This window comes from Triticum urartu, chromosome 5A, assembly GCF_056163025.1.
Source record: "Triticum urartu cultivar PI428250 chromosome 5A, HENAU_Tu73, whole genome shotgun sequence".
Lineage (NCBI taxonomy): Eukaryota > Viridiplantae > Streptophyta > Magnoliopsida > Poales > Poaceae > Triticum > Triticum urartu.
The window spans coordinates 217,783,036-217,854,103 of record NC_141877.1 but is presented as its reverse complement, the minus strand read 5'-3'; the positions used below and the strand labels follow the sequence as shown (position 1 = coordinate 217,854,103).

At 45.5% G+C, this 71,068-nt stretch overlaps 5 protein-coding genes and 1 non-coding gene across 6 annotated transcripts in view; 1 reads left to right on the top strand and 5 right to left on the bottom strand.

Moving 5' to 3' along the window:
- LOC147970841 (uncharacterized) overlaps positions 1 to 2,193 on the bottom strand; it is a 4,374-nt gene extending 2,181 nt beyond the window's left edge. Inside the window, exons 1-2 of the mRNA XM_087523669.1 lie at positions 1,026 to 2,193; positions 693 to 747 (exon numbers count right to left, since the gene is read on the bottom strand). Coding sequence (XP_087379795.1) covers positions 693 to 747; positions 1,026 to 2,193 — 1,223 coding nt within the window. The remainder of the gene's footprint in view (positions 1 to 692; positions 748 to 1,025) is intronic.
- Positions 2,194 to 17,327: 15,134 nt separating this feature from the next.
- TRNAR-UCU (transfer RNA arginine (anticodon UCU)) lies at positions 17,328 to 17,402 on the bottom strand. Its single transcript has one exon. It is a non-coding gene; the product is annotated as a tRNA-Arg (tRNA).
- A 967-nt stretch (positions 17,403 to 18,369) lies between these two features.
- Positions 18,370 to 20,355, bottom strand: LOC125524574 (nifU-like protein 2, chloroplastic). The gene is made up of 4 exons (XM_048689611.2): positions 20,197 to 20,355; positions 20,034 to 20,121; positions 19,616 to 19,926; positions 18,370 to 18,784 (listed from the first exon to the last, which is right to left on the bottom strand). The coding sequence occupies exons 1-4, from the start codon at positions 20,269 to 20,271 to the stop codon at positions 18,593 to 18,595; spliced, it is 666 nt and encodes a 221-aa protein (XP_048545568.1). The 5' UTR covers positions 20,272 to 20,355; the 3' UTR covers positions 18,370 to 18,592.
- A 3,644-nt stretch (positions 20,356 to 23,999) lies between these two features.
- Positions 24,000 to 25,339, top strand: LOC147970840 (uncharacterized). Its single transcript, XM_087523667.1, has 3 exons — positions 24,000 to 24,083; positions 24,190 to 24,336; positions 24,785 to 25,339. Exons 1-3 carry the CDS (start codon positions 24,000 to 24,002, stop codon positions 25,337 to 25,339), a joined length of 786 nt encoding a protein of 261 aa, XP_087379793.1.
- Positions 25,340 to 39,234: 13,895 nt separating this feature from the next.
- On the bottom strand, positions 39,235 to 48,567 carry LOC147970839 (uncharacterized). The gene is made up of 2 exons (XM_087523666.1): positions 48,349 to 48,567; positions 39,235 to 39,495 (listed from the first exon to the last, which is right to left on the bottom strand). Exons 1-2 carry the CDS (start codon positions 48,565 to 48,567, stop codon positions 39,235 to 39,237), a joined length of 480 nt encoding a protein of 159 aa, XP_087379792.1.
- A 5,784-nt stretch (positions 48,568 to 54,351) lies between these two features.
- LOC125524559 (transmembrane 9 superfamily member 1) lies at positions 54,352 to 61,540 on the bottom strand. The gene is made up of 12 exons (XM_048689597.1): positions 61,295 to 61,540; positions 59,433 to 59,625; positions 59,213 to 59,317; positions 59,078 to 59,095; positions 58,901 to 58,989; positions 58,625 to 58,777; positions 58,325 to 58,459; positions 58,034 to 58,200; positions 55,960 to 56,054; positions 55,416 to 55,789; positions 54,938 to 55,211; positions 54,352 to 54,850 (listed from the first exon to the last, which is right to left on the bottom strand). Exons 1-12 carry the CDS (start codon positions 61,409 to 61,411, stop codon positions 54,783 to 54,785), a joined length of 1,788 nt encoding a protein of 595 aa, XP_048545554.1. The 5' UTR covers positions 61,412 to 61,540; the 3' UTR covers positions 54,352 to 54,782.
- Positions 61,541 to 71,068: the final 9,528 nt, after the last annotated feature.

Here is a 71,068-nt window from a genome sequence, read left to right as displayed (position 1 = left end):
ATTGATAAGATAGGTGGAGGTGGAGACGGCCTCAGCCCAAAAATGAGGCGGGAGAGAGGTAGCAATCATCAATGCACGAGCCATCTCAAGAAGATGTCGATGCTTTCGCTCAGCCGCACCATTCTGAGCATGAGCACTAGGACAAGAGAATTGAGAGAGAGTTCCTTGCTCAGCAAGAACACCACGCAACATCTTAGAGATATACTCGCCAGCGGAGTCAGCACGAAAAACATGAATGGGTGAAGAGAACTGAGTATGAACCATGGCAGCAAAACTCTTATAAATAGACAACACCTCACTACGAGAAGTCATGAAATAAAGCCATGTGTAACGAGAGAAATCATCTATGAAAATAATATAGTATTTATGACCACCTTTCGAAGCGAAAGGAGACGGACCCCATACATCAGAATGGACTAAATCGAAAGGACGCTTAGACACTGACTCACTATGTGAATATGGTAACTGAATCTGCTTGCCAAGACGACAACCCTGACACTCTAAAGAGACATCTCCTGAGACAGACCCCAGAAGACCTTGATGAACTAAAGACAACAACCGAGAACCACACAGATGACCAAGTCGATGATGCCACTGCTTGAAGGAACCAGTAACGGAAGCGACTGAAGTGGAGGAACTGGCGATAGTGGTGGCAGCGGAAGGAACATGAAGCCAGTCCAACTCCCAAAGACCCTGAGAAACACGGCGGCGAGGGCCAGCCCCAACCAGAGTGTGCGTGTGATGGTCCTGGACAGAACAATAGTCAATGTCAAGGATGACGTGACAACCAGAATCGGTAAGTTGACCAGCAGAAAACAAATTCATGGTAAGTCGAGGAACATGAGCAACATCAGGAACTGAATAAGAAGGAGTGGTAAGATTGCCTCTACTAGCAACAGAAAGTGGAGTACCATCAGCAGTGAAGACATGAACAGGAGAATCTAGCGATCGAAGAGAGGACAAAGTGGAAGAATGAGAAGACATATGAAAAGAAGCTCCAGAGTCCAGAACCCATGGGGATGTACCTGACTGTGTAGAGGGCGGTTGCTCAGTGCGGGAAGCATCAGTCACAGAACCAGCAGTACCCGTCGAGGAAGAACCTGAAGCCGCGAGCAGACGCTTAAGTCTCAGAATATCCTGCTTAGTTAAAGCAATGGCTGAAGCTGTCGAGGTAGATGACGAAGTCCCTGAAGAGGATGATCGCGCCTTGCGCAGGTGTTTCCTCTTCGTGTAGCACTGGGACTCAATATGAACATCATTGTTGCAGTAATCGCAATGTGGACGGGGGCGACCTGAGCCTCCAGAAGGAGTGGGAAAGAGTGGCGGAGCACTCGAGCGAGAAGGGGTCGGTGCAGCAGGTGGTGTGGAAGAAGACCGAGTAGCGAGCACAGAGGGAACCTCCAGCAAACCAGCACCACGTAAGCGAGTCTCCTCAGTACGAATCTCAGAAAGCGCCTCCATGAGAGAAATACGTCCATGAGCAAACAACTGAGCACGCCGGGGCTCAAAGTCCTTACGGAGCCGAGACAGGAACTCGTAGACACGATGAAACTCCAAATCGGCCTGGACAGCCTGGCAACAGGGGCAAGTACGACAACCAGCACTATGGAGAGAATCAAGCTGGCGCCAGATAGCAGAACTCTGTGCATAGAAGTCATCAACAGTAGAGTCACCCTGCTGAAGAGCATGCTCCTGACGGACCACAGAAAGGTATAAGGCATCACCAGAGGGCTGATAGCGCTGACGAAGACGGGTCCACATCTCAAAGATAGTAGGAAGACCCAGAAACTCAAAAGCAAACTGAGGCAGAACACTAGCAGTGAGAACAGCTGCAGCACGAGCATCATCATCAAGCCACTTGGTGTAAACAGACAGAGAACCATGATACGTATGAAGAGCCTCCTCATAAGACAAAAGCCTCTCATCATAAGCACGAGCAGCAGCCTCATCAGCAAGCTTAGCCGCATCCTTGGCGGCCTGATTAGCATCCGTAGGAAGAACCGGTGGAGTCGGCGGAGTAGGGGCCACCGGAGGAACTGGACGTGGCGGATAGCAGACCTCGCCAGAAAGAACACCCCAGAGACGGATGCCACGCATGTGAATGCGCATGAAGCCAGTGAACTCGGTGTAGTTAGTACCATCAAAGATCACCGGACAGCGAGGGACAGCAACATAGCCCGATGTAGCAGACATTTTTTTTGAGATCCGACGAGAGCACCAGCGACAGCAGAATCTGGAATACCAGACCACCAGTAGCGGAATCAGGTGCGAGCGGGGAGTAGCGACTTCAGGGCAGGAACGGGCGACTTGATCGGGCGGGGGCTGGTGGAACGGGCGACTGGATCAGGGCGGGCGGGCGGGCGCTGGCTTCGAGTGGGAGCAGCGTCGATTCGAGCGGGAGCAGCTTCGAGCGGGAGCAGCGTCGATCCGATCGGGAGATCGGGGCTTCTAGAGCAGGAGCAGCTTCGAGCGGGAGTAAGACGAGCTGGACTCGATTGATCAGATCGAGAGACTCCGGGAGATCGAGGCTGGCGCCTTCGATCGGGGAGGAGAGACGGATCAATAGCACGAGTTGCAGCGTGCAAAAAATTGACCTAGCTCTAATACCATGTTAGGAATAAGCAACTTGTATTCCCATGAGGCCATAGGCCAATATATATACATGTACAGGTGTGGAACATATGCAGGAAACCCCTTATATAACGGTACATGACTTATATTATAAGTCTAACACGCGTGATTTCTGGAAGGGGATTCGTGAGGGAATCGCTGATTTGGATTTTCGGGAGGCATACAAGCAGCCTCGAGCATATGCCCCATGCCAGATGAAGAGGAGGATGGTGGAGGGAAGGACTAGCGCTGGTGGTGGTCGTATGGCAGGGGCGATTGGTGGAGGGAGGAAAAGAGTAGGGCGACCGTTGCCTTCTCTCGCACCCGCTTTCTCGCCCGCGCCACCATGCCGTCAGGAGGACTCCGACAGTGACGATTACAGTGAAGCAGCAGTGGAAGACGAACACAACAGAGACGCACAAGCAGAAGACCAACAGGCCAGTGACAAGTCTTCTCTATGCCTTACAAGTTCCACCTGCACTGGCTTTTAGTGCAGGTGACATCGCTAGCTTCTACCATACCTTGGATCGTTGAAAGTTTTAGTGCTCTCAACATGTTCGATGAAATAACAATGATGTAGTGCTTTTCAGGTCAGTCGCCAAAAGGGGACATCGACAAGCACGTACGTCGCCAGACGCGTCTCTCTCCACCTGCAGGATGATTTCCGTGGCACGGCCCTCCTCAGGTCTGAGCACTACTAAGCAATAAGCATAACCTTTGCACAATCCTCTTTATGTCAGTTTTGTAAACACCTTGGGCGAACTGTATATCTATCACCGAGGATCTTAGGACTCCCATTAGTTAGAACTTAGAAATGATGCTCTAATACTACACTTGACACATAAATAAGGAGCTGGCATATTAAAATGGTTACTCTTTGGAACTTTGGTCAGTATTTAGCAGTGTTCAATATCGAAGAGATTACTATTTAGCTTTAGAGTATGAGGGCATGTGTTGTTCATTATCTCTTTTTACCCCCTGTCGGCGGTACTGAGTGGCTTAGAACTGATGCAAGACGAACATCAGTCGACTTAGACTTTGATCGCAAGTCACTTGAGTGGTGTCATTAAAACAACCTTGAGCAAGATTGGAGCTGATGGGTATTTGAGATTGTTGCTTTTTTATGGGACTGAAGCCAAATGAATCTCTCGCCTTGTCAAGCAAAAGATTAGTGATCTCATGCAAGATCTCAAGCAAAAGATTAGTGATCTCAAGCAAAAACAAACAACTGCGAGCACTCAGATTCTTCATTTACGAAATTTTTAGCCAATTCGACCATGTCAAATGCAGTTTTGTGTGGAAGGGAGCTGGTATATTTGTAATTGATGTGTATGATGGCACGTCTTCTGAATGCAAGCTTTGTCTCGATAGGAGATCCTCCAGCTTCAGTGTGAGTTGAGTTATAGCATTGCTTAATAATTGCTTGAATTTGACCTTCCATTTGATTTTTAAAACTTAAGCCTCCTCATGTAGGTGTTGAAGTCTGACGGATTGGAGAATCAGATGGTAGTCGCTGGGGAGGTGAGGAACTCCCATGCTTGCAGTGATGCACTTGGTGGGCATTCCTTGAATTTTTCCTGTAGAATCACACGGTACATGTATTTAATTATAGCAAAGTCACCATGTCTTTATCATGCCAGTATGCCAATGTGCCCAGAAATTAGATAACAAAGGGAAGTTAGCAAGTCACCAGCTTTGAAAGCATACCAAATATTTCAGTTTTTAGGCCACTGCTCAATTTTGAAGAGCTACTACTTTGAACTAGATATGTGAGCTTTTTGTAAACTATAGGATATCATAGTCTGCTAAGTGGAAGAAAAACTCTTTGATGTTGAGCATATCATGTAGTATTTAAATCATTATTTTTTTACACATGTGATGCAAAAATTATTCTTTTCAAAAAATGGTGAATCTATAGGATTGATATGAACTCAGAATACAAATTTTGGGACTATTAACATTGAAAGAGAATGAATGTGAAGACAATATGTGTGCTGGTGTCCTGGGATTCATTAGTTGTATCAAGAAAGCCAAAGTAAAACAGGTACTCAGGTTTTTTTAATTCTACATTTTCCAGATATAGCAAAGGTTGTACCACAGAAAGTATCGTGTGTGGCTGACACAAACTCCAAATGTGGCACCTCTTGTCAAAAGTTCACTGTATGAACGAGGATCATATATTTGCTTTGATCTCAACCTTTGGATGCAGTTAGAAGGTTTCATCATAACAAAAATTGTTAGTTTTTGTAAATTAACCTCACCATTTTGATGATTGTAGGACATCATTCTTCTCCAATATGAAACTATAGAGAAGGGACCTGACGTACATTTGTGTAACACAGTTCAGTAAACACGTCTGGAAACTTAATTTCTTTTTCGAGATTGATTTACTTGGTGGTGCTATTGCCCATTTCCTCTTATCAAGACATGTGTGATGTTCCAAAAAAGGAGCTTATGTGTTGTCGGGCAGCCTTGATGGTAGTTTTATACATGTAGCTGAGGAAAGTATGCTTGAAGCGCGTCCTGTTAAAAAATGGGATGGGGACCTGTGCTGGTTTTGAGTCATACTTATTGGGATAGGCCCTTGCGATTTTTTCTCTCCATTGGCATGGCCTTGGTCGGGTTGTGATAAGGAGAATGAGATAGCGATGATGTGGTGCTTCACTGCTAGCTGAATTTTGCCATTACTGGTGCTAGCTGAACTTCGTGGTAGCTAAATTTTGCTATCGCTGCTGCTAGCTGAGTTTTGCATAGACATAATGCTCATCTAGACATGTTTTTCCAGTAGAAGTGAGAAATATATGCAGGTTTTTATGCCAAAAGCTTTTAACTTTTTTCCTCATAGTGTAAGTGATAGAGGCGAAGGTGTCTCGATCTTTCGATGAGATGATAACTATCGATTTGGTGGAGATGACTTTGACGATCCGACTACAAACGTGCACGACGTTGCGCCTTAGCAATCGCTAAACCAATCTCCCGAGGTTACTGACGGTGTTGGAAGCATGATCAGCCTGACCACGAAGGTCTATTCCTGCACGCAATCGAAGAACAAGCAAGAATATGATAATGCAATCTGAATATTGTGAATATATATGAAGTATTGATAATGGTGGGGATCCGTAAGCGGTCTTGGTCTGGTCGTTGGACACAAACGAAGTACACGAAGTTGCAATGGCTAACTTTTAACTAAACAAATCCCAAGGAAAAAGCTACTAGATGGATGTACTTATATAGGAGCAAGGGGTGGCGGCCAAGGAGGTGGGAGGACGTCCCAAGGCATCCTAAAACTAACCCTAGGTCGTACAAGGCTCATGGGCCCAAGTGGAGGTGATGCAACACATTTGGGCTTGTAGTTTGACTCGGATTCTGCTGCAACGTCAGATTGTTTCATCCATAACTCAACGCTCCGGACGAATTTGAAGGTGAATCCAATTGGGTTGGAAAGCGCACGAAATCTAGTTTCCAACAAAAAAAGAATCACCCAATTCGGAGTCCGTATGAAAAAGTTGTTGCCGTTTTGGGTCAGGTATGTCTGTGCAGTCCGAATCTGAATCCAGAACATGAGAGACTTGGACTCTATCTTCTCTTGGCCCAAAAGTGACTTTTTGAACAGAACCTAAACTTCTCCTTTTCCCTTATCTTCATATGTGGATTGTACAAATGTCCCATACACCTGCAATTAGACAAAACACAAAAGTGTGTGAAGTATTTTTGTTCTAGATAACATAAATAGATTATTGAATAGTTTGCATTAGAAATCACCTGACAAATATGCATGTATGCAATATTTTTGGTCGTATCCAAGGTAGTCATGTCCTCATCATCCTCCCCTTTTTAAAAACAAAGCCGTCCTCGGTGTTGCTTAATCTGAAATGTGGCTAACAAAAGAGACAAGGTGTACATGTTGTATATGTATATGTCATCCATTTTAACTTCCCTTGATTTTTGCACATATGACACATGTATACATGAGTAACTTTCATAGTTCATAAAATGTAAAGCCAAAAAATTATCACAAGAAGTAGAAGGCATGAAAATATTGCAACTCAGTTTGCACATATAAGTGAAGCTCTTATTCATTTCAAAAGATCGGTAATGTTCATCATTAAACCATCCCAACTTTGGTGAATAAACATTACTTGCATCAAATTAAATGCTACAACATGCTTAAATAAGCAAACATGCAATAAGTCATTGAACACAGAATCATCACCAAGATTGGAGGTCATATCAAAATGATTAAACATTGGTTCTTTTGCATTAACAGTTAATTCAATGGGTGCACTCAAAATTGTTGATATTTTAGTTGTTTGATCACATGACGCATTCATGATAGTAACAAGATTCTCTAAAATAGGTGGTGTGCTCAAATCAATAGGTAACTCAATACATGACGCATTCAAGTTAACTAGGCATGCATCATTCTCATGTGAAGTTATATCATCAATACCTTTATTGTTACCTTGTCGCAAAGATGTAGCTGATGTAGGTACGGACGTTGACAATGTACCATACTCTTGAGATGATGCCGCGCTCACAATCCGAGGTGCAACGGTGGAGGAACCAACCGGCGGTGGTGAGCATGAACTGGAATAGTAGTTGTTGTAGTCACCTAATGCATCCTCCTGTATCTGTCTCTCAAAGGTACAAGCACGGACATACATACCAGTAATGCAACAAGGAATATACTGAAATCTTGCCTGAATATCATGGTTCAAACCACCAAAAAATCTATTCATTGTATCATTCTCAGATTCTTCTATGTCACAATGATGCATATAAGATTTGAACTCTTGGTAGTAAGCATGAACAGTGTTGTTGCCTTGTTTAAATTGTTCAAATTTGCGAAGCAATTCACGACGATAGTAAGGACAGAAAAAATGTTGTCTCATTATAGCTTTCAAAACTTTCCAAGTTGTGGGTTGGTTATCAATGTTTTTCTTATAATGTACACTCCACCAAACAGAAGCAAAACCAGTAAATGCTCTAGTGGCTGCTCGCACTCGCTCAAGTTCAGAAAAGTCATGGTGACTAAAAACTTGTTCTACTTCAAGATCCCAAGCTAGATAAGTTGTAGGATTAAATCTACCCTCAAATGACGGTAAAAAGATAACCTGACCATGTGCTTGTGTGTGTTGTCCCAACTCTCGTGATGGTGAAGATGTGTTCGTCGTCCAAAAGAACTTCTATCTTCGGAACCTGTCATGATTAGTAGAAATAAGAAACAAAATTCAAGAATAATGTTCCTATGGACTACTAGGGTGTGGTGGTAAAGCACTCACAGTAAAGCAAATATCAATATCTTACAAGTTCTTACCAAGCAGCAGGTGGTGACAGGCAACCAGCGGTGTCAAATAACTCTGAAGATTGTGTAAAGCGATTGCCAGGGGAACGTATGTATACACGGTGTAGAAATATGTGGAGCTGGGTTGGCTATATATGGTAGCAAAAGATTAGCAATAATCAATTCAAAGATGCAATGTTGAATAAACGTTCAACGACGGTACTGTGTTGGTCCTAGGCTAGACCGGACTAGAGACGCGAGCCTAGAACACTAATGAGGTCACGACATAGCACAACTAGCATCAATGAAGGATACTTAGTAGCTCGGACAGCAAGATATAAGTGAAAATCACAACGGCGGTAAAGATAGTGATGAAAAACAACTGCCAAGCAGGATATACAACAACTCTCTTTCTCCAACTTTCCTCTGGAAAAGTTTGAGCCAATTTTCTGATTACTTTTTTTCAAGAATGGTATTGACTCATGCTTTCAAACACAAAAGGAATCACTCAATTCCGAGTTGATATGAGGAGTCAAAAAATTCTAAAACTGGCGTGAAAAACTGGAATAAGTTGTGTTCGTAAACTTCGAAGGGCAAAAAGACATATTTAGAAGCCGATTTTGAGGTGCCAAATATTAAACTAGCTTCTGCAACTATTTAGATGCGGCTCATCGCTAGCTTTTATTTGAGTACTCGCGGAGCCAAATCGGACTTCGTATGAGGAAGTGATGCATGTTTTACTGAACAGTGCACAAAACAAAATTCAACTATGAGATTGAGTCTAGATAGATCTGAATTTTGTTTTTTTCTCTCTTTTTTTCCTCACACTTTTTTTCTTTTTCTTTCTCTCTTTTTTTCTCTAACTTTTTTTCTTTTTCTCTCTCTTTTTTTCTCTGTCTTTTTTTCTCTCCCTCTTTCCAAGACAAACTAAATAAGATGCAGATTGGATCAAGCGAAGATGTGAACGACCTCAACTATGACTGTGACAATGAACTATGGGTAGCACGTGGTGGAAATTGCTGGATGGTGTGGTGGACAGTGGAAGGGATAACGATGCAACGGCGATGTGACTAATGTGAACAGAACTCGAAACTCTAAACGAACTAGACACTAAGACCAGCAACTCGACACGACGATGCAACCGATAATTCAATAATGCAAACAATGAAAAGAAAATTGCAAAGGCTCGGACTGGCTTGGACAAAAGGAAGAATAGATCTAACTTTTTTGTGGCTTTTTCTTGGACAATAGGTAAGAAAATAAATCTAATTTAGGGGAAACTGAAAATTCTCACCGAGCAACCTGAAAACTGATACCACTTGATAGAGGCGAAGGTGTCCCGATCTTTCGATGAGATGATAACTATCGATTTGGTGGAGACGACTTTGACGATCCGACTACAAACGTGCATGACGTTGCGCCTTAGCAAGCGCTAAACCAATCTCCCGAGGTTACTGACGATGCTGGAAGCACGATCAGCCTGACCATGAAGGTCTATTCCTGGACGCAATCGAAGAACAAGCAAGAATATGATAATGCAATCTGAATATTGCGAATATATATGAAGCATTGATAATGGTGGGGATCCGTAAGCGGTCATGGTCTGGTCGTTGGACACAAACGAAGTACACGAAGTTGCAATGGCTAACTTTTAACTAAACAAATCCCAAGGAAAAAGCTACTAGATGGATCTACTTATATAGGAGCAAGGGGTGGCGGCCAAGGAGGTGGGAGGACGTCCCAAGGCAGCCTAAAACTAACCCTAGGTCGTACAAGGCTCATGGGCCCAAGTGGAGGTGATGCAACACATTTGGGCTCGTAGTTTGACTCGGATTCTGCTGCAACGTTAGATTGTTTCATCCATAACTCAACGCTCCGGACGAATTTGAAGGTGAATCCAATTGGGTTGGAAAGAGCACGAAATCTAGTTTCCAACAAAAAAAGAATCACCCAATTCAGAGTCCGTATGAAAAAAGTTGTTGCCGTTTTGGGTCAGGTATGTCTGTGCAGTCCGAATCTGAATCCATAACGTGAGAGACTTGGACTCTATCTTCTCTTGGCCCAAAAGTGATGTGAGAGGACTTTTTGAACAGAACCTAAACTTCTCCTTTTCCCTTATCTTCATATGTGGGTTGTACAAATGTCCCATACATCTGCAATTAGACAAAACACAAAAGTGTGTGAAGTATTTTTGTTCTGGATAACATAAATAGATTATTGAATAGTTTGCGTTAGAAATCACCTGACAAATATGCATGTATGCAATATTTTTGGTCGTATCCAAGTTAGTCATGTACTCATCAGTAAGTAAACTGATGATGCATGCCATGGCTAAGGATTTGGTTCCAACAGAAGCAACACATATTCATCTTGCCTACTATCCCATCAGTGGATGTCAGTCTCATTTTTCTGATCCTACACTTGAGCTAAGAATTCATTGCCTTTTTTTGAACAGGCTGCAGTAACCAGTTTGTCACTACTTCAATGGATATAATGGAGCATATCGTCATTGCGTATGCAAAAGCATGTTTCAAAATTTAAATTACCATGGCGCATTTAATTCTTTTGGAGTACTAAACAATCATGCAGCTCTTTACAGATTTTAAAATTCATGGTAGGACCACAGGAGTATACTACTTTGTTGGGGGAGATAATTTGTTGAACGGATAGCATTGATGCTTTGCAAAGTTTTGCAGAGAACAAGCTATATGTGGTTTTCTTCCAATTGCAGCAAGCTTCGAGCAAGCAAAACTATACTCTGTAAATAATCTTCTTGAACCAGAGTTCTTTATTTTCTTTGTATTTTCACCTTTCCTTGTACTGCATTTCAATGTACTGAACACTCTCCTTAATCAATGGAAGCAACACCTGATTGCCTTCATATAAAAAACACAATGTGAACACATACAAGGCGATGTATAGCAGGAACAGAAAAAAAATACTACATGAAGGTGAGTGCAAGTGTATGATTTTCTGGAATTATTTTCTTGGCAGAAGTTACTATATTCTAATATACATCATAAATAATTAGGGAATTCAAAAAAGGTCCAGAAATTTAAAAAATGAGAGTTTTGAAATAAAATGTTTAATAAATCATAAAATGTTTGTTGAATCAAAAAAACTGTGATTTTGTAAAGAAAATGTTTGCTTATTCAAAAATGTTCCAAATTTTGAAAACAAATGTTCATAAAATTTTAAAAAGATTGCGTATTAAAAATTGTAATGAAATTGAACAGAATTTTGCCAATTCAAAAAATGTTTATGAATGGAAAAATGTCCTTAAAATACAAAAACTGTTTGTGGCTTACAAAGTACTTTATTCATTCATTAAATGTTCGTTGATTCCAAAATGATCATGCATTTTAGAAAATGTTCGTGGATTTCAGAAATTGTTCCACCAATTTCCAAAATAATGTTCGTCGATTCTAGAAATGTTCATCGATTCAAGAAAATTGTTTAAAAAATGTTGAATCTTTTTAAAAAAGTCTTAAAATAGTATAAAATGTTCATGAATCAAATAATGTTCTTGATTTTATAAAATGATCGAAAATTTGTAAAAGTGTTGACAAATTTGAAAATTGTTTATGATTTCAAATATGTCCATGAGTTTAAAAAATGTCATGATTTCTCGAAATTGAGAGTGATAGTGTATCTCGCTGATGTAGCAAAATGTGGTCACAGCCATTGTAGATTATAATTTTTTTCTCCCGTTGCAATGCACGGTTCCTAGCCAAGTGTCAAATGTGAGTTTTTCCCCTCTCGCTAGGGTTTTCTCCTCCCGGAGGCGCTCTGATGCCACCGTCGAGATCTTGTCTTCCCTCCTCCGATCTACCCTCGTCTGACGATTCGGGCTGACTAAGGGGTGATCCCTGCATCACTTCCTGGCCTTGATCGTCGGCTTGGTTTCGAGACGAGAGCTAGGGTTCGCTTCAGCGCCTGATCTGTTCTTTTCGGTCTAGAGTTCAAGGTTTCGTCTGCGGCGATGGGAGCGAACGCCCATGAGGCGTTGGGCTCGGGTTCCGCGACAGAGATAGAAAAGATGATGGCTGAGTTAGGTCTCAGAGAGGAGGATCTCGATGATGTTGTTTTCGATGAGAAAGCGGCGCCACCAGAGGCTACCAGGTGGATGGTTGTGGCTAGGGTTCACATAGATAAACCATACAGCCAATATTGGTTCTTCAGGAACATGAGGTCAGCCTGGGACCTCGCGCATGATGTAAAGTTCCGTCCCCTCGATGATAATCTCTACACGATGCAATTCTTCTGCTTGGGAGATTGGGAACGGGTCATGCAGGAGGGGCCATGGAATTTCAGAGGAAACGCAGTGGTCATTGAGCCTTATGATGGAATCACTAAGCCAACGGAGGTGAATCTAGACCATCTCAACATATGGATTCAGATCCATGACGTCCTAGATTTGTATGCTCATCTAGTGGGACCTCTTGCAGCTAAAGTGGGAGAGGTTTTGTTTACGGAAACAATGACTCAGGACTTTGCGGGTAACTTCTACCGCGTCTGGGTTAGGATCAATGTCAACAAGCCTCTCAAGAATGCGGTTTCCATGATCCGTGATGGTAAATGACATATCTATCGTGTGAAGTATGAGAGCCTTCCGGACTGGTGTGCTGTATGTGGCCATCTAGGGCATGTCTTCAAGGAGCATGGTGACGGGATTCATCCTCCATCATCCCTATACTTCAAGGATCTGAGGGCAACATGGAATATGCGAGTTGGTGCTGGCCCTGGAGCTGGCTAGGGCAAGGGGCGACAAGGAGGCCGTCGTGGTGGCCGGGGAGGACGCGGTATGGACCCTATGAGCATGGGACAGAAACACTCAGAGCAAGAATCAGATGGTGACATGGATGCGGTGATGAAAGAAGCAGATGGGAACAGGAAGCGCATGCCAGATGACCTGGGTGTGATCAGCCAAAAGACAGCCCCGCCTGTGGCCAACAGTGCCCTAGCCTTGCCACTGACGATGGTGCCGGCAAGTCCCTCTCCAAGCAGGAGCAGAAAAGGCTCCGAGCAAACCAAGATAAGAACAACTTGAAGAAGAGTGGTGCCCCGGAAAAAACAAACGACACAAAATCGGCGACCTCCCGTGAGGAGGATCGCCAGGCGCAATGAATTTCCTATGCTGGAATTGTCGTGGTGTGGGCAAAGCCGTGACAATTCAGGAGCTTTGTGATCTAGCGAAGCAATTTGCCCCGACCGTGTTGTGCGTAGTTGAGACACAAATTTCAAAAGCACGGGTCGAAAGTCTTGGTGACACACTAGGTTTTTCTCATGCTTATGCTGTTGGTAGCACCAGCCGTAGCGTTGGTCTTGGCCTTTTTTGGAATGATGGAATAAATATCAATGTTTTTGGTTATTCGGAGTACCACATAGATGCCACAGTTAGCTCCCCTAACAGCGCAGACTGGCGCCTCACCTGCGTTTATGGGGAAGCCCAAGTCGGAGAGCGATATAAAACTTGGGATATGCTAAAATCTTTAGTCTCGGTTAACCCATTGCCCTGGCTATGTTTAGGAGATTTCAATGAGGTCTTACATGCCCATGAACATGTCGGATCAGGACAGAGGCGTGCTTCACAGATAGCTGGCTTTCGAGATGCGATGGATGTCTGCGCTCTTGATGACTTGGGCTACCAAGGTCGTCCATGGACCTTTGAGAAGAAAACAGCAGGCGGCACATATTGCAGAGTGCGTCTAGACCGTGCTGTGGTGAACAGTGATTGGGTTGATATGTTCCCTCATGCCACTTTATTCCATTAAAATGCAGCTACCTCGGACCATTGCCCCATCCGGTTGCAGTTAGAACCCCGTCCGACAGCTAACAAAGGAGATAAAATCTTCAGATACGAGTTGTACTGGGAGAGACATGCCGAATACAAAGCGGCCCTGGACAGTCTTTGGGCGCAGGAGCAGGGAGCGAACACTGTTGCCGATATGAATAAAAAACTCACAAACCTGTCTATCTCTCTAACCCAATGGAGTGGGGCAACGATCGGGAAGGTGTCAAGGGAGATTAAAAAACTCAAGAAAGCACTTGCAGTTTTCCAGAATGACCCCCAGAGAACTGCGCCGTCACATGCAGAGGTTAAAACGGTGGATCGGCTCGTCGAGCTCTATCATATGGAAGAGATCCTGCTTCGACAAAGATCCCGGGTGGACTGGCTTACGGACGGAGATAAAAACACGAAATACTTCCAACGACGAGCTAGCATGCGGCGTAGGAAGAACCAGATTAAAAACCTCCAACGGGATGATGGATCGACGATGCAAGATGTGTCAGAGATGGCCAACCTTGCGAACTCCTTTTACAAAAATCTCTTTACTTCCGAAGGGACGTCGGGCATGGATGAGGTTTTGGCGGCTTTTCCGACCAAGGTGACAAGTGAGATGAATGAAAACTTACTCACACCGTACACGACAGAAGAGGTTAAGATGGCCTTGTTCCAAATGTATCCTACGAAGGCACCTGGACCCGACGGATATCCGGCTCACTTCTTCCAAAGGCATTGGGCCTTATGTGGTACTGAGGTAACAGAGGTGGTTCTTCGCATTCTTCATGGTGAGGAGAGCCCGGAAGTAATCAATGAAACTATCTTGGTTCTAATCCCGAAGGTAAAAGATCCAACCCAGCTCACGCAATTTCGACCCATAAGTCTCTGTAACGTCCTTTACAAGATTGCTTCAAAGGTTTTGTCCAATAGACTAAAAATCATCCTGCCTGATATTATCTCCGAGGAGCAATCTGCTTTTGTGCCAGGAAGGCTGATTACAGACAATATCATCACGGCGTATGAATGCTTGCACTTCATGAAAAGGAACAAGGCGCAAAGAAACCGTTTCTGTGCAGTTAAGTTGGACATGATGAAAGCTTATGATAGGGTTGAGTGGAACTATTTGGAGGCCATTATGCTAAAGATGGGCTTTGCTCCCACGTGGGTAGCTCTGATCATGAGAATGGTGAGTTCCGTTAAATTCTCAGTTTTATTCAATGGCACAAAACTCGAAGAATTTTTGCCGTCTAGAGGGATCCGACAGGGGGACCCAATTTCTCCTTACCTATTCTTGCTTACAGTGGAGGGCCTTTCGTGCCTCTTAAAAACTACAAATGAGTCATCGCACCTCAATGGTATTCAAGTTGCTCCATCGGCTCTGCCGGTAAGCCACTTGCTTTTCGCAGATGATAGCCTGTTGTTTGTTAAGGCCAGTGTTGATGGAGCAAACGAGTTGTCCTCCTTGTTAGACTCTTACTGTAATGCCTCGGGTCAGAGAGTCAACCTTTCAAAATCATCGGTTTTTTTCAGCAAAGGGTGTCCAAACAGTCTCAGAGCTGAAGTGAAACAGGCACTCAACATAACCAATGAGTCTCTTTCAGAAAGATACTTGGGAATGCCATCGGATGTGGGAAACAGCAAAAATGGTGCCTTTAAGTTTTTGAAGGACAGAGTGTGGAACAAAGTAAAGGGTTGGCTGGAAAAAATTATATCTCTGGGAGGGAAAGAAGTTCTAATCAAGTCAGTGGCACAGGCTGTTCCGGTATACTCAATGTCATGCTTCAAACTTCCTCGCGGGCTCTGGGAGCACTTGAACTCTCTCATAAGGAAATTTTGGTGGGGCAGCAAGGATGGCAAGAGGAAGCCACATTGGGTTTCTTGGAGTACCATGACAAGGCCTAAGCAGTGTGGGGGCCTTGGTTTTCGCGATATTGAACTTTTTAACCTTGTTCTTCTAGCGAGACAGGCGTGGCATATTCTGACAGACCCAAACACCCTAAGTGCAAGAATCCTAAAGGCCAAGTATTTCCCCACGGGAGAATTCCTCCATGCCGAACTTGGCTCTTCCCCATCTCAAGTGTGGAGAGCTATTCTTGATGGAAGAGATACTATGTCACAAGGTCTCATACGCCGGGTTGGTGATGGGCAGTCTACGGAGATATGGCATCACAACTGGCTCCCGCGCCCTCATAACATGAGACCGATCACGAGCAGGGTTGCTAATCCAACGCAGCTTGTTAGTGAACTGATAATGTCGGATGCTTCCTGGGACCGAGAGGTTGTGACTCAAGTCTTTTTACCGACTGATGCCACGGCTATGTTCTCAATTCCTCTATGCACTAAGCAGATTGATGACTTCTGGTCTTGGGCTCATGAGAGGAACGGGGTTTTTTCAGTTCGATCGGCATATCGCATGCTTGTTACCACGAAACACAGCCGAGAAGCTTGGCTAGAGGGGCGAGCGAATTCCTCCAACTCTGAAGGTGAACAGAAGTCCTGGTCCAAGCTATGGAAGGTCGAAGTGCCTTCAAAGATCAAAATCTTTCTCTGGAGACTAGCTCAACAGTCGATCCCGACGGCGGATGTGCTACACCACCGAAACATGGCGACCGTGGACAGTTGCGGGCTATGTGGTGCAACAGATTCCTGGCAACACTCTCTCATACACTGCCACGTTGCTCGTTCGTTCTGGGCTTTGCAAGCGCCTGAGATTTTTGAGGTTTTAACCGAAACAACCGAACCAGATGCAAAACGGTGGATCTTCTCTCTACTGGACACGCTTCCCTCGGCGGAGTTCACTCAAGTACTTGTTACTCTGTGGGCTATTTGGTTCTCCCGACGCCAAGCATTACATGAGCACATCTTTCAGAGCCCGATGTCAACACATCAATTCATCTTGAAGTTTATTCGGGATCTCAATGACTGCAAGGTAGCTAAGGTGAAACACACTCCAGTTACTAGTTCTGGAGGGAGGCAGCCTAGGTGGATAAGGCCACCGGAAAATTTTGCTAAAATCAGGGTCGACGGGGATGTCAACAGAGCAAATGAAGAGGGCTCTTTCAGTGCAATTTGCAGGGACGGAGATGGCAATTACTTGGGCTCATCAGCGATCAGATGCGCCGGCCTCACCGATCCAGCAACACTTGAGGCGCTAGCTTGCCGGGAGGCTCTTGCACTCGCCCAAGATCTTTCATTATCCCATGTTATTGTTGCATCGGATTGTAAGGGTGTGGTGCAGGATATAAAACTTGGCATTGGTGGGATGTATGCACCTATCGTGAAGGAGATCAGAGAGACAATGGAGATTTTCCAACAGTGCACCGTCATCTTTAAAGGACGGGCTACAAATCTAGAGGCACATAGTCTTGCTAAGCATGCTTTTGGTCTGGACCCGGGGCGCCATGTGTGGCTCATGAACCCCCCAGATCTAAATTGTATCCCCATGAACATTATCCAATAAAGTGAAGTGCGTTTAGACTAAAAAAAACTAGTTACTCCCTCCGTAAACTAATATAAAAGCGTTTAGGATACTAAAGTAGCGATCTAAATGCTCTTATATTAGTTTACAAAGGGAGTATTATTGAAGAGTGTTTGATACACCAAAAGAAAAACAAAGTAACTATCGAAATATCAAAACAAGCTTAAAAACACAAGCCTGGTGGGACTCGAACCCACAATCGTCTGATTAGAAGTCAGACGCCTTATCCATTAGGCCACAGGCGCTGTTTTGTCTGCGCCAAACCCACGTCTCTCCTTCTTTAGTCTTCTGCGTTGCGTCTTCTTGGGTTCCGCCGTTCTCTTGTCGCTATATCTAAGACAAGACATAGCCTTCCCCGTCGTCTCCCATCTCATCACATCGCCGTCGCCGGAGCGAGGTGCGGAAGAGGTCATCTGCGCGCGGGATGGAGGCAGCGGCGAACAAGCGCAGCGGCATCGGGTTCGGCGCCACGGCGGCCGCGGAGGAGGAGAAGGGCCGCAAGAGGGGCCACGGATCCACCGCGCTGTTCGTGGCGGTGGACTACGCCTTCCTGCTCGCCTTCGCTGGGTTCCTCTCCTACCTCGTCGTCTCCCAGATCCTCCCTTCCGCCATCTAGATCGGTCGCCCGTCGTCGTTTGCTTCTGGATGCGATGCGTGTGAAATCCCGAGATCTTGGCTCGGGGTATAGTCACCTCCTCCTTGTCTCGTTTGATGCAATGGATTCCGCGTCTGTAACAATCAAAATATGAGACGACAAGTAGCTCGGATGCTGTTCCTTTGCGATTTTGCATGACGAATTGTAATGCCCCAGTCTTGCCGTGTTCTAGAACAATAAAATGCTTCAGTGTTCCTTTGTTCATGGCTTGAACTCCTGACTGGATGGTGTCCATTATATACTATCAGATTGATTGTTCATGTTTATGTTATTTATATGTTGAAGATGGATAATATTTCCAGGAACAAGAAGCTCAGGTGAATCTGAAGCGTCCCTTCTTCAGATGAGACCACAAGGCTTCATGCTTTCCGCCTTGGCTTCTTTCAAAATCGTGTAATATTTCAGGCAAAGCAACGAGTTTTGGATAATATTTCCAGGAACAAGAAGCTCAGGTGAATCTGAAGCGTCCCTTCTTCAGATGAGACCACAAGGCTTCATGCTTTCTGCCTTGGCTTCTTTCAAAATCATGTAATTTTTCAGGCAAAGCAACGAGTTAATTTCGACCAAGATTGACCTTTTCCATTTCCTTCCCAAGAGGAGGAGACCAAAAGAACCTTGTTACAACATTTCACATCAATAGTCGCATATCATCTGACTAGAGATGAGAAACTCTCCATGGGGCTACCAGCTAACAGCTACAGTGGTGATCTGATCAGTTAGCGCATTCATAGCATTCTCCTGGATAACCAGATATTCACAGCAATGTTTTGCAGTTGAAGTTTACGGCAGTAGCCGGACAGCTGCGATGGATGGGATCTTCTCTTTGAGCTTCTGTGCTATAGCAACTCGGACGGCCGCCACACCTGCTGCAGGGCCCTTGAGTTGGACTTTCACGAAGAATTTGTTGATCGCGACAAACCTGAGATTACCGCCTCCTGCACCGGTGAGGTATGGCCTGATCTCATCGAGTACCTGCCATTGGGTGAAAGGAAGGAATTTTCAAAGATGTACCTTTATTTGCTCTATGGAAAGGGCCAATAAAAGTTACTCCCTCTGTTCCATAATATAAGAGCGTTTTTGACACTAGTGTAGTGTAGTGTCAAAAACGCTCTTATATTATGGGACAGAGGGAGTAGATAGATCATCTCAAGGTGTAGGACAGTGTGCAACAAGGAGACAATGTATAATGTCTAACAATTACTTGCACTATTATATTTATTCGTAATTGCAGATGTTGATAATTTTTAATATAAATTTAGTCAAAGTTTACAAAGTTTTGACTTAAGAGAAACCTAATACGCGGAGAAAAAGAAACGGAGGGAGTACATGTTCTGCATTCTGTATTGGAATGTCATTCTAAGGAAGAATGGACGACAAACCAACCACATGGAACAGTCATCACTGTGCCACAAAATTTAACGGACAAATCACAGATCCTCTTATCAAAAGAAGATGGACGGCGATACTGTCCATGGCACGAAGGTTGTTGCTCCAGGTATATAGTCCCCACACCCCAGAATGGTATGTGAAATTAAAGACAACACAGGATATGCTGTTGCATAAAAAGAACTGGAACACTAGCATTCTATTTGAAGACAACAACCTAGTTTTATTTAAGAAACGTTTTCGCAAACTGACTCTGCAAGACCCTCTAGTGAATCTTTATTTGCATTTCATGTAGTATGAGATAGGTTAATGCTTGACAAATACCCGGTGTAACTTTTGCACTGCATCGAATTGTATGTTGTCTGCACAATTAGAATTTTTATTATTCTACATGGCACCATTGACAAGTAACAGTACCTTCTCAACATTCTCTTCGTTCAGCTTAAGCCCAGCGTCCTTGTCCGTGATAGCTTCAACTGCAGCAATCTCTGGTATTTCATCCATCAAACGCCGCTGAATGCCCATCCTCATGGTCATCACCGAGCTCGGGCACGCCCCGCATGCTCCTTGCAGCTTGAGCCTCACCACATTCCCGTCGATCTCATGCAAGGCAACGTTGCCTCCGTCTGCCATGAGATACGGCCGGACTTGATCCAGAACAAGCTCCACATTTTCAGCGGTTAATGGCGAATCGACCACCGGATTCGGGTCGGCAATGGGTCGAACAACTGCAGCAACAAAACGTGATAGATGAAACTTAGAAATCCACCTCTAGTAAGGACCAGCATACCCAACTGTCACTATAGTTGATCTGCGGCAAGGACGGAAGTCTCACCTTCCAGCGGCTGGCGAATGGACACGGCGACAGAAGTTGCCGCGGCAGAGGGCGTTCTCCTCCCACGCAAGCGCGACGAGACCCCAACCTTGACACGAACAGCTCCTCGTTAGACAACATGAAGCGGATAAGCAAGAAGAGACGGAGAAACAAGAGGCCTTACCTTGAAGGAGGAGGAGGAGGAGGTAGACGGCGAGGTGGTCGGCGCCCATGTCAACGCCGCTACCGCCGCCTGCATCTCCGGTGCCCGACTGGAGGCAACCGGTCCTGGAGATGCCGCCGCTGTTGGCGAGGCGTGGGTGGCGGGTGGTATTTGTGTGCCCGCATTCCCGCTCCAGCGCTCGTTTCTTTTGCTAAATTTTGTGTGGTTTTAGTTCAACCAAACCAACCGATGGCCATGCACATATGCTACGTGCTGGCATCTGCAAACCCTTTAAACAGACACGCACGGATGCCGGCCATCCAACGTTGTATGCATACATTGCAAATTCGATTTAAGTAAACCAGATGAATTTTATGCAAACCGATGATTTTCATCTTAATCGGGACCAAAATCATTACATTTTCGACATATGCTAAATTTTGTGCGGTAACCCAAAGCAAAGCTGATGGATTTCGTGGGGAGTAACCTCTGCAATATGTCCCATTCTGCAAACTAGGTCAGGTGGGGAGTAACCTCTGCAATATTTGCTCATTATTGGAGTATCTTTGTGTTAGTCAAATACAAAGATTTCTGTTGAGTGAATATGACCGCAAATATATTGGTAAAATACTTGAGCTACAAATATACCTTGAATTTTCAAATAGTAACTATTTATAAGTTGATGATACTGATAATTTTGTCTTTTGATGTCCACGTACATGAAACATACGTCATAAGGTTCGTCCATTTTTTTCTTTTTATTATGCATTTTGTGGCATAGAACGGATAGATGGCCAAGACCTTGAAAGCTCACTACACAGTAAACAAAATGATGCAGAGCACCCCATGGACACGTCATCATCACCCAAGGCACCAAGTGGACCAATGACAAGGGCTCGTGCAAAATCTATCGAAACCGAGGTGAACTCCCTCCTTGCTCAACTCCCTTTCGAATCACATGAGACATGGCTACTGCCTCAAGTGAAAACACTTTGCATACTCAGGTGCCAAGGAACCAGCCATGGAGAAGCTAAGGAGCAAGCCCAAGCGATGGAGGAAGAAGAATGTGAAGACGGAGAGCAAACAACACAAGTCAGCACTGATAGAGGCAAAGGTATCCCGATGTTTCGATGAGAGGTAGCTATCGCTTTTGGTGGAAGTCAACTTTGACGGTCCGACTATAAACGTGCAAAGACGGCGCGCCTTAGCAATCGCTAAACCAACTCCAATAGGTTATTGACCACGCCGAAGCATGATCAACCTGACCACAAGGATCTATTTTCTGCACGCAAATGAAGAATAAGCAAAAAACTGTGATTGCAATCTGGGATATTGCGAATATAAGAGGAAAGCTTTATTGATCAAAGTGGGGTTCTGAAACGCCTTGGCATGGTCGTTGGACACAAACGAAGTACGCGCGTTGCACTATGGTGAACTTTAATCTAAACAAAACTCAAGTCTAAATGATGCCTTAAAGGTTGTATTTATAGGGGGGAAGAGAGGGGATTTTGTCCCCCCCCCTTCCCAAGGTGGGTTACACTATGGTGAACTTTAATCTAAACAAAAGCCAAGTCTAAATGATGCCTTAAAGGTTGTATTTATAGGGGGGAAGAGAGGGGATTTTGCCCCCCCCCCCTTCCCAAGGTGGGACTAAAACACCTTCGGGTTGTTTCCCCTATAATATGGACTCTAAAAACAGCCTACGGGAAGTTAATTCAAAATACATGGGTCTAGGCCAAAATAAGGTGGCGTAGCACCTATAATAAGCTATGAACGAAATTTATGAAAGGTCATCTTGTATATTTCATCCGTGCTTGTATGTCATCATGGTGGCTTCAAAGTGCTGAAATCTCCACTAAAAACTCCGTTCTTGTTCCCTTCGCGCGTGCCTTCAACTCCACGCTTGATCCTACTCTAATGTTCATCCTTCTTATCCATGCTAGGCCCTTCATTCATAAGCGAAACAAATATATCCAATTTAGGCAGCATCATATTCTCATGAACATTAGAATCATTACCAAAAAACAAAAGTACCTCGTAATTTAATTAGCATGCGCGAGCTCTAGTAATTTGTCTAATATATGTAGCAGCAGGGGATGTGGGTGTTGTGGTAGTGATGTCCTCATCAAGCACCTACCCGGATGATCCGGACGACACCTGGACGATCTGGCCCTCCTCACGAACAATCCGACTATAGCACCTGAAGACATCAGCAGCCTCTCCACGAAGCCGGATCATCTGGGACTCTACCCGGATCATTCGGGCGAAGCCCGGACGTCCAGACAAGGTCCCGAACGTCCAGCTCGGCAATAGCCATGGCGGCCTGGCCGGATCATTCAGACATTGCCCAGATCATCTGGCATTGCCTGCGCGCATGACTCGGGCCAAGGCCCATCCCCTCCCTCACTTAGACTATAAATATCCGTCTCCTACCTCTGTTTTAGGGTTAGCAAAGCATATGTTATGATCTAGAGAGAGCTTTGATCATCTACCTCTTCCCTTGGAGATCAAGACCTCTTAGGCCTTGTTCGGTTGCGTGTGGATCCGAGGGGATTGAAGGGGTTTTGGGGGATTCAAACCTCTTATAAGTCAGAATATGTTCCAGTCCTTGCCAATCCCCTCCAATCCTCTTTGGGGGGGGGGTTAACCGAACAAGCCCTTAGGAGAATATCCCCAAGTGGATATCAAGACCTCCTCCCCTAAGAATTAGAGAAGACTATTATCAAGACCTCAATTCCTCTTAGGATTAGGAAAAACTACCCTTTGCTATTTCCTCTTGTTGCATTTGGATCTTGAATCATGTATGTGTATATGGATTTAGTGGATGTGAGACCTGGATCTTGTCATGTGAGTGTTTTCCTCTTGTGTTTACGCTTGATTTTCCCTCCTCCCCCTCCAAGTGTGAAGAACATCACCACCTAGGGTTTCCTACAACACAAAATGAAGGTGTAAGCCACTTATTTGTGAAGTGTAAAGCCATCACTCAACTATGGTAAACCTGGATGGTGAGAGGCGGGCCATATATTTTAACCCCCCCCCCCCCCCCGCCCACCCCACGTAGGACGGGAATCGATCTAGTCTAGGGCGTAGAATCTGTTTTAATACTACGTTGGCATGGTCTTGAACATGAGGTCTCTTGGCTCTGATATCATATTGAATTTAGCTTCAACCAATTATTTTAAAAGTATAAACTAATGAAGAGAGGCATGCAAGTGCAAGAAACTCAACACGCCATATAGGTCAGAGGAGGTGGTTGGTGTACTATGAACCCTCACTGGAGGTACCTAAGATGGACAACAAGAATGACGTGAGCGGGGAGTTGATTTCTCAAGTGAGATGCATGGCCGAGGACTGAGGGAGTACCAGAACGTATCCAAACTAAGGTGAGAGCCAAAGAAGAACAACTCTAGGAGGCACCAACTCAAGGCATGCTAAAGATCATTGTACACTAGTTTGGAGGCTGGGGATTGATTGTGTGGGGATCATAGCGTTGGTCACAACGTAAAGAGTTAATTGCACGGAAGTACCACAATTGGGGCATCACATGTAGATTGGTACCACGATTGCTAATTTTTGCGTGTCAGTACCAACATTAACGGTATTAACGGTATATCCAATAGCTCAGGCCCACCCGTCAGGTGCCACGCTGGCCAATCGACGCGTGCCCGCGCGCTGACTAGGACGAGCCGCTCTCCAACCCGGTCCGGTCGCACCGGTTCGTCCCCCACCGCACCATTCCCCTCCCCTCCTCCTCCTCGACTCGTTCCTTCCGTCGCCTCCGCGCGCATCTCGACTGTCGGCCGCCGCACCGCCCCGCCGATGCCATGGTTTTGGAGGACGAAAGCAGTGATGACCAGTCTAGCCTCCCGTACATGCAGCCTTCTTCCTCCATCGACGGGCTCAACCAGGTCTGTACAGTGAGTTTATGGTTAGGGTTTCAGATTTGGGATTTCTTGATTTGGTTGATTTAGGTAGGTTTTGATTTGTCCATTGTCTTTGTGCGAGCTTTTGCAGGTCCCTTTCAGCCTTGAAGATCCAGATTACAAGGGGCTTGAGTTGGATGTGATGTCCCCATGTGAGAAGCACGGCATGGCATCTGAGAGGCTTGTTGCCTTTGAAGGAACAGACACAGGCTGGAGGTTTTTAGCATGTGCACAGCCGGTATGGATTGTAGGCATAGTGATTTTTTTCTTAGTTTGTCAGTGCCATATTGAACTCTGCTTGCTGTGAACATTTTGGTTCATAAAGGTACTAGAGTAGCTTATTTAGGTCAAGCATGAGTATATTTTGCTGGAGTACAATGGCATAGTAATTTTGGTTCATAGTGGTACTAGAGTAGCTTATTTAGGTCAATCATGAGTATATTTTGCTTGCTGGAGTACTCTGCTTGCTGTGAACATTTTTTAACTGACCATATGTTTAAAAATGGTTGAACACTCCTTGATATGAACACTAGAGTAACTAACCTAGTCAGTCAGCTACTCAAGTGGCTGCTCCTCTTGTTAAATGTAGTGGTCTGATGCTAAATTTAGATATCCTTGTTGGCAATTGCAGTGGTCTTGTGTAATTACTTGATGTACGAACTCTGTTGGTGTTGTTGTTTTTGCAGGAAGGTAGCAATTGTGGCTTTGTTGAATGGGTTGATCACCAATGGCCCCCAACAATGCAGAATGCATTGTTGAAGCTATGGGCAATGGTTGAAGATGCCAAAAGTGCTAGGGTGAATGACAATCTTGAAAGTTCTTTCACTATCCACCATCTGACAGAAGAGAAGAACAAGCTAGAGGCCAACTATGACAAGCTAGTCCATGATGTGCATGAGCTTATGAATTTCCAGGAGGAAAGGGTGATTGATTTCAGATATCTGCAGTCTAACATTACATATCAGCAGGATGTAAGAAAAGAACTCATTGACCATATGAAGGCACAGATGGCAACTGAGATGGCAAAGAAAGATGCAGAGACCCAGAAACTTACTCAGAAGTATGAGCTGCTGGTCAACCTGACAAGAGCTCAAGCAACAGTCATTCAGAACTTGAAGTTGAAAAAAATGAAAGAGAAGCAAGTGCTTGCTGAAGCTAAGATGAATTTGGAGCTGAAGAATGCAAAGATAACAAAGTGTCGGGAGAAGCTCACCCAAGAGAAGCTAGAGTTGAAGCTTTAGGTTGCTGATCTGCTTAAGGGAAAGGAAAAGCATATTCAAGAGAAGTGGCAGCTAGAGTTTCAGAATGCTGAGCTCATGATGAGAAATGAAAAGTTGAAGGAGAAGTTCTAGGGGATTCAGGCTATCTTGGAGAAGTGAAGAAGATGAAAATGAGATTAGTGGCATTGCTGACCTTTTGGGAATGATGGTTGTGTAATGACCTAGCATCTAGGAACTAACGTTGTGTACGGTATGCTTGTACTAAATGTGAACTATGGCTGTGTATGTATGTAGTAGTTATGCTATTCATCCTTTTGTGAGAAAAGGATGAACTATGCATTTGAAGTTGAACTCCTGTATGTATTGTGAACAATGGATGTGTATGTAGTAGTTATGCTATTCATCCTTTTGTGAGAAAAGGATGAACTATGCATTTGAAGTTGAACTTATCTATGTATTGTGAACTAATGTGTGATATGATTGGTAGAAATGGATCAGTTTCTTATATTGTAGTGCCATGTCTGGAAAAAAATATGATTGCTAGAAGGATATGTTTATGGATATCCTGATTATGTAGATGGATATGTTGATGATGATACATTATGACAATGTTGCAGCAAACCACTCATGTCATACAAAATAAAAGAGGATCAAGACCGACTCAATCTCATTGCATCAGAAGATAACTTCACTGATACATTACATATTAAGCAAGAGCATACAAAAGACAACTTGGCTTAAACTAGAGCAACTAAACCAGACGGTACATTGCATTTAAATTGGCTGCAACTAAACCAACTAACTAACTTAAGATCTTGCCTGCAACTAAGCCAATCACAAATATAGTGAAAAGAAACAACACATTGTGAAATTGTGACGCCCCCGATTCAATCGTACACTAATCATACACACAAACGTGTACGATCAAGATCAGGGACTCACGGGAAGATATCACAACACAACTCTACAAATAAAATAAGTCATACAAGCATCATATTACAAGCCAGGGGCCTCGAAGGCTCGAATACAAGAGCTCGATCATAGACGAGTCAGCGGAAGCAACAATATCTGAGTACAGACATAAGTTAAACAAATTTGCCTTAAGAGGGCTAGCACAAACTGGGATACAGATCGAAAGAGGCGCAGGCCTCCTGCCTGGGATCCTCCTAACTACTCCTGGTCGTCGTCAGCGGGCATCACGTAGTAGTAGGCACCTCCGGTGTAGTAGGAGTCGTCGTTGAAGGTGGCTTCTGGCTCCTGGGCTCCAACATCTGGTTGCGACAACCAGGTAGAAGGGATAGGGGGAAAAGAGGGAGAAAGCAACCGTGAGTACTCATCCAAAGTACTCGCAAGCAAGGAACTATACTACATATGTATGCATTGGTATCAAATGGAATAAGGGTTTCATATGTGGACTGAACTGCAGAAAGCCGGAATAAGGGGGGGTAACTAATCCTGTCGAAGACTACGCTTCTGGCAGCCTCCGTCTTGCAGCATGTAGAAGGGAGTAGACTGAAGTCCTCCAAGTATCATCGCATAACAATAGTCCTACCCGGCGATCCCCTCCTCGTAACCCTGAGAGAGAGCGACCACCGGTTGTATCTGGCACTTGGAAGGGTGTGTTTTATTAAGTATCCGGTTCTAGTTGTCATAAGGTCAAGGTACAACTCCAAGTCGTCCTGTTACCGAAGATCACGGCTATTCGAATAGATTAACTTCCCTGCAGGGGTGCACCACATACCCCAACACGCTCGATCCCATTTGGCCGGACACACTTTCCTGGGTCATGCCCGGCCTCGAAAGATCAACACGTCGCAGCCCCACCTAGGCACAACAGAGAGGTCAGCACGCCGGTCTAAACCTAAGCGCACAGGGGTCTGGGCCCATCGCCCTTAGCACACCTGCACGTTGCGTACGCGGCCGGAAGCAGAACTAGCCCCCTTAATACAAGAGTAGGCTTACGTTCCAATCCGGCGCGCGCCACTCAGTCGCTGACGTCACGAAGGCTTCGGCTGATACCACGACGCCGGGATACCCATAACTACTCCCGCGTAGATGGTTAGTGCGTATAGACCAAATGGCCAGACTCGGATTAAATATCCAGATCTCGTTAAGCGTGTTAAGTATTCGCGAACGTCGACCAGGGCCAGGCCCACCTCTCTCCTAGGTGGTCGGAACCTGCCCTGTCGCTCCGCCTCAAAGATCCACTCGCGGGTGCTCCTCAAGCCGACCCGTCTTTAGTCACCACATGTATCATGTATAAAGTATGTAGTATATACCCGTGATCAACTCCCGAGTGATCACGGCCCGATAGTATAGCATGGCAGACGGACAAGGATGTAGGGCCACTGATGGAACACTAGCATCCTATACTAAGCAGTAGGATAGCAGGTAAAGGTAACAACAGTAGTAGCAAGGACAGGCTATGCAGCAGTATAGGATTAACTGTAAGCAGTAACATGCTACACTACGCTAATGCAAGCAGTATAGAGAAGAGTAGGCGATATCTGGTGATCAAAGGGGGGGCTTGCCTGGTTGCTCTGGCAAGAGAGAGGGGTCGTCAACACCGTAGTCGTACGGGGTAGCAGCGGCGTCAGTCTCGGTGTCTAGCGAGAGAAGAGGGGGAAGAAACAATAAATATAATGCAAGCATATGCATAGTGATGCATGACATGACAAGTAGCGGTGCTAGGGGTGCCCTATCGCGGTATGAGGTGATACCGGTGAAGGGGGAAAACATCCGGGAAAGTATTCCCGGTGTTTCGTGATTTCGGGCAGAGGAGCCGGAGGGGGAAAGTTGCGGGTTCGATAGGTTAGGGGTGTGTGGCGGACGAACGGACTGCGTATCCGGATTCGTCTCGTCGTTCTGAGCAACTTTCATGTTGAAAATATTTTAATCCGAGTTACGGATTAAAAGATATGATTTTCTAAAGATTTTATTAATGTCTGGAATTCAATTAATTAATTATTTAATTCGAAAAATGAATTTATGACGTCAGCATGATGTCATGCTGACGTCAGCAGTCAACAGGGTTGACTTGGTCAACCTGACGTGTGGGTCCAGCGGGGCCCACCTGTCATACCCTGTTTAGGCTAATCAGGTTTTAGCTAAACTAATCACAGTTTAATTAGACTAATTAGTTAATTTGATTAATCTAATTATGATTAATTAACTTAATTAATTCCTTAATTAATTAATTAATTAATTATTTTTATTATTATTAATTTTAATTCCCTTTTTTTTATAAAACGTTCTGGGCCGTGGGGCCACCCGGTCAGTGACCCAGGGGCATAACGAGCGCGCGGGCGTGCGGGCGCTGGCGCCCAGCCCGAACGGGCGCACACCCAGGGGCGGCCAGATCCGGCGCGGCACCGGGCGGGGACGCAGCACCAGGGGGGGTCGCGGGCGGCCAAGCGCGTGCTCGCGCGGCGAGGCACGGGCGAGGCCAGGAGAGCGCGGGGGCGACCGGAGGCGAGGTCAGGGGGGCCAGCGTCGGCGGTGGCGGACAGCAAGGGCAGGGGCGGGAGCTCGTGACGCGGGGAGCAGGGGAGCGGCCAACGCGAGCGCGCGCGTCGCGCGGGACGTAGCCAACGCGTGCGGTGAAGGGCAAAGCAGGGCTTGGTCGACGCGGGGCACGCCGGCCGAACGCAGCACGGGCGAGGCGAGCGCCGGCGAGAGGGGACGGGGAGAAGGAGGACCGGGGTCCTCACCGAGGGAGCGTAGGGCACGGGGCAGCGGTGGTCGAGGGGGGGCGACGGGGACGAGCGGCGGAGCGGGAGGCAGTCCGGCGGGGGAGCGTGCCGGCGCGGTCCAGGCGGCGTGGGGGCGGCGCAGTCGTCGCCGCAGGGTCCGTTCCCCCGATCCGATCTGGATCGGGGAGGAGGGGGAAGAGCGAGGGGGGGCGCGAGTGGGTGGCGGTTCCCGGCGCCGGCGGGCGGCGGCCTCAGGGGTGCGGCGGCTCGGGTGCCCGCACCACCGAGTGTGCGTGCGTGCGTGTGTGGCGGCGGAGTGGGAGGATGAGGGAGACGTGGGGAGAGGAAGTGGGGATCGTGGGATGGGTTAGGTCACGGTGGGAGGGATAAGGAGAGAGAGGAGGGGCCGGCTGGGCCGGCCTGATTGGCCCCGAGGCCATCTGGGCCGAGGCCCAGCGAGGGGGGGGCTTCTCCCCCCTTTTGTTTTTTTTTGTTTTGTCTTCTAATTTTGTAGTTTCCTTTTCTTTATTTCCTCTTCTGTTTTAAATCATTTTAAATTATTTAGGCATTTTATAAAATTGTGAACCTTACACCATAATTATCTTGGTAATATTTGGCAACCACCGAACATTTTTGTTTTTATTTTTGAAAACTTTTATTGTTTTCTTTTATTTAAATTTTGAACTTGTTTCGGTTCTGAACTATCGAGAGTTTACCACAGTAAGAGTGGTGACGAGGCATCATTAGCAGAGGTTACTGTAGCTTAATTATCCGGGCGTTACAAAACTCCTCCACTACAAGAAATCTCGTCCCGAGATTTAGGAGGTAGAAGGAAACAACGCGGGGTATTCATCACGCAGGCGATCCTCGCGTTCCCAAGTGGCTTCGTCTTCAGAGTGATTCGACCACTGGACTTTGAGGAATTTGATCGCCTTCTGACGTGTGCGGCGTTCAGCTTGGTCGAGAATGCGGACCGGATGCTCTTTATAGGAGAGGTCCTGTTGCAATTCAAGCACTTCATGATCCACTGCTCGAATTGGGTCCTTGAAGCAGCGTCGGAGTTGTGACACATGGAACACATCGTGAACCTGAGAAAGGTTCGGCGGAAGCTCCAGTTGATATGCCACTTTACCACGCCTTTCGAGAATAGTGAAAGGACCAATATAGCGGGGAGCTAGCTTTCCCTTGATCCCGAAGCGGTGAGCACCCTTCATTGGTGTAACTCGAAGATAAGCCTTTTCGCCAGGTTGATAGACCATGTCTTGGTGATGACGGTCATACTGACTTTTCTAACGTGACTGAGCAGTCTTGAGATTCTCGCGAATAATGCGAACTTGTTCTTCGGCCTGTTGTATAATATCCGGACCAAAGAGTGGACGTTCCCCAGTTTCTGACCAGTTCAGAGGGGTTCGACACTTTCGTCCATATAGCACTTCGAAGGGGGACATCTTTAGACTAGCTTGATAGCTATTATTATAAGAGAACTCGGCATATGGAAGAGATTCCTCCCATTTCTTGCCGAATGAGATTACACAAGCTCGAAGCATGTCTTCGAGAACTTGGTTGACACGTTCAACCTGTCCTTGCGACTGAGGATGGAACGCAGTACTGAACGACAGATGAGTCCCCATAGCTTCTTGGAAACTCGCCCAAAACCTTGAAGTGAATAAGCTGCCACGGTCTGAACTGATAACCAGTGGGATACCGTGAAGTGAAACAATTCTAGCCATGTAGAGAGTAGCAAGCTGACTAGCAGTGATTGTCTCTTTGACCGCCAGGAAATGGGCAACTTTGGAAAGCCGGTCAATGACGACAAGAATAGCATCATTACCTTTCTGCGATTTGGGAAATCCAGTGACGAAGTCCATTTCAACATGGTCCCATTTCCATTCAGGAATAGAGATAGGTTGCAGAGTTCCAGCAGGCCTTTGATGCTCTGCTTTGATTCGGCGACAAACGTCACACTCAGCAACATAACGAGCAATGTCCTGCTTCATATTAGACCACCAGAATCTTTGACGAATATCCTGGTACATCTTTGTACTACCAGGATGGATGGACAGAGGCGTATCATGGGCTTCTTGCATAACCCTTTTAGTCTTATCCAGGTTTTTCTTCGAACATGGTACCACTAGGCGGCCTTTGAAATACAAGGCGCCATCGTCGGCGATCGTGAAGAATGAGGGCTTTCCTCTTTTGAGGTCGCGCTTAATCTTGAGGACTTCATCGTCACATTTCTGTATCCATTTGATGGTGTCCACAAGATCTGGTTTCGCAACCAGGGTATTGAGAGAACCCTTGGAAACAACATGGAGGTTCCGTTTGGGAAAACCTTCGGGAGGGGGAGCGAGTGATCCCGGGGGAACAATATGGAGGTTCAGCCTTCTAAATTCTTCGGTAAGCGAGGGCTGAACTTTGTGGACCTGGAGGTGGTTGCAGTAAGACTTGCGGCTCAGGGCATCAGCCATTACATTAGCCTTGCCGGGGGTATATGATATATCCACGTCAAAGTCTGCAACAGTCTCCATCCATCTTTGCTGACGGAGGTTCAGGTCTGGCTGAGTAAACAGATACTTCAGACTTTGATGGTCGGTGAAGATCTCGCAACGATTACCGAGAAGGTAATGTCGCCACTGCTTCAGTGCATGAATGACAGCAGCAAGCTCGAGGTCATGAACCGGGTAGTTTTCTTCGTGAGGGCGCAGTTAACGAGAGGCATAAGCAATCACTCTGCGCTCCTGCATTAGGACACAGCCTAATCCTTGGCGGGAAGCGTCGCAGTAAATGACGAAGTCCTTCCTAGTATCAGGTGGTGCAAGCACAGGGGCAGAAGTCAACTTGTCTTTGAGCGCCTGGAAACTTTCCTGACACTTGTCTGTCCAGTCAAACTTGACACCCTTATGCAACAGATTAGTCAGGGGCCTGGCAATCTTGGAGAAGTTCTCGACGAATCGACGGCAGTAGCTGGCGAGACCGAGGAAACTTCGGACTTGCTTGACGTTCTTCGGAGGAGTCCAATCGAGAATAGCTTGAACTCGTTCAGGGTTGACGGCAATACCATCCTTGGAGATGACATGCCCAAGATAGGTTACTTCGGGGAGCCAGAATTCACACTTGGAATACTTAGCATACAGTTGATGTTCTCGAAGCTTCTCTAGCACAAGACGCAGATGTCCAGCATGTTCTTCCTCGTTCTTGGAAAATACAAGGATATCGTCCAGATAAACCACGACGAACTTGTCGAGGTAATCCATGAATATATAATTCATCAGACGAGAGAAGGTGGCTGGAGCATTCGTTAAACCGAATGACATGACGGTGTACTCGTATGATCCATACCGAGTCACGAAGGCAGTTTTTGGGATGTCCTCTTCACGAACACGGATCTGGTGGTAACCCAACCTCAAGTCGAGTTTGGAGAACACTGATGAACCAGCCAGTTGATCATAAAGATCATTGATCCGAGGAAGAGGGTATTTATTCTGAATGGTAGCTTGGTTTATAGGACGGTAGTCTTGGACCAATCGGTTTGTCCCATCCTTCTTCCTAACAAAAAGAGAAGGTGCTCCCCAAGGATAGCAACTAGGACGAATGAAACCTTTGATAAGAGATTTGTCGATTTCCTCCTTAAGTTCAATGAGTTCATGTGGCGGCATCTTATAGGGTCGTTTGGCTATAGGGGTGGTGCCGGGTTTCAAGTCGATGATGAATTCGACAGCTCTAGCAGGGGGAATCCCTGGAAGTTCTTCTGGGAAGACATCTTGGAATTCACGAACGACGGGAATGTTTTCAATGCCCTCGAGTGGTGCAGCGTTCAACGCATTCAAGGCATAAAGACGTGCCTCGGCGTTCTGAACTAGATGAGCTTGGTAAGCTATTATTTCGTCAGAAGGGTGTAGCAGATGGACGACCTTAGTGGCGCAAACTATAGAAGCAGTATGCGCTTTCAACCAATCCATTCCCAGAATGAGGTCGATGTTAGACGACTTCAGGATAATGGGAGAGGCATAGAATTCCAGCCCTTCGATTTCCACGGGGACATCGATGCCAACCAGTGAGGTTTGACATTGTCCCACTGGGGTTTTTACCAATACCGAAGCGTTCATCTCCTCACATTTAACGTCATGCTTGTATGCAAAATCTTCTGACATGAATGAATGCGATGCCCCTAAATCGAATAAAACAGATGCAGGTACTGAGTTTACGAGGAGTGTACCCATCACGGTAGCAGGCTGGTCTAGAACTTCATTGAGATCAACATGGTTGGCATGAACACGACCATAAGACTTGGCACTGTTGTTGCGAGGCTGGTTGCTTCCACGGCCAGTTGCTGGGAGGGCCAGTTGATTCTGGTTTTGATTGCAATCCCTAGCACGGTGACCTGGCTGACCACACTTGTAGCAGAGGCCATTATTGGGAGTGGGAACAGGAGCTTGTGGTGGTGGAGCTGGAAGTCTTGTCTGCCTAGTTGGAGGAGCAGGCAGACGAGGTGCAGCATAGGACTGCCTTGGGGCAGGTGCATCCGGCTGGTACATGCTGTTGGGGATCCATATCTTGCGCTTCTGCGAGGACGGGCCCGAAGATGAGCCCGTGTCACGGCTGCGCTTGTGAGAGCTCTGGTATTCCTGCAGACCAGTTTCGACGTTGATGGCTTTGTTCACCAGAGTGGCGAAATCAGCAAAGTCGTGCACTAGAAGTGCGAGCTTGATGTCAGCTTGAAGGCCATCACGGAACTTCTCCTGTCTGCGTGCATCAGTTGCGATGTCTTCTTCAGCATAGCGGGACAAGTCAAGAAACTCCCGCTGGTAAGTTTCCACAGTTTTATTGCCTTGGGTGAGGTTGCGGAACTCACGCTTCTTCCGGTCCATAACTCCCTGAGGAATGAAGCGAGCACGGAAGGCAGCTTGGAAGTCTGGCCAGGTGATGATTGTTCCAGCTGGCAGAGTACGCCTGTGGCTATCCCACCATTGAGCTGCGGGTCCCTTCAGGAAGAAGGAAGCAAAGGTGACATAGCTGGCAGGGGCTACATCAGCAGACTCCATCTCATAGGTGATGTCTCGGAGCCAGTCATCAGCATCCAGAGGCTGAGTTGAGCTGCGGTACACCGTTGGGTTCAGGCGCATGAAATCCTGCAGAGTTACTGGGGCTGGCTGCTGGTTCATATTGGGGCGAGGAAACTGAGCCATAATATTCTCCATGAACTGACGATTCAGCTCAAACTGTTGCATCATCCCAGCCATGTACTCAGGTGGTGGTGGGGCGTTGCCACCACGACCACGACCACGACCACCTGGTCTAACCATCCTGCTAATATATAACAGGGGTAGTTCAGTATTGAGAAATGTGCAAAGACGAGAATCATTCATGATGAAACATGCACAACGAAAGCAGCACGATAGATACTACATAGTAGTCGGCATATCTTACAAAAGAGATCATGCATGGAGTTCGTTACACAGAGTCTGGTACATAGACTAAGACATCATAGGCGGCACACAGGCTCGCGGCGAATGCAGCTAACACTAACAAGCAAGTCTACGTCAGTCCCATGCGGTACTGCGGAGGTAGGTGTAGCCCGACAGCTGGTAGTGACGCGAAGGGAAGACCTCCACGCGAGTAGCCTGGGGCCCACGGATACTCTGGTGCGGAACCCGATGCGCAGGTGGCAGGAGAGGACCCAATGCAGGAGAGTAGCCTCCCACATCTGGCCAGCCAACGCCCTGGGGCATCACGGTCCGGGCAGGGTAGATCGCAGAACGCGACAGCTCCCCAGATCCGACGAAGGGGTGCAACATCGTCAGAGCACGGTAGAGGTGCTGACGAGTGGTGTACAACTCGTGGCGAAGAGCTCGGTTAGCTTGATCCAGCCCATCAGCATGCAGAACCAGGTTCTGATGGTAGAAGGGCTCTCGGGTGACAGTGGAGTAGGCAGCAGTGTAGTATCCCTCCGCACCAACATCGGATGCGATAGCAATGTGCCTGAAGGGGGAGGTATCCAACTCCTGATACTCTCCACGGAGACGTGTCAGAGCAGCATAAGCAGCATCGTGGACCGCCATATCGATAGTCACTCCAACACCATGAGCAGTGTGCAGCACGGTAGTGGAGTCATACTCCCGAGAGTAGAGGTGGACGATGGCACGGTACTGCTCCTGGTTGAAGTCCTGATACTCCTCATAGACGGTGTACTCAGGGTGCCAGCGATAACCCAGATAGGTCATCATCTCAACCAACACAGCAGGTGATCCTGAGGCACCAATGGCCGTCGTGTGGCGCACGACCTGCCCCGTGGGTTCCATCTGAAAACAAAGATGTTTTCACAGGAGTCAAATGACAATGTGGATAATGTTCAAGTACTACTCTAAAGAATAACTAGGGCTTATCCAACTTTGGGGTGAGCGTGGTCACGGGAACCTAGTGTTAGAGTTAGTAAAATCGTTTAACCCGAGTAAAAGAGGGTTCAGAGTCCCAGAGTAAGGATCGAGGAGTAAAAGATCCTAATACCACCCAGATGGCGACGTGGGCCCGTAAGGCACAACGTCATGTTAGTAAAAGGGTTTTGTAATGTCTAGACTCGACTTCGGCCAAGGAGTGTGGAAGGGGGGTTCCTTCAGGCAGTCGGCTCTGATACCAACTTGTGACGCCCCCGATTCAATCGTACACTAATCATACACACAAACGTGTACGATCAAGATCAGGGACTCACGGGAAGATATCACAACACAACTCTACAAATAAAATAAGTCATACAAGCATCATATTACAAGCCAGGGGCCTCGAAGGCTCGAATACAAGAGCTCGATCATAGACGAGTCAGCGGAAGCAACAATATCTGAGTACAGACATAAGTTAAACAAATTTGCCTTAAGAGGGCTAGCACAAACTGGGATACAGATCGAAAGAGGCGCAGGCCTCCTGCCTGGGATCCTCCTAACTACTCCTGGTCGTCGTCAGCGGGCATCACGTAGTAGTAGGCACCTCCGGTGTAGTAGGAGTCGTCGTTGAAGGTGGCTTCTGGCTCCTGGGCTCCAACATCTGGTTGCGACAACCAGGTAGAAGGGATAGGGGGAAAAGAGGGAGAAAGCAACCGTGAGTACTCATCCAAAGTACTCGCAAGCAAGGAACTATACTACATATGTATGCATTGGTATCAAATGGAATAAGGGTTTCATATGTGGACTGAACTGCAGAAAGCCGGAATAAGGGGGGGTAACTAATCCTGTCGAAGACTACGCTTCTGGCAGCCTCCGTCTTGCAGCATGTAGAAGGGAGTAGACTGAAGTCCTCCAAGTATCATCGCATAACAATAGTCCTACCCGGCGATCCCCTCCTCGTAACCCTGAGAGAGAGCGACCACCGGTTGTATCTGGCACTTGGAAGGGTGTGTTTTATTAAGTATCCGGTTCTAGTTGTCATAAGGTCAAGGTACAACTCCAAGTCGTCCTGTTACCGAAGATCACGGCTATTCGAATAGATTAACTTCCCTGCAGGGGTGCACCACATACCCCAACACGCTCGATCCCATTTGGCCGGACACACTTTCCTGGGTCATGCCCGGCCTCGAAAGATCAACACGTCGCAGCCCCACCTAGGCACAACAGAGAGGTCAGCACGCCGGTCTAAACCTAAGCGCACAGGGGTCTGGGCCCATCGCCCTTAGCACACCTGCACGTTGCGTACGCGGCCGGAAGCAGAACTAGCCCCCTTAATACAAGAGCAGGCTTACGTTCCAATCCGGCGCGCGCCACTCAGTCGCTGACGTCACGAAGGCTTCGGCTGATACCACGACGCCGGGATACCCATAACTACTCCCGCGTAGATGGTTAGTGCGTATAGACCAAATGGCCAGACTCGGATTAAATATCCAGATCTCGTTAAGCGTGTTAAGTATTCGCGAACGTCGACCAGGGCCAGGCCCACCTCTCTCCTAGGTGGTCGGAACCTGCCCTGTCGCTCCGCCTCAAAGATCCACTCGCGGGTGCTCCTCAAGCCGACCCGTCTTTAGTCACCACATGTATCATGTATAAAGTATGTAGTATATACCCGTGATCAACTCCCGAGTGATCACGGCCCGATAGTATAGCATGGCAGACGGACAAGGATGTAGGGCCACTGATGGAACACTAGCATCCTATACTAAGCAGTAGGATAGCAGGTAAAGGTAACAACAGTAGTAGCAAGGACAGGCTATGCAGCAGTATAGGATTAACTGTAAGCAGTAACATGCTACACTACGCTAATGCAAGCAGTATAGAGAAGAGTAGGCGATATCTGGTGATCAAAGGGGGGGCTTGCCTGGTTGCTCTGGCAAGAGAGAGGGGTCGTCAACACCGTAGTCGTACGGGGTAGCAGCGGCGTCAGTCTCGGTGTCTAGCGAGAGAAGAGGGGGAAGAAACAATAAATATAATGCAAGCATATGCATAGTGATGCATGACATGACAAGTAGCGGTGCTAGGGGTGCCCTATCGCGGTATGAGGTGATACCGGTGAAGGGGGAAAACATCCGGGAAAGTATTCCCGGTGTTTCGTGATTTCGGGCAGAGGAGCCGGAGGGGGAAAGTTGCGGGTTCGATAGGTTAGGGGTGTGTGGCGGACGAACGGACTGCGTATCCGGATTCGTCTCGTCGTTCTGAGCAACTTTCATGTTGAAAATATTTTAATCCGAGTTACGGATTAAAAGATATGATTTTCTAAAGATTTTATTAATGTCTGGAATTCAATTAATTAATTATTTAATTCGAAAAATGAATTTATGACGTCAGCATGATGTCATGCTGACGTCAGCAGTCAACAGGGTTGACTTGGTCAACCTGACGTGTGGGTCCAGCGGGGCCCACCTGTCATACCCTGTTTAGGCTAATCAGGTTTTAGCTAAACTAATCACAGTTTAATTAGACTAATTAGTTAATTTGATTAATCTAATTATGATTAATTAACTTAATTAATTCCTTAATTAATTAATTAATTAATTATTTTTATTATTATTAATTTTAATTCCCTTTTTTTTATAAAACGTTCTGGGCCGTGGGGCCACCCGGTCAGTGACCCAGGGGCATAACGAGCGCGCGGGCGTGCGGGCGCTGGCGCCCAGCCCGAACGGGCGCACACCCAGGGGCGGCCAGATCCGGCGCGGCACCGGGCGGGGACGCAGCACCAGGGGGGGTCGCGGGCGGCCAAGCGCGTGCTCGCGCGGCGAGGCACGGGCGAGGCCAGGAGAGCGCGGGGGCGACCGGAGGCGAGGTCAGGGGGGCCAGCGTCGGCGGTGGCGGACAGCAAGGGCAGGGGCGGGAGCTCGTGACGCGGGGAGCAGGGGAGCGGCCAACGCGAGCGCGCGCGTCGCGCGGGACGCAGCCAACGCGTGCGGTGAAGGGCAAAGCAGGGCTTGGTCGACGCGGGGCACGCCGGCCGAACGCAGCACGGGCGAGGCGAGCGCCGGCGAGAGGGGACGGGGAGAAGGAGGACCGGGGTCCTCACCGAGGGAGCGTAGGGCACGGGGCAGCGGTGGTCGAGGGGGGGCGACGGGGACGAGCGGCGGAGCGGGAGGCAGTCCGGCGGGGGAGCGTGCCGGCGCGGTCCAGGCGGCGTGGGGGCGGCGCAGTCGTCGCCGCAGGGTCCGTTCCCCCGATCCGATCTGGATCGGGGAGGAGGGGGAAGAGCGAGGGGGGGCGCGAGTGGGTGGCGGTTCCCGGCGCCGGCGGGCGGAGGCCTCAGGGGTGCGGCGGCTCGGGTGCCCGCACCACCGAGTGTGCGTGCGTGCGTGTGTGGCGGCGGAGTGGGAGGATGAGGGAGACGTGGGGAGAGGAAGTGGGGATCGTGGGATGGGTTAGGTCACGGTGGGAGGGATAAGGAGAGAGAGGAGGGGCCGGCTAGGCCGGCCTGATTGGCCCCGAGGCCATCTGGGCCGAGGCCCAGCGAGGGGGGGGCTTCTCCCCCCTTTTGTTTTTTTTTTGTTTTGTCTTCTGTTTTTGTAGTTTCCTTTTCTTTATTTCCTCTTCTGTTTTAAATCATTATAAATTATTTAGGCATTTTATAAAATTGTGAACCTTACACCATAATTATCTTGGTAATATTTGGCAACCACCGAACATTTTTGTTTTGATTTTTGAAAACTTTTATTGTTTTCTTTTATTTAAATTTTGAACTTGTTTCGGTTCTGAACTATTGAGAGTTTACCACAGTAAGAGTGGTGACGAGGCATCATTAGCAGAGGTTACTGTAGCTTAATTATCCGGGCGTTACATGAAATTTGGCCCTAATCCCTGCAATCTCTGCATTCTTCTCTCTGAGTTGAGTTTGCAGAGACAGAACCATGGCCTCCCTTGTGCCATCATCTTCACTGGGAGTTAGCATTGGAAATTGATCTTCAGATGTAGCAACAGTTGCACCTTTAAGCCTCCAGACTTCATCACGCAGATCCCCAATGAGCTCACTCCAAAATGTGGGCAATGGATCATCATGCCATTGCACAAATCCACAGCCAACGTGCTATTAAGATGCACAAACAAATTTCCAAATATATATCATTTCACATACTATTGCTGAAGGAAATATGCCCTAGAGGCAATAATAAAGTTATTATTTATTTCCTTATATCATGATAAAAGTTTATTATTCATGCTAGAATTGTATTAACCGGAAACATAATACATGTGTGAATACATAGACAAACAGAGTGTCACTAGTATGCCTCTACTTGACTAGCTCGTTAATCAAAGATGGTTATGTTTCCTAACCATGGACAAAGAGTTGTTATTTGATTAACAGGATCACATCATTAGTTGAATGATCTGATTGACATGACCCATTCCATTAGCTTAGCACCCGATCGTTTAGTATGTTGCTATTGCTTTCTTCGTGACTTATACATGTTCCTATGACTATGAGATTATGCAACTCCCGTTTGCCAGAGGAACACTTTGTGTGCTACCAAACGTCACAACGTAACTGGGTGATTATAAAGGAGCTCTACAGGTGTCTCCAAAGGTACATGTTGGGTTGGCGTATTTCGAGATTAGGATTTGTCACTCTGATTGTCGGAGAGGTATCTCTGGGCCCTCTCGGTAATGCACATCACTTAAGCCTTGCAAGCATTGCAACTAATGAGTTAGTTGCAGGATGATGTATTACAGAACGAGTAAAGAGACTTGCCGGTAACGAGATTGAAGTAGGTATGGGATACCGACGATCGAATCTCGGGCAAGTAACATACCGATGACAAAGGGAACAATGTATGTTGTTATGCGGTCTGACCGATAAAAGATCTTCGTAGAATATGTAGGAGCCAATATGAGCATCCAGGTTCCGCTATTGGTTATTGACCGGAGACGTGTCTCGGTCATGTCTACATTGTTCTCGAACCCGTAGGGTCCGCACGCTTAAGGTTTCGATGACAGTTATATTATGAGTTTATGCATTTTGATGTACCGAAGGTTGTTCGGAGTCCCGGATGTGATCACGGACATGACGAGGAGTCTCGAAATGGTCAAGACATAAAGATTGATATATTGGAAGCCTATGTTTGGATATCGGAAGTGTTCCGGGTGAAATCGGGATTTTACCGGAGTACCGGGAGGTTACCGGAACCCCCCGGGAGGTATATGGGCCTTAGTGGGCCTTAGTGGAAGAGAGGAGAGGTGGCCAGAGATGGGCCGCGCACCCCTCCCCCCTTGGCCCGAATTGGACAAGGAGAGGGGGTCGGCCCCCCTTCCTCCTCTCTCTCCTCTTCCCCCCCCCCCCCTCCCTCCACGAATCCTATTCCAACTAGGAAAGGGGAGAGTCCTACTCCCAGAGGGAGTAGGACTCCTCCTGGCGCGCCTCTCCTGGCCGGCCGGCCCCCCTCCCTTGAACCTTTATATACGGAGGCAGGGGCACCCCCTAGAGACACAAGTTGATCCACGTGATCATATTCTTAGCCGTGTGCGGTGCCCCCTTCCACCATAGTCCTCGATAATATTGTAGCGGTGCTTAGGCGAAGCCCTGCGACAGTAGTACATCAAGATCGTCACCACGCCGTCGTGCTGACAGAACTCTTCCCCGACACTTTGTTGGATCGGAGTCCGGGGATCGTCATCGAGCTGAACGTGTGCTAGAACTCGGAGGTGCCGTAGTTTCGGTGCTTGATCGGTCGGACCGTGAAGACGTACGACTACATCAACCAAGTTAGCGCTTCCGTTGTCGATCTACAAGGGTACGTAGATCACACTCTCCCCCTCTCATTGCTATGCATCACCATGATCTTACGTGTGCGTAGGAAATTTTTTGAAATTACTACGAAACCCAACAGTGGCATCCGAGCCTAGGTTTTATATGTTGATGTTATATGCACGAGTAGAACACAAGTGAGTTGTGGGCGATATAAGTCATACTGCTTACCAGCATGTCATACTTTGGTTCGGCGGTATTGTTGGACGAAGCGGCCCGGACCGACATTACGCGTACGCTTACGCGAGACCGGTTCTCCCGACGTGCTTTGCACATAGGTGGCTTGCGGGTGACAGTTTCTCCAACTTTAGTTGAACCAAGTGTGGCTATGCCCGGTCCTTGTGAAGGTTAAAACAGCACCAACTTGACAAACTATCGTTGTGGTTTTGATGCGTAGGTAAGATTGGTTCTTGCTTAAGCCCGTAGCAGCCACGTAAAACATGCAACAACAAAGTAGAGGACGTCTAACTTGTTTTTGCAGGGCATGTTGTGATGTGGTATGGTCAAGACATGATGCTAAATTTTATTGTATGAGATGATCATGTTTTGTAACCGAGTTATCGGCAACTGGCAGGAGCCATATGGTTGTCGCTTTATTGTATGCAATGCAATCGCGCTGTAATGCTTTACTTTATCACTAAGCGGTAGCGATAGTCGTGGAAGCATAAGATCGGCGAGACGACAACGATGCTACGATGGAGATCAAGGTGTCGCGCCGGTGACGATGGTGATCATGACGGTGCTTCGGAGATGGAGATCACAAGCACAAGATGATGATGGCCATATCATATCACTTATATTGATTGCATGTGATGTTTATCTTTTATGCATCTTATCTTGCTTTGATTGACGGTAGCATTATAAGATGATCTCTCACTAAATTATCAAGAAGTGTTCTCCCTGAGTATGCACCGTTGCGAAAGTTCTTCGTGCTGAGACACCACGTGATGATCGGGTGTGATAGGCTCTACGTTCAAATACAACGGGTGCAAAACAGTTGCACACGCGGAATACTCAGGTTATACTTGACGAGCCAAGCATATACAGATATGGCCTCGGAACACGGAGACCGAAAGGTCGAGCGTGAATCATATAGTAGATATGATCAACATAATGATGTTCACCAATGAAACTACTCTATCCCACGTGATGATCGGACATGGTTTAGTTGATTTGGATCACGTAATCACTTAGAGGATTAGAGGGATGTCTATCTAAGTGGGAGTTCTTTAAGTAATATGATTAATTGAACCTAAATTTATCATGAACTTAGTACCTGATAGTATCTTGCTTGTTTATGTATGATTGTAGATAAATGGCCTGTGGTGTTGTTCCGTTGAATTTTAATGCGTTCCTTGAGAAAGCAAAGTTGAAAGATGATGGTAGCAATTACACGGACTGGGTCCGTAACTTGAGGATTATCCTCATTGCTGCACAGAAGAATTACGTCCTGGAAGCACCGCTGGGTGCCAGGCCTGCTGCTGGAGCAACACCAGATGTTGTGAACGTCTGGCAGAGCAAAGCTGATGACTACTCGATAGTTCAGTGTGCCATGCTTTACGGCTTAGAACCGGGACTTCAACGATGTTTTGAACGTCATGGAGCATATGAGATGTTTCAGGAGTTGAAGTTAATATTTCAAGCAAATACCCGGATTGAGAGATATGAAGTCTCCAATAAGTTCTATAGCTGCAAGATGGAGGAGAATAGTTCTGTCAGTGAGCATATACTCAAAATGTCTGGGTATAATAATCACTTGATTCAAATGGGAGTTAATCTTCCAGATGATTGCGTCATTGACAGAATTCTCCAATCACTGCCACCAAGCTACAAGAGCTTCGTGATGAACTATAATATGCAAGGGATGAATAAGACTATTCCCGAGCTCTTCGCAATGCTGAAAGCTGCGGAGGTAGAAATCAAAAAGGAGCATCAAGTGTTGATGGTCAACAAGACCACTAGTTTCAAGAAAAAGGGCAAAGGGAAGAAGAAAGGGAACTTCAAGAAGAACAGCAAGCAAGTTGCTGCTCAAGAGAAGAAACCCAAGTCTGGACCTAAGCCTGAAACTGAGTGCTTCTACTGCAAGCAGACTGGTCACTGGAAGCGGAACTGCCCCAAGTATTTGGCGGATAAGAAGGATGGCAAGGTGAACAAAGGTATATGTGATATACATGTTATTAATGTGTACCTTACTAATGCTCGCAGTAGCACCTGGGTATTTGATACTGGTTCTGTTGCTAATATTTGCAACTCAAAACAGGGACTACGAATTAAGCGAAGATTGGCTAAGGACGAGGTGACGATGCGCGTGGGAAACGGTTCCAAAGTCAATGTGATCGCGGTCGGCACGCTACCTCTACATCTACCTTCGGGATTAATATTAGACCTAAATAATTGTTATTTGGTGCTAGTGTTAAGCATGAACATTATATCTGGATCTTGTTTGATGCGAGACGGTTATTCATTTAAATCAGAGAATAATGGTTGTTCTATTTATATGAGTAATATCTTTTATGGTCATGCACCCTTGAAGAGTGGTCTATTCTTATTGAATCTCGATAGTAGTAACACACATATTCATAATGTTGAAACCAAAAGATGCAGAGTTGATAATGATAATGCAACTTATTTGTGGCACTGCCGTTTAGGTCATATCGGTGTAAAGCGCATGAAGAAACTCCATACTGATGGACTTTTGGAACCACTTGATTATGAATCACTTGGTACTTGCGAACCGTGCCTCATGGGCAAGATGACTAAAACGCCGTTCTCCGGTACTATGGAGAGAGCAACAGATTTGTTGGAAATCATACATACAGATGTATGTGGTCCGATGAATATTGAGGCTCGTGGCGGATATCGTTATTTTCTCACCTTCACAGATGACTTAAGCAGATATGGGTATATCTACTTAATGAAACATAAGTCTGAAACGTTTGAAAAGTTCAAAGAATTTCAGAGTGAAGTTGAAAATCATCGTAACAAGAAAATAAAGTTTCTACGATCTGATCATGCAGGAGAATATTTGAGTTACGAGTTTGGTGTACATTTGAAACAATGCGGAATAGTTTCGCAACTCACGCCACCCGGAACACCACAGCGTAATGGTGTGTCCGAACGTCGTAATCGTACTTTACTAGATATGGTGCGATCTATGATGTCTCTTACTGATTTACCGCTATCGTTTTGGGGTTATGCTTTGGAGACGGCCGCATTTACGTTAAATAGGGCACCATCAAAATCCGTTGAGACGACGCCTTATGAACTATGGTTTGGCAAGAAACCAAAGTTGTCGTTTCTGAAAGTTTGGGGCTGCGATGCTTATGTGAAAAAGCTTCAACCTGATAAGCTCGAACCCAAATCGGAGAAATGTGTCTTCATAGGATATCCAAAGGAGACTATTGGATACACCTTCTATCACAGATCCAAGGCAAGACTTTTGTTGCTAAGTTCGGAAACTTTCTAGATAAGGAGTTTCTCTCGAAAAAAGTGAGTAGGAGGAAAGTAGAACTTGACGAGGTAACTGTACCAGCTCCCTTATTGGAAAGTAGTGCATCACGGAAAACTGTTTCTGTGACACCTACACCAGTTAGTGAGGAAGTTAATGATAATGATCATGAAACTTCAGAACAAGATACTACTGAACCTCATAGATCAACCAGAGTGAGATCCGCACCAGAGTGGTACGGTAATCCTGTTCTGGAAGTCATGCTACTAGATCATGATGAACCTACGAACTATGAAGAAGCGATGGTGAGCCCAGATTCCGCAAAATGGCTTGAAGCCATGAAATCTGAGATGGGATCCATGTATGAGAACAAAGTATGGACTTTGGTTGACTTGCCCAATGATCGGCAAGCAATTGAGAATAAATGGATCTTCAAGAAGAAGACTGACGCCGACGGTAATATTACTGTCTACAAAGCTCGACTTGTCGCAAAAGGGTTTCGACAAGTTCAAGGGATTGACTACGATGAGACCTTCTCACCCGTAGCGATGCTTAAGTCTGTCCGAATCATGTTAGCAATTGCCGCATTTTATGATTATGAAATTTGGCAGATGGATGTCAAAACTGCATTCCTGAATGGATTTCTGGAAGAAGAGTTGTATATGATGCAACCGAAAGGTTTTGTCGATCCAAAGGGAGCTAACAAAGTATGCAAGCTCCAGCGATCCATTTATGGACTGGTGCAAGCCTCTCGGAGTTGGAATAAACGCTTTGATAGTGTGATCAAAGCATTTGGTTTTATACAGACTTTTGGAGAAGTCTGTATTTACAAGAAAGTGAGTGGGAGCTCTATAGCATTTCTGATACTATATGTGGATGACATATTACTGATTGGAAATGATACAGAATTTCTGGATAGCATAAAGGGATACTTGAATAAGAGTTTTTCAATGAAAGACCTCGGTGAAGCTGCTTACATATTAGGCATAAAGATCTATAGAGATAGATCAAGACGTTTAATTGGACTTTCACAAAGCACATACCTTGACAAGATTTTGAAGAAGTTCAAAATGGATCAAGCAAAGAAAGGGTTCTTGCCTGTGTTACAAGGTGTGAAGTTGAGTCAGACTCAATGCCCGACCACTGCAGAAGATAGAGAGAAAATGAAAGATGTTCCCTATGCTTCAGCCATAGGCTCTATCATGTATGCAATGTTGTGTACCAGACCTGATGTGTGCCTTGCTATAAGTCTAGCAGGGAGGTACCAAAGTAATCCAGGAGTGGATCACTGGACAGCAGTCAAGAACATCCTGAAGTACCTGAAAAGGACTAAGGATATGTTTCTCGTATATGGAGGTGACAAAGAGCTAACTGTAAACGGTTACGTTGATGCAAGCTTTGACACTGATCCGGACGATTCTAAATCGCAAACCGGATACGTGTTTACATTAAACGGTGGAGCTGTTAGTTGGTGCAGTTCTAAACAGAGCGTCGTGGCGGGATCTACGTGTGAAGCGGAATACATAGCTGCTTCGGAAGCAGCGAATTAAGGAGTCTGGATGAAGGAGTCTGGATGAAGGAGTTCATATCCGATCTAGGTGTCATATCTAGTGCATCGGGTCCAATGAAAATCTTTTGTGACAATACTGGTGCAATTGCCTTGGCGAAGGAATCCAGATTTCACAAGAGAACCAAGCACATCAAGAGACGCTTCAATTCCATCCGGGGTCTAGTCCAGGTGGGAGACATAGAGATTTGCAAGATACATACGGATCTGAATGTTGTAGACCCGTTGACTAAGCCTCTTCCACGAGCAAAACATGATCAGCACCAAGGCTCCATGGGTGTTAGAATCATTACTGTGTAATCTAGATTATTGACTCTAGTGCAAGTGGGAGACTGAAGGAAATATGCCCTAGAGGCAATAATAAAGTTATTATTTATTTCCTTATATCATGATAAAAGTTTATTATTCATGCTATAATTGTATTAACCGGAAACATAATACATGTGTGAATACATAGACAAACAGAGTGTCACTAGTATGCCTCTACTTGACTAGCTCGTTAATCAAAGATGGTTATGTTTCCTAACCATGGACAAAGAGTTGTTATTTGATTAACGGGATCACATCATTAGTTGAATGATCTGATTGACATGACCCATTCCATTAGCTTAGCACCCGATCGTTTAGTATGTTGTTATTGCTTTCTTCGTGACTTATACATGTTCCTATGACTATGAGATTATGCAACTCCCGTTTGCCAGAGGAACACTTTGTGTGCTACCAAACGTCACAACGTAACTGGGTGATTATAAAGGAGCTCTACAGGTGTCTCCAAAGGTACATGTTGGGTCGGCGTATTTCGAGATTAGGATTTGTCACTCCGATTGTCGGAGAGGTATCTCTGGGCCCTCTCGGTAATGCACATCACTTAAGCCTTGCAAGCATTGCAACTAATGAGTTAGTTGCGGGATGATGTATTACAGAACGAGTAAAGAGACTTGCCGGTAACGAGATTGAACTAGGTATGGGATACCGACGATCGAATCTCGGGCAAGTAACATACCGATGACAAAGGGAACAATGTATGTTGTTATGCGGTCTGACCGATAAAAGATCTTCGTAGAATATGTAGGAGCCAATATGAGCATCCAAGTTCCGCTATTGGTTATTGACCGGAGACGTGTCTCGGTCATGTCTACATTGTTCTCGAACCCGTAGGGTCCGCACGCTTAAGGTTTCGATGACAGTTATATTATGAGTTTATGCATTTTGATGTACCGAAGGTTGTTCGGAGTCCCGGATGTGATCACGGACATGACGAGGAGTCTCGAAATGGTCGAGACATAAAGATTGATATATTGGAAGCCTATGTTTGGATATCGGAAGTGTTCCGGGTGAAATTGGGATTTTACCGGAGTACCGGGAGGTTACCGGAACCCCCCGGGAGGTATATGGGCCTTAGTGGGCCTTAGTGGAAGAGAGGAGAGGTGGCCAGAGATGGGCCGTGCGCCCCTCCCCCCCTTGGTCCGAATTGGACAAGGAGAGGGGGCCGGCCCCCGTTCCTCCTCTCTCTCCTCTCGCCCCCCCCCCCCTCCACGAATCCTATTCCAACTAGGAAAGGGGGGAGTCCTACTCCCAGAGGGAGTAGGACTCCTCCTGGCGCGCCTCTCCTGGCCGGCCGGCCCCCCTCCCTTGAACCTTTATATACGGAGGCAGGGGCACCCCCTAGAGACACAAGTTGATCCACGTGATCATATTCTTAGCCGTGTGCGGTGCCCCCTTCCACCATAGTCCTTGATAATATTGTAGCGGTGCTTAGGCGAAGCCCTGCGACAGTAGTACATCAAGATCATCACCACGCCGTTGTGCTCACGGAACTCTTCCCCGACACTTTGCTGGATCGGAGTCCGGGGATCGTCATCGAGCTGAACGTGTGCTAGAACTCGGAGGTGCCGTAGTTTCGGTGCTTGATCGGTCGGACCGTGAAGACGTACGACTACATCAACCAAGTTAACGCTTCCGTTGTCGATCTACAAGGGTACGTAGATCAAACTCTCCCCCTCTCATTGCTATGCATCACCATGATCTTACGTGTGCGTAGGAAGTTTTTTGAAATTACTATGAAACCCAACAATTGCACAGAAGAAAAAGGAAGAAAATTAGGCAAAAAAACCACAGTCACCAGAGCATCCACACAGCTATAGTACCTCCTACCAGGGTTCTGCCTGCCCCAGGAGATCCATCTTGGCTCCTTCCTCGGAGTTGAGCAGTGGCACATCACTGGAGGCTCGTATGCCATTGGGTTCTCGCGGTAGCGCACCGGCGAGCGCGACTCCTCCACCCTCCTTCCTGCAGCTCGACGGAATCCGGGAGCGGACCCGGCACTGGACGACCACGACATATCTCTCTCCATCACCGGCCCCAGTCAGCGCCTCCACGCTGAGATCTCTCCTTCGCTGCGCTCCAAATGGACACCGCGTGGACGAACCCTAGTTTCGTTCCCCACTCGCTCGATACAAGCTTGTGTTGTCACTTTAATAGTAGGAGAGGTATCGGTCCCACCTATCAGAATCCCCAAATGTGGTACTGCATGTTATGTGATGCCCCAATATTGGTACTAACATGCAACAACTAGCAACAGTATTGGTACTGACTTGCAACAAGTAACTGCAAATGTGGTACTGCTTTGCAAATATTGATACTGGATTGTGCCAACAGACATTCATAATTCAGGCACTGGCACTGGCAACACATACATATTCATCAACAGCAACACATACATATTCATCAACAGCAACACATACATATCCAGTAACAACATCAACAGCAACACCATACATACATATTCAACACCAAAATATGATGCCCCAACTAGAGTACTCCACCTCAAGTTCAACATTACAATAACCAGTACTGGATTGTGCCAAAATATGCATCAAGTGGCAACAGCACATCAACATCAGCATCAAGTTCAACCAAAATAATACTACATCATTTCAAATTACATGGCTCCTCTTCCTCTACTAGCATTGAAGTAGGACATCCATCCAGTGTGTGTACCATTAGTAGGAATGGCACCATAAGTTGAGGCAGCATATTGCCTGGGGGCACTGAATGGCCTTGGAGCACCTCTTCCAGCTCATGTGCCAACTCTTCCTCTGCCAGCTCCTCTTCCAGATGGTGGTGGTGTAGTAGAAGTAGCAGCAGCTCTTCCTCTGCCAGCTCCTCTTCCAGATGGTGGTGGTGTAGTAGAAGTAGCAGCAACTCTTCCTCTGCCAGCTCCTCTTCTTCCAGATGATGATGGTGTAGGAGCAGAAGCAGCGGCTCTTGCCTGTCTTGTTGTTGGTGTAGTAGAAGGGCCAGCAACTCTTGGCTGTGAGTTACTTGGAGTAGCCTTGCAAAGAAAAGGAAAACAGTTAATAATACTAGAAAGAAATGTACAATAAAGGGAACATTAGTATATCTCAAGGTGAAAAAATATTACCACATGCTTATTCTTCCTCAAAGCTAGCTCAGGCTTCAACTGTTTAAGACAGTTTGTGTACCTATGCCCTTGTAGACCACAATTGCCACATGTTATGGTCCCCATTCTTGAAGTGTCTTTTGGCTTTGGTACTTCAAATTTGCCCTTGATCCTCTTTTCTTTCCTTCTTCCTCTCTTGATTTTGAATGCAAGTGGTTCTATGTCTGGACCAGGGGTCCTTGTCCAATCATGCTCACCAGGCACAGGAAAGATCATTGGTTCATAAGCTGCAACATAAAAATCTTTCTTGAAGAATTTGCTGACATAATCCTCTGGTTTCCTTTTAGCCTTGTTTATTGCAGAGATTGCATGGTTGCAAGGTATGCCAGTAAGGTCCCACTTCCTGCATCCACAAGTCTCAAGTTCCAGGTTGACAGCATGTGTTTGCTGCCCACTTGTAACTTGCCATAAGTTGACCCCTGCCTGTATTGGCTTGCAGTATCTGGCCCTCTCCTTCTTAACCTCTAGCTTCTCACTGTAATGAGGTGTTATCTCCCATCTTGCTGCCTTTTCACTCTCTCTGTTCCTGTGCCACCTCACCATCTGCTTATCTTTTATCCCATCACACATTGTCCTTATGGTTTTCTCCTAACATCTAGAATGTACTTGTTGAACACCTCAGACAAGTTGTTCACTACCAAGTCAGTCTCGCAGTTTGTGTCAAATGCATGCCTTGCCTATGTTTTTTTGGTATTGCAGTAAGCCACTCCCAAGCTTCCTCACTTTCAGCTCTAAAATCATTCATTGCAATATTAAATTGTGTTCATTGTAGGCATAGCTAGCATTATCCATGCACTTCTTAAGATCTTCACCCCTAAACCCAGCATTTTGGAAATTTACATATAAATGTCTAAGGCAGAATCTTTGGTTGCAATTTGGAAACACATCATTCACTGCATTCAGTAACCCCTGACACAAACAATTTAACAAGTCTAAGCTACAAGCTAAAGAAATATGCACCAATGAAACTCTAATCTACTGTAAACACTTGTGCAAAATAGAATGAAATATGCAAACACGTACCTTTTGTCTAACTGACATTATAGTATAAGGTCCAAACTTGCCCACTTCTCCCCTAGGCAAATTTTCAGTTGGTGTAGAAACCAACACCAACTAGGTGTGTCCTCTTGTCCAACTATGCCAAATGCCAATGGATATATGTTGTTGTTGCCATCTCTACTAGTGGCAGCAAGGAGTTGAGCACCTGTAGTGAGCTTAATGAAGCATCCATCAACACCTGCATAATCAACATTTCCAAACATTAAATACATTCAAGTGAGATACAATATGGAGTACTCTACAATATGTAAATGGTGCACAAGGTTCAGGAACTAACCAATGAATGGCCTACACCCATTGAGAAACCCCTCCCTTGCTCCATTCATGCAAAAGAACATGGCATGGAATCTTGGGCCTAGGTGGGGTATTTTTGCATTTGGTACTAGAGTAACAGTAGTGACTATTACTCTACTCCTAGGGTTTGTGTCCATGACAGCCTGAGCATAGTCTTTAAGCCTAGGATATTGCTTCTTGTGATCTCCTAACACAGCTTCAATAGCTATGTTCTTTGCCCTATATGCCATGCACTTGGGCACATCTACACCATATTTTTCCATGCATGCATCAATTATAGTCTGAATACCAGTAGTTATATCAGATCTGAAGAGATGCTCATATTTCTGTGCTAGCCACTTAGCACTAACCCTGGTGGTCTCAGTAGTACTAGGGCAAGTGTGCTCTAGTCTCATCTTCTTAATTACAAAGGTTTTATCCCCTTTTGTAACTGTTGCCACCATAAAGAACTAGCATTGTTTATTTGTACACTCAACAATTATCCTCTGATCTGAATTCCTGTGATACTTGAAATTCCTGGCCTGGGTGATGTGCAAATTCAACAAAGCATCTCTGAATTGATGATGATCCCTAAAACACAACTTTAGACGTAGTTGTTCATGTGGTTGCTCCATTTTCTCATTGTACCACTTCCTAGCAGGCCTTTTCTTTGCCCTACTCTTCCTTTTCTTTGATAGGACAAATGAGATTGGCTGAAAACCATCATCATCACTCTCCCTCAACAACCCCTTCTCTTCTTCATCTGATGATGGTCTGAAATCAGGTTCAACCTCTGGTAGCTTACTGGAATGTGACCTAGTAGTTGGTCCTCTTCTAACTGGCAGCTTCTGCTTCTTTACATGTACAACTATATTTTGTTCTTCTTCTTCAAAAGTCCTATCTTCCTGTACCTCAAATGGGTCCTCAACTTCAGTGTCACCCTCATAATGCAACACTGGTTCCTCATCTGATTGCTCATCATCTGATTCTTCCTCTTGTACTTCTAACTTTCTCTGTCTCTTCCCCTCTTCCACCTCTACATCTTCATCATCACAGATATAATTAGGATCACTTCCAATTTGACCATCCTCATCAGAGGCAGAAGCATCACTGTCCTCATATACCTCATATCCTTGATATCCCTCTTCTTCTTCTTCCAAAATAGCTTTCAACTTGGCATTTGCATTCCTGCTTTCTTGTGTGCAACCACCAGGAGGATGCGGTGTGCTAGAGCTGCTACATTGACTCTCAAAAACTACTCCTTGCTGATCAACAGCTAAGACAGGAGGCTCACTCAGATCATAAACAACAGGCTCTTGGTACACAACAGTGGACAAATCTGGCCTTTCACATTGATGCAACTCAAAATCTCTATCAGGGGGTGGACAAGCCCTAACTAGCAAGTTAAGCTCCAATTTGTCCTGGATCTTCCTCTTTATCATTTGTAATTCTGCATGACTGTCTACTAAATCAAGCCCTTTCTCTCCTAAAGATGGATTTTCAATGTGATACAAACAATCATATGCATTAAATCATTGGGTTTCCATCACTGCAACCAAATTCAGATAAGTAATATCTGAACTACAAAGCTTCATCTCCAATGGTTCTCTTGCATCAAAATGGATCCTTACTTGCCAAATGTCTTCATCCAAACTACAAAACAAATTCAATTTCATGTATTCATTACCATAACTCTAAATTTGGAGAGCAATAGTACAATACAGGAAAATTTGAATTAACTTTCCTATAAGTCTCAAATTTACTGTTACAATTACAGATGACAGAACATGAATCAATGTAGCTACGACCATTTCAGCACAATAGCAAATTCAAGGAAAAAGACAAGGACAGAATACTACAATTACTCAAACCCTAATCCCAAATTGTTACTGTAATTGAACTACTTTGATAGTGCACTACACTAGGTTACTAGGTTACTGTAATTGTCCTACAGTGCTCACAGAAGATGAACAAACCCTAATCCCCAACTGGATAAAGCAGAAAATGAACAAACCCTAAAAATCCCCAATTGGATAAATCAGAGGAGGAGGAGGAGGAGAAGGTACGTACAGCACGCCGCCGAGTCCATGCGTCAACTCATGGCTGCTGCTAGGGTTCGCCACCCACAGCTGCGCCAACCGCAACCGCTGCTCCATGGAGAGTAACAGCGACTCCTCCTCGTCGTCGCTCGAGTACGCGGAGCTGGAGTCGTCGCCGCCGTCGACGTCGACGCCAGCCGGGCCGCTAGGCGGCCAAAACGGTAGGTCGCCGACGACGACGACGCCCTCGCCGCCGCCTGCCAGAGTCGTCGACGCCATGGACTAGGGTTCGAGTCGAGGAGGAGGAGGAGGGAAGGGGAATGGTGCGGTGGGGGACGAACCGGTGCGACCGGACGGGTTAGAGAGCGGCTTGTCCTAGTCAACGTGTGAGCACGCGCCGATTGGCCAGCGTGGCACCTGACGGGTGGGCCCGAGCTGTCAGATATACCGTCAATACGTATAAAACAACATTTTAGCCTTTTTGCAAAAACCTGGACCAATGTTGGTACTGACATGCAAAAATTAGCAATCGTGATACCAATCTGCATATGATGCCTCAATTATGGTACTTCCGTGCAATTAACTTCAACGGAAAGTATAGTACAAGTGTCACTCACACGTTATCGTCTTAGTTATGTCGGCAAGGATATATGTGCACACACAATGATGCATAGGGCAGACTCATCCAGAACGGCCCATGTACTGCAAACTGTGTGTTAAACGTGGCGTAAAAGAGGGCTGCGCATGACTTTGCCAAGCTTGGCATTGCCTTGTCAAGATCACACCACAGTGATCTCGGAGCAAGATGTTCCAGCCTTGTGTTGCTGCAATAAGTTGTAGTGGGCGACACGCCCCAGTCTGTTTCAAACTAAAGTTGGTGCTTTAGACCCTGTTTTTTTTGGATTTTTCTTCTATTTTTACAGCTTTTTCATTTTCATTTTAATAAAAAAAGCCATAAAAGCTTCTAAATAGAGGTTTTTTGCTTAGACTTTTGACTTATAAATTAAAACTGTTACATGATGTTATAAGCCAAAAGCGGAAGCAAAAGGCACCTATTTAAAAGATTTTTTGGCTTTTTAGGCTGAAGCCCAAACAAACAGGGCCTTGATCTCCAAAATGCTATTCACGCGTCAACATGTTTCTCTTCACAGCAACCGTGGCACCACAACCCCCACAGGGCGTTAAATCAAATGTCACACAAGTCACCTCAAATGTTGCAAATATTAAATACCGCAGATACAAAAGCACTACAACATCGGAAGGATTTTCACCGATTTTTTCGAACATGACAGACAGCACACATACTCTCATGCATTAAATGTTGATATATGTATATAAATACACAGATCTCACGTAGTACATGCCATCCTTGAATTGGACGTAACGATTCAGAGGGGAAGTCCAGACAGTGCCGCATGGATACTCACTTCCTATTTCTTTCAATGCAACCAAAAAAAAAGGGCAAGAAACAAACAAAAATAAGAACCTTCACCAGTCACTTGTACTGAACTCCTCAGCTACCACAGATGTATACACTATGAGAGCAGCTCCAGGTAACAAATAAGTATGCAAAAAAGAAAGGGTGTGATGGAATAAGCAAAGGGGACGTAGTTCTGAAACCCTAATCAGGAACTAGCATTAATCCATTTAGAAGGCCTCGCTTCCACGTATATGATTTCATCTGATACCGCTCCACCCCCACCCCACATGTGTAGCAGGAAATTAATCACATTTGATGTTTCTGTAGATTCTCCTCACGAAAAGAGTTGACCCTACATAGCCAATAGCACCTGAATCACCAAAATAGATGTCAGAACATCAAGGTGGTCTTTAAACATTGCAATGTATAGCAATCATTAGTGCTAAAGAGTGCTTACCGCAAAGTATTCCCAGACCAAGACAGAACATCAATGTGTAGCCAAAGTAGAAACTTGTCTGGAAAAAGCCGGACATCTTTGTCTTCACATGATAGTAGTAGATGGAGTACAGGTACACATATAGCGCTGTTGATGCAGCTGAGAAAAACGAGGTCCATTGCCAATGATAGTTCTCAGCATTCAGCAAGAAATAAGTACCGACAATTGTGACACAGATTGTAACTATTAGAAGAATGACAAAGACCAGCAACATGAAGCCGTAAACATAATACACCTGCCAAGAACCAAATAACATTGCATAATCAGATGCTCATATAATGGAAATTGCAGGAAGGTGCTTCAGAATAAGGCATGGACAAATGTAACATGAAGCAACGACAATAAAATCGTTTCCGCACTATGATAAGTGGCTAACATGATTTTGATGATTAAAAAATAGTATTTTGTACAAAATGTCTACAATGATTTCCTTGTTTACCTTGTAGTTCCAGAATGATGTGAACACAAAGTACATCTCGATGAAGATGCTGCCAAAGGGAAGCAGCCCACCCATCAATGAGATGACAGAAGGTGTAAGGTACCACTTCCTCTCGGGAATAGGCCGGGGAATAGTCTTTACTCGGCAGGGATTGTTAGGAGCCCCACTCCAGTTTCTACCAACGACCGTTCCCAAAAGCACCAGTGGAAAAGATATGAAAGCCCAAAGGACAAACATGACAACCATTGTACCAAATGGTATTGCCGCTAATGACCCATAGAAGATTGCAATTGTATTCAGTGCAAAGCCAATTGCAAAGTGCAAGAATGGAAAGAGGGATGCTGTAAGGATCATAGCCTTTATCCAGTTTTTACCTGCCATGGAATCAAGTCATGAAGTGAGAAAATCAAATATAAACTCTAGAATCTTCTACAAAAGAGTTAGATGCGATGATAACATGATGAAACTAGAAAGACAATACAAATACTGTTAGTCTAAGAAAGAAACAAAATCGTGCAACTTGTCAACAAGTGAAGGACCATACCGCCATTCCTCGAGTACAAACCAGCACTAACATATCCAGAAATAAAAGATGTAAGAGCATAGCACACGATGAAGGTTGTGATGATAGCCCCTCGCCTGAGAAACATTGGCATGTAAGTTAGAGAATAGGAATCGTATGCTCAACATGCAAGAAAGAACCATGCTCCATGCTAAAAACAACAAAAGGCTTTTTGTAACACAGCATAGGTTTTTTGACATTTCAGGATTTGTTCACTTCCCTGTACCCTACCTCCATGGGATCTGTGCATCTCAACAGAAGGACATAATACCGCCACTCCAATTTGCAAAACTGAATACAAGGTAACTTTCAGATAACCAAAAGCAGGATTTATTTTCCTGAACTATTTTAGTGTGTCTAGAGGAGAAAGGAGAAATAGACACTATGTTATACTCCCTCCGTTCCAAAATAAGTGACTCAACTTTGTACTAGTTTTTATCCAAAAGGTTCACGTCCAAGCAGAAAGAGAACAGGTAACTGCAACTGGCAGGAGGTTTAGGCGCCACTGTGGTGTTGCGGTAGGGCAAAACAGTATAACAAGATGAAGGGAGGGGCGTAGGCTAGGACGGGTCACGGGAAGCACCAAAGATATGGAAAAAGAGACATTTGTAACCATTGACTTGAATGGATAAGCCATTGTCCTATCCTTTATGTATGACCAGCCTACCACGTATGTCCGAATTTATCTCATCATCCTAATTTAACTTGAATATTACCTTTTAATAAAGACCAAACCATCTACAACACTTCATGTGTTGCCACCGATGCATGTGGCCAACAACGGCGGTAGCGTTGGCCCACATGACACAAAATTTACTTTCTGTGCTTAAAGCCTTTCAGTGTCAAACAAGTTGGGGTAGGCTAGAGTTGAAACCCATAAGATATCGAAACCAAGTCATGGTTCTGGCATGTGGATAGCTAACTTCCACGCACCCCTGTCCATGGCTAGTTCTTTGGTGATATCCCAGTCATTCAGATCTCTCTTTTACGGACTCCTCCGATGTCAAGTTTGGTCTACCCCGACCTCTCTTGACATTATCAAAGCGTTTTAACCGTCCGCTCTGCGTTGGCGCTTTTGAGGGCCTGCGTTGTATATGCCCAAACCGTCTCAAGCGATGTTGGACAAGCTTCTCCTTTACCCTGGCTTGGGACCAGCTATGTTATTAATCCCTTATTTCAAGTTAAGTGAAACCCAAGGACAATAAATTGTAATGCCAATCCCACATCCTCCAACTATAAGATGCTCAGCGATGCTCACTGATACTTAAGTGAGTACTTTACGCATGCAGGTTTTTAGATGCTCAAATAGGATTACAAAACAAAACAGTGAATACTATCTTGAACAAGTGTTATTTGCAATAAGGAACAGATCAGTGACAATTTTCAGTACCAGCGGCAAACAAAGAGAAATGCAATGGTAGAGACTAGAATCTTCTTCAGTCCATCAATAATGCTTCCTAATCAATATATTATATGTAATACATTTTTTTTATTTGCACATGTAATAGTTAAGAAGTCGGTGCTCATTTTTTTTCTCATCGATTTTTGAATAGTTTATTCAGGTAAAAATAAATTTAACTAGAAGAGATCAAAATTCAATCTAGCAGGTACGAGAATGTTGTCAGCATTTGAAAATAGACACGACACTACATTCCCACATTCCTATCCAGGGATCATCATAAAAAATGGTGGAAACAGGCAGATGCCAGCAATTTACATTGATCTTGAGCCAACTTTTTTGTTTAAGTTACTGTATTTACAGAATGATACTTCATAATCGCAAATTCGCAAATGATTGGCAGTAAAGATTTTCTAAGAAAAGTACAGGATCTGGAAGGCTCCTCGCGAGTTCCTCATGAACAAGTTATGTTCTGGTACTCTGAACGCTGGTCCAGCTCATTTTCAAATATTCCTGCCCTTCATTCATCTTTTTACGTATTATTAATAGGGTCGACCATGCCACTTTTTTAGCTTGTCATGTATTTCAAGCCAAGTGTTCTGCATGCAAGGCAAGAAAGAAAGGAGATGAAAAGTATGTGTATGATTTTGAGCATACCCAACATATAACATGCCAACGATGGCCAATACAATCACAAGTAGGATAAGAGCTGCCAGCTGGGTGCCGATACCGACAAGAGCAGAAAGAAGTGTCAAGCTTCTAGGAGGACGAAATACATCACCATGGACAAGTTTCCACCCAGATTCCTCATTAACATCTCTCTCCTAATAAAGCAAAGTCGTGAGTTCAGGCAACAGTTGAGTGGCAGTGGATAAAAACCAAGAGAGTTAATTTGGTTGGAATATTATTCAAGTGCGGCAAAATAGGCGCCAGAATTCAGATGCTCACCAGTGACTCTAGATCATCATCATCACGAGCATATTTTGCATAATCATTTCTCAGTGTTCGCATCAATATCATTGAAACCAAACCAGTGAGAAAAATAACCATCATGAAAGAATTGAAAATGGAGAACCAGTGAATCTGAACATGAAAATTTAGAAATAATTTAGAACCTTCCAATGGTTAGTTCAAAGGGGAGATGCGGTTCGCTATTGTTGAATTGAAGGGTTATTCCCATTAGCAGGGAGAGGGTTGTGTGCTACGCATACTGGATTCTTTTTCCAAAAAGCAATCATTACCATTTACCTGGTGTTCAAAGAAAGGATAGTCCAGGTAAACTTCAAAACGGCGTGCAAATGAAACATCTGTTGGTACCCACTTCACTGAATATGTCAAGTCCAACTTCTTGCCAGCGTCAAGGAGCTTAGGAGACTCTTGGGTGAGATTAACATGAATTATCTACAAAATCAAATCAGATCCACTTATATATTCATGTTCAAATATCTACAAAAATAAAATCAGATTCATTTATGACTTGTCCAAATTATGTGTTAATGTTCTGAATCAATGGAAGATACATACCCTGTTATCATTGTACTTTACAAGAATGTTCTTGTGCGTGTAAAGATAGTGCTTGTTTTCACTGTTTTTGTCAGTCTCTCCAACAAATCCTGTCAAAGCATATAACAACTGTCTTGTTAGGAAAAAGAAACAAAGATAAAGAATAGCAAAGAAAATACTAAGTTGACAGGAACATACCCCAAAGAGGCAGATCATCTAGGTGCATGGTGCCACAAGCAATGCAAAATCCAGTGAAAAATGTTAGAAACAAGAAATATGCCTAAATCAGCGTAATACAACAAAATGTAATGCATCACATATTAATCCACATACCTATGAAAAATTCAAACCAGTACGAGCTTTCAATGGCATCAGCAAATTGTTGAACCTTCTTGGAATCTAGTTCCAGTGTGCAAATGGATCCCCTTTCCACATTTCCTAAAGCAAAGGCAACATAACATTTATATAATTAATAAGACAAACAAATGCATATGTCAACATTCAGTAAATCACAAATAAATACAAGGATGGTCTGAGATTAACAAGAACATACTTAAGAACTTTATGTCAAGCTGACTATCAATCAACTCATTCCCACCCAGGACTTCTCCAAGACCACCCCACTTATGCCCAGGGTTCTCAGATGGTTGACAAAATGGGAGGCTGTGATAATTGTAAGTTTCTTGAGGATTATTGTAAGGTCCAACTTTATTCACCCAGAGCTTAACTGAATCTCCAGCTTTGTACTGCATATAAGAAACATAAAGCAGATGAGAACTTCCAGCCAGACGAAATGCTCATAGCACATGGTATTAAGAATAATTAATTTAGAAAGAAAGCATTGTTGAAGATAATACCGAATGAAACAAATGTATGATGTAAATCTGCAAAACATTAGTGATTGGGGGTTGATGATGGCTAACGCTAAGGTACATTATGGAGAGAAGAAAAAAGCCATGGGATCTCTTTCGTCATTACTCAGTCCTAAGCTACGAAAGCATTTTAATTTTCATATAAGCACTCAAGTTTGATCAACTAAAATATTCCAGTCACTAATACTCCAGTCAAGTAAGTCCTCCTATATAAGACAGTATATGTATCAATTATTAATCGAATAATAAGAGATTAGTTTATTGATCCATTATCTATCTCATTCCTTCTCCCTAACATATGTTCTACTCCCAATCCCCTGCACCGTGCCATCCGTCCATCTTCATGGCAGTAGCTACCTATGTTATTCCAGGCTACATGTCAATGAGGCATGGGGTAACATTTCCACTGACATGTGGGCCATTAGGCTAAATGTCAGACTATCAGTGAGGCATGGAGTTGTATTTTGAGAAATGCCAATCTTAGTAGTGGCAAGCTATTTCCAAATTAATCTATATCAAGAAACCAATATACAACTTATCTCTAAAATAAATATATAACCGTCAGCAGTGCAATTGACTTTCTTTAATGTTCAAATATGATTGCAAGGACAGAGCACATGAGTTGCAGCATCACGCACGATCAAGACCATTGGCAAGGAATTATTATCCTAGTTGCATGGACAACTGAATGTCTCATACTCCCATTTATTTCACCAAATTGAAGATCACGATGACAGATGCATGAAAGCTAGAATGCAGAATATTATCCTACTAAAAGTTATTTGACAATTTTCGTGATTAACCAAATCAAATCAATTCATATTGATCACAAGGAAACAAATGAATAGAAAAAAAAGATGCACACATAGATTTGACAAGAGAGTATGCTCTTGCTGCTCACTCCTTGGATTATAGCCTGCTATTTTCAACCACCAAGTGCACGCAAAACAAGTTATAGAACATTTGTATGCAAGACAAGACCAAAATGTCAGCACCTCTCTATGAACCAAACAGTAACAATATCCTGAATCTAATAAGTAGAAACCACAATGCAGCCTTCACTACATCTACAGGAACATACACTGCAGCCTCGAAGTACCTGGATGTACGCGAATTTCCTCCGACCAACATCAAGTTATTATATATCTAAGTTCAGAGTATCAGGCACCACCACTGGTACCATTCCGATCAGGTCCCGCACAGATCGAACTCATTTGGAGCACTAACCCTGTAGCACTTTATATTGTTTCCACCACCGTAAGCTAAGCTATGATGAATCATCCGAAGATTTAAAACCTCCTCCGTCGTTGAACACCAAGATTCTCGCGTCACATCAGCCACAACCTCCAGACAACCGAACTGCACTAAGAGCTCTAGGAACTAAAACCTCAGGACGCGAGAGCTGGAGAGACCAGCGCGAGATCGCGCCGATGGGCAACCAGATCTGACGCCACGGAATGGGAGCAACTAGAGCGAACAAACTGAGGGGGGCAACAAAAGGTCTTAGATCCAAGGGAAGATAAGGCGGGGCTGAGCAGCGCACCTTGTGGTCAGACTCTGAGGCGGACGCGCGGAGCGGAGAAGCGAAGGCGAAGACGGCGGTGAGTGCGAGGAGGAGGACGAGGCGTCTGCGGCCGCCGCCGTGGGAGGAGGGGAGCATTCCGCCGGCGGCGAGATCTGAGGATGAAGAGGAGGCGGTCGCGAGCCTTCGGTCGGGTTGGCCCGAGAGAGCTGCCGCCTCGCGATTTCACTGCGGTTTTGGACGGTCTCTGATCTATCTGGGATCTATTGGCGTTGACTCTTTGATAAACAAATGGGCAGAACAGGCAAATTCAGTGATTCTATGTCTTCCTAAAAAAAGTGATTCTATTCAAAAGAAATTCTTTTTCAGGAAATTACTAGCAAGATAGATCAATGGTACTTTCTCCATGTCAAAATAAGTGACTTCGAGTACATCAAACATAAGTGATGCAAGAATTTTGTTGATTCATTAATAGTTTAATATCCTAAACTAAGAAGTCATACGGCTTAAAAAATAAGCTGCCTCTCCTCGGCTTAAAGAATAAGCCGCCTCTAAAATTTGTTGAGACTTCTAAATTAGTTATTACATAACTAGTTTAGAAACCCCGATGAATAAGAGAGGCGGCTTATGAGAAAAGCTGAGGAGGAGACGGCTTATTTTTTAAGCTGCCAAAAAAATTGGCCCATAGTGTGATCCGTCCTTCTCCTTTCTACTCACAAGATTGTCAGTCTTTAAGAAATTGAATATGGCTCCATTGCAAAGCAAGCGATGGCCCCTCGATTGATTAATAACAGATCCTCTTTAAGAGTATTATATCAGTAAAACAATTGACCACAAGAGGTGAAAATTATGCCACTCATGTGATCACTAAATATCATCCCCAAGCTTGCTTGCTCTGGCACCACGGGAAAAACCCTAGCCGCACCGCCAGGGACTACTATTGGTGCTAAAACCGGCGGATCTCGATAGGGGGTCCTAAGCTGGCGATCTAAGCAAGATATTAACAAGAGAAAGTAGGGACACGGTCTTTTATCCAGGTTCGGGCCATCTCGAGGAGGTAAAACCCTACAACCTGCTTTTTGATATATTGATTGTGATGGAGTACGGAATACAATATGATCTACCTTGAGATCGTATGAACGAGTTCTAGGTTCTACACGTCTCAAAAGCCTCTCTGTAGACTAAACCTACGGCTTATATAGGCACCGGAGGTGGGTCCTCGGCGTGACCCATTCATCAGTCATTGGTAGGTCCTCGGCTCGTCCCATAAGTGGCGGGTCGACGCGGTAAGCACCCCCTAGTCCAGGACACCGTCAGTAGCCCCTGAACTAATCTTCAAGCTGAGGGCATAGGACATCTTCTTCGGGATAATTTTATAATTTCAAGTCTTCGGCTTTGTAGACGAGTTTCATCCTCCACATCGGCTCCCGATTTCGAGGATATGCTCGGCTCCAAGGTCTTCTTGGCTCTTCCGATTGCGACCATGTGTTTTTCATGATAATCTTCCCCTGATAACAAGGGATGTCTTTTAACAAGACCCCTCCCCTCTCGGCACTATTTATTTTTTAGCAGGGCCGAGGTCTTTTTTAAACTTAGCCATGAAGGCTTACTGCGAGAGGTGGGTCAAACCCTAGCAGTTTTTTCGGCCGAGAACTGAAGCTTCATCTCCCATGGCAGGGTCAGGCCGTCTCGTCAATAGCCATTATTATGCGTATCATACCCTAAGGCCGTTTCTATTGGCACATCCTGTCAATAAAGAGACCGTGCTTCCCTATTTCCAGCGGTGTCATCAATGAACATGCCTTAATCTCTGTGTGTGCATACTGCACGATGCATTGGGAAACGACGATTCATACCCTGAGGTGGGGCGACCCCTGTCCTTTTGACTGTCCTATAAAAAAGGGAGAAGCAGTAAATCGATTTTACCCATGCTCTCATCTCTTGTTCCGGCGCCAAGAACCTACCGCAAGCCTAGGTGCTTCGAGATCTGCTTCTAGTTTCTGCTCTTTTCCCTTCTCTTCACATCGCACGAGATGGTCGGCAAAGGGAATGATACCGAGGCCAAGGACACCGGCAAGGGGGGCAGTGGCTGCATTCTACGGTCATCACTAGCATCATCTCAAAGCTCAAGGCCGATGGGTATCTTCCCATGCTGGTCAGGTGTCGATCTCCCATAGAGGAGGGTGCAAGCCGCTCGGCTTCCGCCATCCCCACTCCCCGCAAAGGGGAGCGGGTGATTTTTGTTTTCCACCTCATTCAAGGTCTGGTTTTCCCCTTCGTCCCTTCGTTCGGGGCCTCATCTTCTACTACATGCTTGATTTCCATCATATGGCCCCGAATTCCATTCTCCACATAGCCACTTTTGTGATCTTTTGTGAAGCCTTCCTTCGCATTGAGCCCCACTTCAGGCTATGGCTGAAGGTGTTCTGTGTCAAGCTGGATAGCGGCGGCTCCCATCTCGGAGAGTGCGTCGGAGCTGTGACCAGCAAGCTCACCAATGTGATTGGCCGGAGGGCACCTTCATCGAAACGGTGAAGCTTTGGCAACAAGAATGGTTTTACGTGGCGGGTCCATCTGTATGAATCCATGGAGGGACCCCCATCTTCTTAGTGGAACCACCGAGGAGGCTGGCCTATTGGATAGACAAGAACCTCAACTGGGGGGCCCAAAGGAGGTGAAGGCACTTCAGTGTAAGCTCAAGGCTGTGGTTGGCGAGGGCATCAACCTAGTGGACATGGTCCAAGTGATGCTCCATCGTTGGATCCTTCCTCTCCAAGGACGAGCTACTCCGATGTGGGAGCTCAAGCCAGAGGATGACGCGGTGATCCAGGGATTCTTTCGAGAAGAGGACCTCGACGGGATGTGGAATCTCTTGTTCAAGCCCAAGAAGAACTCCTTCCCCTCCAGGGCCAAGGCATCGGTCTAAGCCATGCCATCCCTGTCACCGAGGTAACTTTTCCTCTCTCAGCTTACTAAGTGTATCTTCCTGTCATACTTTTTCCTGGGCAGCAGTTAAATGTATGTTGTTTACGCATGTTTGGCGTGCGCGGGCCTAGAAGATGAAGTCCTTGGTATTGGGGAACACAACAATTTCAAAAAAATTCCTACGCACATGCAAGATCCATCTAGGTGATGCATTGCAACGAGAGGGGAGAGTGTTGTCCACGTACCCTCGTAGACCATAAGCGGAAGCGTTATGACAACGTGGTTGATGTAGTCGTATGTCTTCATGATCCGACCGATCCTATCACCGAAGATACGGCACCTCTTTGATCTGCACACGTTCAGCTCGGTGACGTCCCACGAACTCTAGATCCAGCTGAGTGTCGAGGGAGAGCTTCGTCAGCACGACGGCGTGATGACGGTGATGATGAAGTTACCGACGTAGGGCTTCGCCTAAGCACTACAACGATATGACCGAGGTGGAAATATGTGGAGGGGGCACCGCACACGGCTAAGAGATCAACTTGTGTGTCTATGGGGTGCCCCCTCCCCCGTATATAAAGGAGTGGAGGAGGGGAGGGCCGGCCCTCTCTATGGCGCGCCCTAGGGGGAGTCCTACTCCCACCGGGAGTAGGATTCCCCCCCTTCCCTAGTTGGAGTAGGAGAGAAGGAAGGGGGAGACAGAGGGAAGGAAGGGGGGCCGGCCCCCCACCCAATTCGTATTGGGCTAGGAGGGATCCACCTTGGCCTTTGATGACCCACAAGTATAGGGGATCTATCATAGTCCTTTCGATAAGTAAGAGTGTCGAACCCAACGAGGAGCAGAAGGAAATGATAAGCGGTTTCCAGTAAGGTATTCTCTGCAAGTACTGAAATAAGTGGTAACAGATAGTTTTGTGATAGGATAATTTGTAACGAGCAACAAGTAACAAAAGTAAATAAGGTGCAGTAAGGTGGCCCAATACTTTTTGTAGCAAAGGACAGGCCTGGACAAACTCTTATATAGAGAAAAGCGCTCCCGAGGACACATGGGAATATCATCAAGCTAGTTTTCATCACGCTCATATGATTCGCGTTCGGTACTTTGATAATTTGGTACGTGGGTGGATCGGTGCTAGGGTATTGTGCTTACTTGGACAAGCGTCCCACTTATGATTAACCTTTATTGCAAGCATCCACAACTACAACAAAAGTATTAAGGTAAACCTAACCATAGCATGAAACATATGGATCCAATCAGCCCCTTACGAAGCAACGCATAAACTAGGGTTTAAGCTTCTGTCACTCTAGCAACCCATCATCTACTTATTACTTCCCAATGCCTTCCTCTAGGCCCAAATAATGGTGAAGTGTCATGTAGTCGACGTTCACATAACACCACTAGAGGAGAGACAACATACATCTCATCCAAATATCGAACGAATACCAAATTCACATGACTACTAATAGCAAGACTTGTCCCATGTCCTCAGGAACAACCGTAACTACTCACAAAGCATAAACATGTTCATAATCAAAGGGGTATTAATATGCATATAGGATCTAAACATATGATCTTCCACCAATTAAACCAACTAGCATCAACTACAAGGAGTAATTAATGAAGGAAATATGCCCTAGAGGCAATAATAAAGTTATTATTTATTTCCTTATATCATGATAAATGTTTATTATTCATGCTAGAATTGTATTAACCGGAAACATAATACATGTGTGAATACATAGACAAACTTAGTGTCACTAGTATGCCTCTACTTGACTAGCTCGTTAATCAAAGATGGTTATGTTTCCTAACCATGAACAAAGTGTTGTTATTTGATTAATGAGGTCACATCATTAGTTGAATGATCTGATTGACATGACCCATTCCATTAGCTTAGCACCCGATCGTTTAGTATGTTGCTATTGCTTTCTTCATGACATATACATGTTCCTATGACTATGAGATTATGCAACTCCCGTTTGCCGGAGGAACACTTTGGGTGCTACCAAACGTCACAACGTAACTGGGTGATTATAAAGGAGCATTACAGGTGTCTCCAAAGGTAGATATTGGGTTGGCGTATTTCGAGATTAGGATTTGTCACTCCGATTGTCGGAGAGGTATCTCTGGGCCCTCTCGGTAATGCACATCACTTAAGCCTTGCAAGCATTGCAAGCATTGCAACTAAATGAGTTAGTTGCGGGATGATGTATTACAGAACGAGTAAAGAGACTTGCCGGTAACGAGGTTGAACTAGGTATTGGATACCGACGATCGAATCTCGGACAAGTAACATACCGATGACAAAGGGAACAACGTATGTTGTTATGCGGTTTGACCGATAAAGATCTTCGTAGAATATGTAGGAGCCAATATGGGCATCCAGGTCCCGCTATTGGTTATTGACCGGAGACATGTCTCGGTCATGTCTACATTGTTCTCGAACCCGTAGGGTCCGCACGCTTAAGGTTACGATGACAGTTATATTATGAGTTTATGCATTTTGATGTACCGAAGGTTGTTCGGAGTCCCGGATGTGATCACGGACATGACGAGGAGTCTCGAAATGGTTGAGACATAAAGATTGATATATTGGAAGCCTATGTTTGGATATCGGAAGTGTTCCGGGTGAAATCGGGATTTTACCGGAGTACCGGGAGGTTACCGGAACCCCCCGGGAACCATATGGGCCTTAATGGGCCTTAGTGGAAAGGAGAAAGGGGCAGCCCAAGGTGGCTGCGCGCCTCCCCCCTCCCCTAGTCCTATTAGGACTAGGAGAGGTGGCCGGCCCCCCTCTCCCTCTTTCCCCCTCGGGGAATCCTAGTCCAACTAGGATTGGGGGGGGGGGGGAGTCCTACTCCCGGAAGGAGTAGGACTCCTCCTGCGCCCTACTCCTGGCCGGCGCCCCCCTCCCCCTTGGCTCCTTTATATACTGAGGCAGAGGCACCCCAGAGAAAAACAAGTTGATCCACATGATCTATTCCTTAGCCGTGTGCGGTGCCCCAGCCACCATATTCCTCGATAATACTGTAGCGGAGTTTAGGCGAAGCCCTGCTGCTGTAGTGCATCAAGATCGTCACCACGCCGTCGTGCTGACGGAACTCTTCCCCGACACTTTGCTAGATTGGAGTCCGGGGATCGTCATCGAGCTGAACGTGTGCTCGAACTCGGAGGTGCCGTAGTTTCGGTACTTGATCGGTTGGATCGTGAAGACGTACGACTACTTCCTCTACGTTGCGTCAATGCTTCCGCAGTCGGTCTGCGTGGGTACGTAGACAACACTCTCCCCCCTCGTTGCTATGAATCACATGATCTTGCGTGTGCGTAGGAATTTTTTTTGAAATTACTACGAAACCCAACAGTGGCATCAGAGCCTAGGTTATTTATGTTGATGTTATTTGCACGAGTAGAATACAAGTGAGTTGTGGGCGATATAAGTCATACTGCCTACCAGCATGTCATACTTTGGTTCGGCGGCATTGTTGGACGAGACGACCCAGACCAACATTACGCGTACGCTTACGCGAGACCGGTTCCCCCAACGTGCTTTGCACATAGGTGGCTTGCGGGCGACTGTCTCTCTAACTTTAGTTGAACCAAGTATGGCTACGCCCGGTCCTTGCGAAGGTTAAAACGGAGTCTATTTGACAAACTATCGTTGTGGTTTTGATGCGTAGGTGAGATTGGTTCTTGCTTAAGCCCGTAGCAGCCACGTAAAACTTGCAACAACAAAGTAGAGGACGTCTAACTTGTTTTTGCAGGGCATGTTGTGATGTGATATGGTCAAGACATGATGCTGAATCTTATTGTATGAGATGATCATGTTTTGTAACCGAGTTATCGGCAACTGGCAGGAGCCTTATGGTTATCGTTTTATTGTATGCAATGCAATCGCGATGTAATGCTTTACTTTATTACTAAGCGGTAGTGATAGTCGTAGAAGCATAAGCTTGGCGAGACGACAACGATGCTACGATGGAGATCAAGGTGTCACGCCGGTGACGATGGTGATCACGACGGTGCTTCGGAGATGGAGATCACAAGCACAAGATGATGATGGCCATATCATATCACTTATATTGATTGCATGTGATGTTTATCCTTTTATGCATCTTATCTTGCTTTGATTGACGGTAGCATTATAAGATGATCTCTCACTAAATTATCAAGAAGTGTTCTCCCTGAGTATGCACCGTTGCGAAAGTTCTTCGTGCTGAGACACCACGTGATGATCGGGTGTGATAGGTTCTACGTTCAAATACAACGGGTGCAAAACAGTTGCACACGCGGAATACTCAGGTTATACTTGACGAGCCAAGCATATACAGATATGGCCTCGGAACACGGAGACCGAAAGGTCGAGCGTGAATCATATAGTAGATATGATCAACATAATGATGTTCACCGATGAAACTACTCCATCTCACGTGATGATCGGACATGGTTTAGTTGATTTGGATCACGTGATCACTTAGAGGATTAGAGGGATGTCTATCTAAGTGGGAGTTCTTAAGTAATATGATTAATTGAACTTAAATTTATCATGAACTTAGTACCTGATAGTATCTTGCTTGTTTATGTTGGTTGTAGATAGATGGCTCGTGTTGTTGTTCCGTTGAATTTTAATGCGTTCCTTGAGAAAGCAAAGTTGAAAGATGATGGTAGCAATTACACGGACTGGGTCCGTAACTTGAGGATTATCCTCATTGCTGCACAGAAGAATTACGTCCTGGAAGCACCGCTGGGTGCCAGGCCTGCTGCAGGAGCAACGCCGGATGTTATGAACGTCTGGCAGAGCAAAGTTGATGACTACTCGATAGTTCAGTGTGCCATGCTTTACGGCTTAGAATCGGGACTTCAACAACGTTTTGAACGTCATGGAGCATATGAGATGTTCCAGGAGTTGAAGTTGATATTTCAAGCAAATGCCCGGATTGAGAGATATGAAGTCTCCAATAAGTTCTATAGCTGCAAGATGGAGGAGAACAGTTCTGTCAGTGAGCATATACTCAAAATGTCTGGGTATAATAATCACTTGATTCAATTGGGAGTTAATCTTCCAGATGATTGCGTCATTGACAGAATTCTCCAATCACTGCCACCAAGCTACAAGAGCTTCATGATGAACTATAATATGCAAGGGATGAACAAGACTATTCCCGAGCTCTTCGCGATGCTGAAAGCTGCGGAGGTAGAAATCAAGAAGGAGCATCAAGTGTTGATGGTCAACAAGACCACTAGTTTCAAGAAAAAGGGCAAAGGAAAGAAGAAGGGGAACTTCAAGAAGAACGGCAAGCCAGCTGCTGCTCAAGAGAAGAAACCCAAGTCTGGACCTAAGCCTGAAACTGAGTGCTTCTACTGCAAGCAGACTGGTCACTGGAAGCGGAACTGCCCCAAGTATTTGGCGGATAAGAAGGATGGCAAGGTGAACAAAGGTATATGTGATATACATGTTATTGATGTGTACCTTACTAATGCTCGTAGTAGCACCTGGGTATTTGATACTGGTTCTGTTGCTAATATTTGCAACTCGAAACAGGGGCTACGGATTAAGCGAAGATTGGCTAAGGACGAGGTGACGTTGCGCGTGGGAAACGGTTCCAAAGTCGATGTGATCGCGGTCAGCACGCTACCTCTACATCTACCTTCGGGATTAATATTAGACCTAAATAATTGTTATTTGGTGCCAGCGTTGAGCATGAACATTATATCTGGATCTTGTTTAATGCGAGACGGTTATTCATTTAAATCAGAGAATAATGGTTGTTCTATTTATATGAGTAATATCTTTTATGGTCATGCACCCTTGAAGAGTGGTCTATTCTTATTGAATCTCGATAGTAGTAATACACATATTCATAATGTTGAAGCCGAAATATGCAGAGTTGATAATGATAGTGCAACTTATTTGTGGCACTGCCGTTTAGGTCATATCGGTGTAAAGCGCATGAAGAAACTCCATACTGATGGACTTTTGGAACCACTTGATTATGAATCACTTGGTACTTGCGAACCGTGCCTCATGGGCAAGATGACCAAAACACCGTTCTCCGGTACTATGGAGAGAGCAACAGATTTGTTGGAAATCATACATACAGATGTATGTGGTCCGATGAATATTGAGGCTCGTGGCGGATATCGTTATTTTCTTCACAGATGATTTAAGCAGATATGGGTATATCTAGTTAATGAAACATAAGTCTGAAACCTTTGAAAAGTTCAAGGAATTTCAGAGTGAAGTTGAAAATCATCGTAACAAGAAAATAAAGTTTCTACGATCTGATCATGCAGGAGAATATTTGAGTTACGAGTTTGGTGTACATTTGAAACAATGCGGAATAGTTTCGCAACTCACGCCACCCGGAACACCACAGCGTAATGGTGTGTCCGAACGTCGTAATCGTACTTTACTAGATATGGTGCGATCTATGATGTCTCTTACTGATTTACCGCTATCGTTTTGGGGTTATGCTTTGGAGACGGCCGCATTTACGTTAAATAGGGCACCATCAAAATCCGTTGAGACGACGCCTTATGAACTGTGGTTTGGCAAGAAACCAAAGTTGTCGTTTCTGAAAGTTTGGGGCTGCGATGCTTATGTGAAAAAGCTTCAACCTGATAAGCTCGAACCCAAATCGGAGAAATGTGTCTTCATAGGATATCCAAAGGAAACTATTGGATACACCTTCTATCACAGATCCGAAGGCAAGACTTTTGTTGCTAAATTCGGAAACTTTCTAGAGAAGGAGTTTCTCTCGAAAGAAGTGAGTGGGAGGAAAGTAGAACTTGACGAGGTAACTGTACCTACTCCCTTATTGGAAAGTAGTACATCACAGAAAACTGTTCCTGTGACACCTACACCAGTTAGT

What these genes read in the sequence shown, in the direction of transcription:
- LOC147970839 (XM_087523666.1), bottom strand. Translation starts at nt 48,567, where the DNA reads ATGTCGTGGTCGTCCAGTGCCGGGTCCGCTCCCGGATTCCGTCGAGCT. An exon ending in ATAGCTGTGTGGATGCTCTG is followed by an intron (nt 39,496 to 48,348) that starts GTGACTGTGGTT and finishes GCATCTTAATAG; the next exon opens with CACGTTGGCTGTGGATTTGT.
- LOC125524574 (XM_048689611.2), bottom strand. Translation starts at nt 20,271, where the DNA reads ATGCAGGCGGCGGTAGCGGCGTTGACATGGGCGCCGACCACCTCGCCG. An exon ending in CATTCGCCAGCCGCTGGAAG is followed by an intron (nt 19,927 to 20,033) that starts GTGAGACTTCCG and finishes TTGTTGCTGCAG; the next exon opens with TTGTTCGACCCATTGCCGAC. An exon ending in ACGAAGAGAATGTTGAGAAG is followed by an intron (nt 18,785 to 19,615) that starts GTACTGTTACTT and finishes ACCCAATGGCAG; the next exon opens with GTACTCGATGAGATCAGGCC.
- LOC147970840 (XM_087523667.1), top strand. Translation starts at nt 24,000, where the DNA reads ATGGTTTTGGAGGACGAAAGCAGTGATGACCAGTCTAGCCTCCCGTAC. An exon ending in CCATCGACGGGCTCAACCAG is followed by an intron (nt 24,084 to 24,189) that starts GTCTGTACAGTG and finishes GAGCTTTTGCAG; the next exon opens with GTCCCTTTCAGCCTTGAAGA. An exon ending in TTTTAGCATGTGCACAGCCG is followed by an intron (nt 24,337 to 24,784) that starts GTATGGATTGTA and finishes TTGTTTTTGCAG; the next exon opens with GAAGGTAGCAATTGTGGCTT.
- LOC125524559 (XM_048689597.1), bottom strand. Translation starts at nt 61,411, where the DNA reads ATGCTCCCCTCCTCCCACGGCGGCGGCCGCAGACGCCTCGTCCTCCTC. An exon ending in CCTCAGAGTCTGACCACAAG is followed by an intron (nt 59,626 to 61,294) that starts GTGCGCTGCTCA and finishes TCTTATATGCAG; the next exon opens with TACAAAGCTGGAGATTCAGT. An exon ending in CATCATTCTGGAACTACAAG is followed by an intron (nt 55,212 to 55,415) that starts GTAAACAAGGAA and finishes GGTTCTTGGCAG; the next exon opens with GTGTATTATGTTTACGGCTT.